Source organism: Calonectris borealis, chromosome 21, assembly GCF_964195595.1.
Source record: "Calonectris borealis chromosome 21, bCalBor7.hap1.2, whole genome shotgun sequence".
NCBI lineage: Eukaryota > Metazoa > Chordata > Aves > Procellariiformes > Procellariidae > Calonectris > Calonectris borealis.
In genome coordinates this window covers 100,449-170,047 of record NC_134332.1, presented here as the reverse complement: position 1 = coordinate 170,047, position 69,599 = coordinate 100,449, and the positions used below count along the sequence as shown (strand labels likewise).

General features: G+C 50.8%; 3 protein-coding genes and 1 pseudogene across 4 annotated transcripts in view; 1 reads left to right on the top strand and 3 right to left on the bottom strand.

The window, feature by feature from the left end:
- DPP7 (dipeptidyl peptidase 7) overlaps positions 1-3,565 on the bottom strand; it is a 24,848-nt gene extending 21,283 nt beyond the window's left edge. For both annotated transcript variants that reach the window (XR_012676735.1, XM_075170150.1), the window contains exons 1-2: positions 3,411-3,565; positions 3,016-3,129 (exon numbers count right to left, since the gene is read on the bottom strand). Coding sequence is in view for 1 of the 2 variants with exons in the window: in XM_075170150.1 (XP_075026251.1) it covers positions 3,016-3,129; positions 3,411-3,492 (196 nt within the window). In the remaining variant the exon portion in view is untranslated. The remainder of the gene's footprint in view (positions 1-3,015; positions 3,130-3,410) is intronic.
- A 19,242-nt stretch (positions 3,566-22,807) lies between these two features.
- LOC142091528 (dual specificity testis-specific protein kinase 1-like) lies at positions 22,808-48,923 on the top strand. Its single transcript, XM_075170957.1, has 9 exons — positions 22,808-22,898; positions 37,393-37,589; positions 42,161-42,282; positions 42,429-42,477; positions 43,229-43,378; positions 45,287-45,460; positions 46,052-46,135; positions 47,176-47,262; positions 48,696-48,923. Exons 2-9 carry the CDS (start codon positions 37,404-37,406, stop codon positions 48,795-48,797), a joined length of 954 nt encoding a protein of 317 aa, XP_075027058.1. The 5' UTR covers positions 22,808-22,898; positions 37,393-37,403; the 3' UTR covers positions 48,798-48,923.
- A 6,648-nt stretch (positions 48,924-55,571) lies between these two features.
- On the bottom strand, positions 55,572-63,973 carry LOC142091527 (ficolin-1-like). Its single transcript, XM_075170956.1, is given in 10 exon segments — positions 55,572-55,819; positions 56,717-56,851; positions 57,401-57,547; positions 57,956-58,087; positions 59,592-59,627; positions 60,986-61,021; positions 62,180-62,233; positions 62,971-63,088; positions 63,090-63,103; positions 63,895-63,973. Coding segments are annotated over 10 exon segments (999 nt in total).
- A 5,231-nt stretch (positions 63,974-69,204) lies between these two features.
- The window catches only part of LOC142091560 (ficolin-2-like), a 24,228-nt pseudogene continuing 23,833 nt past the window's right edge, over positions 69,205-69,599 (bottom strand).

The following is a 69,599-nucleotide window of genomic DNA, read 5'->3' as shown; positions in this document are numbered from 1 at the left end:
GACCATTTTCATGGCCTCCTTTGGACCTGCTTTGAGAGGTCCATGTCTGTCTTGCATAGGGGACCCCAGAGCTGGATGCAGTACTCCAGGTGGAGTCTCACAAGAATGGAGTAGAGGGGGAGAATCACCTCCCTCGACCTGCTGGCCACGCTTCTTTTGATGCAGCCCAGGATATGCTGCTGATGATATGCTGATACATGTTATATATGTAACACACATGTGTGTATATATATCATATGACATATGATATATATATATGATGATATACAAAGATGATGTGCTTCATTCTCTCATCTGTTTATAACTGAAGGCAAATTGGCGGGACAAAGTGACCCATGATGTCAATACTTGCTTGTCTAACAAATAGTTGCTTTAATGCCTGCTGACTTTAACACACATTTGATTTTAGCTTAGTCTTCAATTGCACAGGAATTAAGAGGCATAATAAATAGCTTTCTTCAACAACAGACCTCAGACCATCCGTTAAGTGTTGATTTCAACACATTGCCACATCACCCAAAGGGACCCTCTAACAGCAGTTGTCCTGTGGATGCCACTGCAGCACGTCACACGAGGCTGTTTCCACTAACAGAGAGGCCTGAATTTAATTCTTGGCATTCTCAACACAGACTTGCCAAAGCAGGATTTGGCTTGGAGATGGGTTTGAAACCTTTCATTAGTGAAACTGCTGCTCTTTTTTAACAGAGAGGCTGATTCTCTTTCTGCGTTGCATTTGCTTTGGGTATCAGGTAGGAAACTGAAGTACTATCTTTACTCTGGCTTTTCTTCTGATACGCTTCATGGCTCCTGGAGTAAACAACCATTCACAAGAGCCAAAACCAAACCAGACCAGACAGGTTGCTTAAAAAGGTATCTATTTTTGGATTGAAATCCTGGGGAACTGCCAGCTAACCTCAAGACAGTCAGATGCCTGGTTGTGAAATAATAGTCTCCAAGTTCTTGCTGATAATCTGAAACGTCTCACATTGCACAAGAAGCAGAGTACTATTGTACAAGAAGTAGAGGGGAAAGGAACTACTCACAGGAATTTTGAGTAAGACACTATTTGTAAAACAGCAGAACGGCAATGTTAATATTTTGTTTCTCACAAATATTATTCAGCTCTGCCTGAAACATAACACTTTAAAAAGAAAACAAATAAAAGTTACTCAATGCTTTAAACCAGGTGATCCCAAAGTTCTGTTCAAAAAGGGCCCCTTAATTAGTGAAATTTCAGCCTTGGGTGTGCTATCAAAATTCACTGCTGGTGTTCCTGTATCTTTGGGCTGAACTGATCCATGAATTCACGCTTGGTGAAACATATATATATGACTGGGTGCAGGTGCTGAACAAGCTGCAGAGTCACAGGTGACGTGAGGAAGGTGAGATGCTGCATATGAAGGCCCAGATGCAGGCAGTCTGTGAGGCAGCAGCAGGCAGGTGCCAGGCTGGGCAGTGCTGCCTGAGGGCAGCGCTCTGGGCTGGTGCTATTCACAGCTCCACCTTTGTTCTCTCCTTGCAAATCTCTCCCTGATTCCTCCAGGCAGGCAGGATTGAAAAACACGTGATGCTGCTTATTGGAATTGCTGTCTTTTTAGTCACACACAGTTTAGAAAAGCCACTTCTCTCTTACTGTCTGTTGCACAGAAGATAACTCATTATTTGGCTAGAAAGGAAGACGCTGCCGGCTCCTTGCTGGAAGCCCTCATTGTTCAGCATGGCTTAAGCTGTCTAAAGTTGCAGCGTTTTAAATAATGCAAAACACTGACCCAAGAAGAGTTATCTTCACTCGTAAGAACGATGGGTACGGAGTGCAACGTTTGGGTCACTATTTCATTTTCCTGCTGCATTCAGAGCACCGAGTTGCACTTGTAAGAGATGCTGTGCAGAAGTATGCCAGGCACAATTATAAACTGGGAGAGGAGTTTATAATTGGAGAGGAGAGCAGCCCTGCAGAAAGGGATCTGGGGGTGCTGGTCGGCAGCAGTATCAATGGGAGTCAGCAGTGTGCCCTGGCAGCCAAGAAGGCAAAATGCATCCTGGGGGGCATCAAACAGAGTATAACCAGTCGGTCAAAAGAGGTGATTATCCCACTGTATTCAGCATTGGGGTGCGGCCTCACCTTGGGTAGTGTGTGCAGTTCTGGGGCCCACAATTTAACAAGAATGGGAATGTGTCCAGAGGAGGGCTGGTGACAGAGCTGGAAGGCATGTCCTATGAGGAGCGGCTGAGGACTTTAGGCTTGTCTAGTTTGGAGAAAAGAAAGCTGAGGGGTGACCTCATTGCTCTCTGCAGCTTCCTGAGGAGGGGACGTGGAGGGGGAGGTGCTGATCTCTTCTCCCTGGTATCCAGTGATAGGACACATGGGAATTGTCCAAAGCTGCATCAGGAGAGGTTTAGAATGGACATTAGGAAGCCTTTCTTTACCGAGACCATGGTCAAACACTGGAACAGGTTTCCTAGAGAGGTGGTCAATGCCCCAAGCCTGTCAGTGTTTAAGAGGCATTTGGATAATGCCCTTAATAACATGCTTTAACTTGGTCAGCCCTGAACTGGGCAGGCAGTTGGACCCGATGATTGTTGTAGGTCCCTTCCAACTGAAATAGTCTAGTCTATTCTATTCTATGGCCAACTGAAGACATACATGCACAGAGCCAGCCCTGGTGCAAGCCTAATGCAGCTGCTGCTTGTAGTCTGCTCTTGCTCTGGAGAGGCCAATCCCCACACATGCACCCCACACCTCATGGCCCGAATGATAAATTGAAGGGAAGGAGGGAAGGATATGGACAACGCAGGGGGAATGACTGGCTCACAGAGGGCTGGCACTCAGCTCAAACTGAGTCCTGCCTGCTCAGCACAGCTCTCTGAGCACCAAATGGAGAGGCTCTCTGCCTCAGTGCAGGAGCTGTTAAAGCTTACGCAGACAGAAACTCAGCCCTGAGCCATAGCAAGGCCCTGTCATGGCCATACTGGGGCTGGGAGCAGCTCGGCCACAGCACACCCCCTGGGACCTACCTGAGACCAGGTACCGCTGTGGGAAGGTCTCTTTGCCACAGGCCTCAAAGCTGAAGTGGTCCCGCACTTGTTGGAAGAGCCGCTCCTCCAGGCCGGGCCCCGCTGTCGGGGCAGCTGGAGGGGGGGACGGTCAGCACAGGGGAAATCGGCAACCGGCGCCGCCACCCGGCCCGGCCCAGCCCAGCCCTGGTAACTGGGGCCCAGGGGAGCCCGGGGTACCCATCCAGTGCTCCCCAGGCCGGCTGGGAGCTCCCGCCCAGGGAGGCTGGTTCGACGTCCCGTCCGGGACCCAGGGAGGCGGGTTGGGGGGTCCCACCAGGGGATGGGCCGGGGCGGTTCGAGGCGCCGGCCCGGGGAGCAGGGAGGCAGACAGGGCTCCGGCCCGCGGCACCCACCGGGAGCGGCGCCGGCCGGCGGCAGCAGCAGCGGCGGCGGGAAGAGCAGCAGGAGCGACAGCAGCGTTTCCATGGCAACCATCCAGCTCGCGCCTCCGCTCCGCGCACACCGAACAGTCCTCCCGCGCGGGAATCCCAGGCACCTGGTCACATGATTCCAGGGCTTTCGGCATCACGTGGCGACCTCCCGCCCCCTCACGTGACCACGCGAGCGCGCTGCCTACCGAGGCGCCGCCATGTTGCCTAAGGGGGCATTCCCTCGGGGCTGCTTTCCCCGCGCAGCCTGCGGGTGCTGCTGTGCGGGCTGAGGCAGGCGGGGCCGAGCCGAGCTGAGCCGGGCCGGGCGTCGCCTCCTGGGCCCCGTGGAGGGTGCGGGTCGTCGGGGCAGGAGCCTCAGCGTGGGCCCAGGGATGCTGAGGCAGAGCAGGGTAGTGAGGGGCCTGTGGTGATGCCGGGCGATGGGGTGGCTGGCGGGAGTCTGTGCGCCCCCTCTGAGGGGCCAGGCGGTGCCTCGCAGCTGCTTGTCATGCTGCCCGTGATCGCAGGCAGTGGGTGTGCTGTCTGTGCTGACTAGCCTTCATGGCTTTGATGTTGGTGCCAGGAACCCAGCTTATAGCATGGAGGTGAGGAGGGTGGAAGCCAGCGAGACTCCGTGCTGGTGCTAGGCCACCGCATCGTCCCCGCAGGTCTAGGGGGAGCTGCTGGGTAGGGGACGGGGTATCTCCACCCTGGCCTCGCTGCTGCCTTCTGCTCTTTGAACGTCTGCAGCATTTGCCTCCTGGTGCTGAATTGGTGCTGGCCTTTGCAAGGACAAGTGATGGCACCTCAGGTCCCCTCCATGATGTGTTTGCGTGAGAAGGAAGAGCTGGGGAGGAGTGAAAGCCCAGCCCAGCTAATGCACAGGGGCTATGGCAGCTCAGCTCAGTGGAAGTGAGGGAAGTGGGAATTTATCACAGGAGGAAATCGGGGTGTGGATCCACAGTGGGGTTTGTTGACTTGTGTCCACGTCTCCGGTGAGGAGTGGTGGGTGAGGGAGCAGCAGAGGAGAGGAGGTCTGGAGGATGGCCCTCACTCTCAGCAGGAGGATTTAAGTGTGTGACAATAGCAGAGCGTGTCCTTGTGGTGGTGATGTGGTGATGGTGATGTGGTGGTGCTGTGGTTGGGCATAGTGGGGAGAGAGGGAGCTTACACTGCTGTGAGGGCAAGTCAGGAGCAGCGTGAAGTTTAATGGGTCATTGCTCTAGTTTTTGGTTCCAGAGGGAGGCCCCAGGAGATACCCGAAAGGGCATACAGCCCTGAAGGAAAAGCGGAATGGAGAAAGTCACGTTGCAAACTGGGCAGGGCTGGACATGCTAGTATGGCTGTAAGTAAACTCAGCAGTACCTATGATCTAGCTTGATCTTGTTGTATAAACAAGTGCTGTATAAACATTTGAAAAAAAGGCCTCGTTTTACCCCAGTCAGTACATTGTCAGCTTGTTGAAGATGTTGCAGACACTTTACAAAATGTCTGTGCATGTCATAGAAGTTTATATGTTGTAAAGGAAGGGTTTTAGTTTACTGAAGACCAAAGGAGCTGTTAGAGGAAGAAGATTTAAAGGATGTGGTCATGGGTGGGAAGCTGCAGAAGCAGCATTTTTACATCTATTATTACCATCTGCAACCACATAGTGGCAACCACAGCATGGGAGATCGGTTCAGGCGGCCACAAGATAACAGAACCAGGTAGAAATCAGATCTAGCCTGTCTTGGCGTGATGAAAGAACAGCACCAGGCTCCAGCGATGAGTGAGTGGCTCTGGCCAGGGCTTCTCCAGGGCTGATTTTGTACTCAGGTTCCCACCTGAGGAGGTACAGAGATCCTCCCTGCATCTTGTCTGAATCTTGCCTAAGATTTATCCCTGATAGACTGGTCACTTGATTGAAAAAATGTTTTTTAGTGCATTAGGACTTAAACAGTATTATGCTTTCTTTATGATTTTAATAGAATGAAAACATTTTACTGAGAGGCGTTCTGAGCAGTATTTCAATTACGTTATTTTTTTAATTAATTTCCTGCACTCCGAGGTTTGTGCTTTCAGTAAAGTGTTATTATAATTAAGACTTTGAAATCCCTGATTTTTTGGAGGCTGTTGTTTTTAAAACTGTTGCGGCTTGGTGCTCCTGAGCAGGTTTATTTCTGCAAAGGATGGGGCTTAAGCAACTTTCTTCCCACCTCCCCAGAGAGGAGAAAGCTGTGGCATAGGAGGCTCTTCATAAGCCACTGGATAGTCTTCAGACCTGTTAGTTTAAAATGGGAACTGGTACAAAGAAAACTAAATACATTAGCAGGAAATTGTTTGCTTTTGCAGTGGAGAGGAAAGGTTGGAACTGGTCCTTGGAGTGGGTCCTGTGTGGGCTCAGGGTGAAGGCTGTGCTGCACGTAGCAGGATTAAGATCTTATTTTTAGACTACTGCTTATCTAAATTCTGTCCCAAAGAGCTTTGCAGAGTTAGGCTACAAGTAGTGGCTGTGAGGTGTGTAATCCAGGGCTTTAAGGGAAGAAGAAAGGATTTGTACTCATTGCCAAGCTTTATGAAGACATTAGGGAAATCCATGAGGTGACATGAGCAAAGACGTTCGTCCTGGGGTGAGGAAAAGGTTTTTCACCAAAGCCTTTTGTGTAAACCAATCCTAATAAAATAATGCCTTTAAAAAGGCTCTTAGTATCTTCAGAAATGGAAGTACTTGCTGGTGGATGGGACAAAGAGCCAAAGGCTTTCCAAGATCTGAAAAGAGAAAGAAATCATCTGGTTTTATCCCTCCTCTGTCAATAATATTAAACTCATCCAAAGATACTAAACGGAGAAGGCAATTCCCTCTCTGGTGGTATTTTCAGACTGTCAGCCCTGGGCAGCTCCAGCTGGACAAGCTCTTTTGAATCTCCCTTAGTCAGACCCTTGGCCACAGTGGGATAAAAGAGCAGGGGGTGCTTGGAGTGACTTCTGGATCTAAACAGTGCAGTCCTGTATTTCTAGATGGCTGCATTTGTATTTTGGCTATTCATTTAAAATTATGTAAATCCTTCTGTCTGCCCCAGGTTAACTGTCCCAAGTTCCTGTTCTGTGAAGGTGGAGAGATCGGACACTTGTCCTGTCTGAACTGAGCATCTTGTCTTGCTCTAATAACCTGTGGCACTGCACTGCCTTTCCGGGGATCGGTTTATGTTGTCTGTGTCAGCTAATGAACGGCCAGTATAAAGGTCCCTTGGTCGTAGCTGGCTGGATGGAAATGGGACATTCAAATGTATTGAAAATAGGAAGAGGGGTTAAGCATATAGTCAGTTATAAACAGCCTTGCACATAGTAATTGTGTAACTTCAGTTTCCCTGTTTGGAGGAAGTAGGATCTATATATCTTCGTTTACAAAAATTCCCAGAGCACCTTTGAGATCAAGCCTATTACATGTTCAAAGACGTCCCCAGCAGGCCTGTGTTGCTGCTCAGCTCGGGGGCTCTGTGGGGCAGCAATGGAGGTGTTGGGGCAGCAGTGGGGTTTGGCTTCGTGAGTGGAAACTCAGCTCCCTGGTGGGCCATGGCTGAAACTGAGGGTTGTCAGTGTTCCCCTGTGTAACTCCTGAGCGGTGGCCAAATGAGGATGCAGCCTCCCTGACTCCTGCCTGCTGCGGTGGTTCCTGGCAGAGCTGCCTGACTCCCCTTCCCTGTGCTCCTCTGGCTGTTTGCTGCGACAGCATGGAACAGCATCAAGACTTGGAGCAGTCTTGCAGAGAGTGAGGATATGGTGTATTTGGACACTGCATCCTCTCCCTTGCTTTCAGCTGATAGCCTGGGAGCATGCCCTGGGATAAATGCAGCTTTATTTTGGAAGAGGTCCCTACACTTCAGCATGTGGAGCAAGTGGAGAAAAATACAGGAGAAGGTAGTCAAGGATTCAAAAAGGGGAGCATTGGTCATTGGCCTGTGTACTGCAGAGGCCAAAAAGGCAGCGGAGGTGGGAATCTGGCCCTGTAACTGCAGCGAGGCCAAGGTTACCTGGCCACTCAGTCTTGTGTATGGCCAGGTCAGAGCTAGAAGGGGGCATCCCCTCCCCGATCAGGTGCTAGTCATGGTCCCTCCCAGGCATGGTTTGTGCTATGGGGTAAAGAGCAGGACCAGGGAGCTGAGCCAGCTGAAAAATAGTTTCCCTTTCCTCCTGTTGAATTAATTTTCTGAGGGATTGGTCTTCAGGTCTGGCTCACAAGACAGTCGTGCAGGGGCTGGTGCCAGCACAGGATGGAGGGAGGGACAGCTGAAGTAGGGGGAAGGTGCAGCCATGCCTTCGAGCGGCAGCTGGATTTCTTCTGGATTGCAGAAACGGCGTAGCCCAGGAAAATGCTGTGGGGCAGGTCTCTTAGCTCGCAGAGGATGTGATGTGGAAGGCTACGGTGTCTGGCTGGGAGAAGGCGTCTCTGCAGAAGTTGTGCTTACCCTAATCTTTTTTGGCCTGGAGGTCATCAGAGGAAAGGTTTGACCTTGTCTTTTGCTGCTCTTATCCCTGTAAAGCACTGGGTGGATGTTCCTGGGGCCGTGCTAGCTGCTTCTTTGAGCCAGGGCTCAGCACGGCGGCGCTGAAGGTACAAAGAAACCATGTCCCAGGAGCACAGCGAGCTGGGAGCAGCACGATGCAGCACTGAGCCTCGGATGCAGGAGGCATCATGAGGTTTGTGCCAGCTGAGTGACCAAGTGCTAACGTCAATCCATGCGCAGGCTTGCCAAAGCAGAACATGCGTGCACTGTGCAAAGTGGTGTTACAGCACCAGCCTCCTGATAAGATTCTTCGGGAGGTCAGGTTTAGTGGCACTGTGACCTTCACGAGGCAGTTAGCTGAGTGATGTGGCTGCACTGCTGCAGCAGCATGAGCTGCCGCGGGAGAGCGGGGGGCTGGGCCTCGCAGAGCCTGGCTGGGCATGAGGCTGGCTCCATTGGCCACCTCTACCGTCTGGACCAGCACCACGCAGGGGTGTCAGGCCATGTCTCTGGACACCGCAGCCTCAGGAGATGCTGTGATCAGTGCTCTGGGGTGCACCAAATCTGCCAGTGGCACTTGGTGGCAGGCTGCTGCTGGGACCTGCAGTTCCACACTGCAGGCAGGAGTGGGCACGAACTAGAGGGACCACCGGGCTGCTGTGCAGTCTAGGGAAGGTGTCAGCGAGAGTGCTGGAGAGGGACTCTGCCCTCCAGAAATTGCACTTTCACCATTGGCGTTGCTTAACTTGAGCAACTTCTGGCTGGTGTTCGTTGCTCCGAATTTACTCTGCAAGCAATGCCTCCAAATCCAGTTGGGAGTGGGGCATGGTTGGGCCTTATGTGGTAGATTCAGTGCCGCTTGGCTGTTGGGTTTTGCAGGAGGGCACAGTCCATCCCTGAGTAAGGTTCAGGGATGCCAAAAGCTAAAAGTGATTTCGTAAGAAAATGGGAACTTGCTTGTGGGCAGGAGTGGGTGGGCTGGTGGTGACTGAGGGGCTGTCCCTGCTGTGAGCGGCATCGTGCAGAGCAGTCAGCAAGCATCACATTTTGCAGGCAGGAGAGATGAGGCTGAGGGTCTCTCTGCAAATGCTGCTTCTGCCAGAGTCCAGGCCCCTCCCGTTTCTGCACAGGGTGCAGCAGATCCCACGACTTGGAAGCGTATCAAGGGACAAAACGTCTGCCCCTGCTCAGGCTAGCAGGCAGGGATGTTACCGGTCCTCAAGGATGTTCAAGGACAGGGTCCTGGAGGCAGCTGCTAACGGGTGCACATGGCCAGCGCAGCTGTGCAGCAAGCTGGTGGGAGGGGTAGGCATCAGTATAGGACAGGGCTCAGCAGCAACCTCAGGCTTGTTTAAAGGACCAAAGTAAGCCACAGTGCCTGCGGGGTGACACATCAACCAGATTTTTCCTCCTCTGGGGTATGAGAAGGGTTCATGCACACAATTTCTGAAGCTATAAACTTCCCCTTTCTGTCAGGACCCAGTTCTGTGGTGCTCTATTCAGTGTCGATAATCTCCTGGTGGTCCCATGTTGGCAAGAGGAGCTGCAGCAGCTATTTTGGTAGATGTGGGCAGTCCCTGAGCTGACTAGGGGCTCTCTTCAAGAGTTTCTGCCAGCTGGGTATGCTGCTATGCTGGTTTTGGTGTCTAAGAAAGTGCAAGCTCCTACCAGAGCCTCTCCCGCTGCTGGACCTTGAGGCAGTTGCTCTGGGATGTGGATTCTCAAATGTCTGCTAAAGGCTGCAGCACCTCCTGCGCTGGGAGCACAAACTCCCAGGGTCTCACTTTCCCACGTGCTGCCTGTTTTCACAAAACCAAGCACCTCTGAGGTCTTGACCCTTCTGTCAAATGTGGCTGAAATGTCAAGTGACCCCCAAAATTGTCCAAGGCAGGACAAACAGGTGGAGGCAGTGTGATTGCACAAGTGTTTTCTAGAAGAAACCTCCCAAGGAGCACAAAGGGAACAAATATCTTGCACTGCCTTGAACGACCTACAGAGTGACATCAGGCTATGCTTTGGAGGACATGGTGTTTCCATGAGCTTGGGTCTGAAAAAGGCAGGTGCTTAGACCCATCTCAACTCTCTCTCTGTTCCTCTCTTTGTTGCCCTGGTCTGCAGGCCCAGCTGGGGGTCCCAGGGGTCCCTTACCCAGGGGCAAAGTGGCTTTCCCAAGGTCAGGGCGTTCACTGAAATGCATCTGGGCCCCCATCTGTCCTCAGCAGAGGGATTTTCCATATACTGGTCCTTTTCTGCTAGGCTTTTTTGCACCTGCTAGAGGCTCCTCTTCAGACTGATGCTTTGGGACCAAATCCTGGTTGTGGCTGTCACACCTGTGGTTCTGTCAGTGATCTTTCAACATCCACCTGCAGACACCTCCAGTGTTTGGGACAGGCAGCCATCACTCCACAAGTTCCCCATGGGGCGGTATGGCTGCTGGCTGGCTTGGAAATGTCCAGAACCACTTGGCGTCCTGGGCTGGGCTTCAGATGAGAGGCTTAACTGGCAGCTCAGCTCCTCCAGCGACACCCTTTGACCTTCGTTTAATTACTTCAGTGACAGCAAGCATGCAGAAAAGAACATCCTTGACAACCTCCCAGGGTCCTTGATAATCCTGAAGTGATTGAAAGCAGGGGTGGAGGAAGGTGTTGCAAGCCTCCATCAGAGCAGAGCTGCTGCCTGATCGTGCTGCAGCAGACAGGCCGGAGCCCCTGCTCCTGCCAGCTGTGCCTGGGGGCCATGGGCATGCTGGCCCCCGGGGAGCTGGGGGCACCAAGGAGGCTGGGAGAGATGGTGGCATCATTTAAGGTCCTGCCAGAGGAGAAAAGCACCTGGACGAGAGAAGGAAATTCTTGCAAGAGGAAACGTAAGTGGCACTTACACCGGGGTCTTCTTGAGGTTTTCTGCAGAGTAATGCAGGTGCTTCTCAGCCATAAACACTGTGAAGTTTGTTGCTGGCACCGTGTCTGCTTGAAAGCGGTGTTCCCAGTGGGTTGCCTGTCTGGTGTTCGTTTGCCTTAATGATATGGGCACTGGGGCCACTGAGCCATCTGGCTGGTGTTGATGGGACTGCTTGTGTGTTGTTCAGCTGGATTGGGCCTGAGCACAGGGACAGCACCTCTCTGCTTTGACACCTGCTGATGATCGTTCGATAGCTTGCAGCTTCCCTGCTAGCTGCGAGAGCAGACAGCTGCTGCTAGGGCTGCTCTGCATGCTGCTTGTTGCAGACACAATGATCTGTTCTCACAGGTGAGGCAGGATGATGTAGCGGGGTGCTCTGGAGTCACGAGCTTGGCCAGGTGCATCACATGGGTACGCAGCCTGTGAAGGGGTGTCTGTGCACTGAGAAAAGCGAAAGGGGAGAAGGGAGCTGGGGTTCTCCTCTTACCTTAGCACTGAATATGTTGCTCTTGATGGACACTGCAGAAGGAGCAGGCAAGAGGGAGGGCAGGGAAGGCAGGATAGCTGGCTGGGCAGCAAGCCGGGCCAGCCATACCTGAAGGGGAGACTGCACTGCAGCGAGGAGAGACATGCCTGGGACTGACCACCAAGGTAACTGGGGATGCATCTGCATACTAATGTGAGCTTTTGGTCATGGGAGCTTCAGGGCGCAAATGGACTTGCCTGGCTGACCTGTTGGATTTGCTGAGATCGCTGACACATCTGCCGTATGAATAGAGTTGATCTAGCCCCTGTTAATCCATTTCCCAGTTTCCCCTAAAGGAAATGGAGCCACGGAGCCACGGGTATGCAGAGCACAGCCTGACCGACAGCCCTGGGGCACCAGTCTGCTGACAAGCTCCTGATGCCACACGTACAGATGTGCTTGTTGCCACTGTATTTGTGTTGTTGGTCGTAAGGAAAATGTGCCTGAAATGGTCACCGATTTGAGGGAGGAGTTTGTAGCCTGACTTGTGAGTACATCTGGGCTGGGCAGCTCTGCAGGTTGCTGCTGCCCTGAATCTCAGTGCAGTGACTGCTCAGCCAGCTGCTCTCAGATCCTGCGCTACAGTGGAAGGGCACTTCTGAAGATGGTTTCTCATTGTACAGCTGCATCTCAGCAACCGTGTTTACAAGATAGCAGTAAATGGGCAGTAAATATTCCTAAAGTCAGGTATCTAGAACCATTAAGAGCCTTAACAGCTAGTTATGTCTAAATGCTGTCTCTCTGTACTAGAAAGCGGCTTTGAAACTGCATCTTGTGTTGTGATCTGCGGAACCTACCTTTCAGATGGTGAACATGAGCCCTGGACATCCCAGAGAGAAGGGATTTCTGTTGCTTCCCTTGTTGGCAGTTGTCATGTAGAAGTACAAGGGGCTTCAAGACATCACGTCTGGGGCCTTGGGGAGATGTGGGCAAAACTTGTGATCTGTAGCTCTCCACATATCAGTGCCCTGTGCCAGCTCTGATGGAGGAGGTCTCTCCAGGGGGAAGAGGGTCTGTTACACCCCTAAAATGAAGTTTCATGCCATATCCAACCAGCCATCTTTGCTCCACCCGATTTCGGTCCTACTGGTCTCACTAACCCTGGCTAGTTAATCCCTCTGCAGAGGGGATTTAAGTACCCTCACCCAGGGGACCCTGTGTGGCTGTTCCAAGCGTCTCCCCTGCAGCCTGCGTCTCTGCCTGGGATAAACGCTGTTCCTGGCTCCATGTGCCTCCAGCTGCGGCAGCATGGGGTGTCCCTGGGGAGCCGGCAGGGCCGGAGAGGAGGGCAGGGGGCTAACTGCCCCTTCTTGCCTGTGCCTCTCCCTGGCCGCGGCTGTTTGTTAGGGGCAGGAGTGCTGTGGAGGGGATGGAGGGCTGAGCACGTGCCTTGGTCATTGCTGTCCTGGGAGCCCTGTCCTGCTCTGGAGCACACCAGAGTCACTAGTGCAGCACAGATGTTTCTGGCTGTGGCTGCCCAGCCTCCCTTGTCACCAGCTGCATTCGTCAAGTCCCAGCTGCCTCCTCCTCCTGCATGACCCAGATATCTGTTTGTCTTGTCCTCATCAAATAACCGAAATGAGTCCTGGGTGCTCTCGTTGTGGAGTTGCTGTAACTTGCGGGGCACCCTCACCCTGTGTTGCAGCAGTGTTTGTATCAATGGAGAACCATTGCGGTGCCCGCCGCACAAGGGAGGGGGATTGCTCAGCTCCTGCCCCGTGCATGCATGGAGAGCTGGAGTGCATGGTGGTGGGTGCTGTGTGGCTGCTCTCTCTGAGCACCCTTATCTTGGGGGTGAAGGGATGGGATAGCAGCTGGGAGAGGAGGCAGAGCTGGAGGAGAGGTGAGAAGACTTGGCCTGCCGTCAGATGGGAATGGAAAGTGCTTTCTTTCCTCAGGCTGGGGTTGCATGAGCTCTTCTGGCTTCGTGCAAGTACTGGGAAGTCCCAGTGCCAGGACCTGTCACCATTGAATAGTCTGAGGTCAAACACTGGTGTCCTTGCAAGACGGATACGTGCACGTGCGGCGTGTCTGGCGTTTGAACTGCCTTTGATCTGAGCAGCCCTCAGCTATCGTCCAGGAGCCAGGGTGCTGCCTGGGGCAGGGCAGGGGGCTGTGTCTCCGCCAGCCACGGTCCCACCGTGGGGTGGGGGAAATTCCTGACCTAGAGGGGGGCACGGGAGGGGCGATAGCTGGGGGTCGCCTTTGCTCTGCTTCACTGAGGAGGTTGTGCGTGGGGAACACCGTGGGGCAGCTGATGCAGAGCTGCACGCTGGACACGAGCGATGCCGTGTGCTGGGCGGGGGCCGGCGGGGGGGGGCAGCTGCCCCGGGAGCCGCGGCCCTTTGTCCCCGGGAGGGGCTGCGGCACCGCGGGGAGCCCTGCGGGGGTGGGGAGGGGGTGTCCTGGGGAGCTGATACCTTCCTTTGGAGGGGGGCCGGTGCACGGCACGGGGGCTGGCGCGTGGCCGCTGGGGCGGGCGGGGCCGTGCCGAGCAGAGCCGTGCCGAGCTGTGCGGGCTCACGCCGGGGGAGCGGCGGTTGTGCCGTGCCGTGCCGAGGGCAGCGCGTCCTGTAGGACCCGGGCCCAGCAGGGCCGAGCCGGAGCAGGTGAGTCGGCGCTCGGGCGGGGCGGGGGGCGCCGAGCCGGGGCCCGCCGAGCCGAGGCCCGGGCTGCCCCGCGCCGTGCCCCGCCGCGTCCCTGCTGGTTCGGCCGGCGACCGCCGCCGGGAAGCTCCGGTGCGGGCGGGCCGCATCCCACGGGGCACCCCGCCCCGCTCCCCGAGCGCCCTCGGACTCTCCTCCGGGAGCGGAGAAGAGGCAGCGCCCGCAGCAGCTGCGCGCCCCGAGGCGCCGCCCGCGATCCCCGCTATCCCCGGGCAGGCTGCGGGGGAGCCCCGCTTGCCGGGTACCTCCGGCGCTGAGACCCTGCCGCTCGTGGACCACTTAAGGGAGCTGCAAGGCGACGCTGTTTTATTAATTAAGCCTTGCTGGCTGCCCTGCTCCCTCCTTCAAGGGATGGAGACCGAGCTGATTCTAGTCCCGAGAGCCTGCTTTGCGCTTTGTCCTAAAGCCTCCCGACGGGAGCGGTTGAGCGAGCAGGGGATGTAGGAGAGCTGTTCCTGAGATGGCGAGGAGGAGCAGCTTCTGGACGGAGCGGTTCGGCGGTTCTCCTGGCCTGGGCTGGTCCTGGGCGGAGCCAGAGGTAGTTTCCCAGCTGCTGCCCCCGGGACCTGCTCGGTGATGCATGGAGACCAATGTCTCTAGCACTGTCCCTAGTCTTAATTCGGAGAAGAGCTCTAGGCTTTTTGGAAGACTGCAAAAAAAAAAAAGTAGATCGCAAGGAGGGGAAAAAATAGTTTGTGCTTGGTGTGGAGTTCCTAGGCAGTTGCTCTGTGTCGCCCTTCCCTATGTCCAAGAAAGTAGTTTGCCTTTGATGCTGCTCTGATGCTGCTTGCACATACTGTGCACATGCTGGCTCAGATTGGTTTGCTGAAGGAGAGATGTGTTTTCAACCCAGTCTCTGCTTTGCAGAAAATGTCCCTCTTCCCCTGCCCTTTCTTGGTGCGCCTGGCTTGGAGATACGGATCTGCCCCAGAGCAGCCCTAGGAGCAGGGCCCTGCTGCAGCAAGCAATGGCTCAGGGCGGCTCAGGCAGGATTCTCCCACATCTGTGGCCCAGCAGCTCCATGGTTTCTTTCTTCCATTTCCCTGCCAAGTTCAGCAATTCCAGTGCAGAAACAGTACCCAGAAGAGAGCACGCTTAAGCTGCAGGATCCTGCCTTCAGCTTCAATCCCAAATGCATCTTGTTTTTCTTTTAAAAAAAAAAACCAACACTCAGACAACAACGAAAACTGAGTTGGAGGCTATGTAAAACCTGCATGCAAAGTGTAGGTAAAGCTGTGGCGTAAACAAATGGTGAAAAGCCAGCACTGAGTAGTGAAAGGATTGCTGTTATCATGTAAGGTCAGTCACAGCATGGCACGAACCTGTAAGGGGCCAAACAGACGCCAGCTGGAGCTGAAGTGTTCAAAGCGGAGCTACTTCCATGTGGATGACTATAAATCACAAGACGAGAGTTACACTGCTCCTGTCCCTGAACAGAAAAAGAATATAAAACCAAGCTGGACCCGAGCAGTGAGGCTGAGGGATGCACCAGGCTGCAAAGCTGGGACATCAGCTCATCACGGGATGGGCCCGTCAGCATGGGAAAGACCGGGCAGCACTGAGGGCCCTGCAAGGTTCTGCAGGGACCTTGCTGGAGGGTCCTTGCCTGGCCCACGGTCCTTCTACAGGCAGGAGTCAGGGCTGAGTTACTTAGGGTACCCAGCATGTATTTGCTTGTTCTTTTCCCGTTGAATCTTACTCCAGCGGGAACGGGTGCTCTCGCAGGAATGTCACTACTCACACCTGGCAGGGAAACTGTGTGGGGTGAGATGCAGCTGTGTTTCCAGCATCTGTGTTGTGCTGCTCCAACAGGCAAGGTCCTCCTCTAACAGTAAATCCCTCAGCAGTCCCTCAACTGATGTTTGCTGTTGATACACTGTTGTTGTTTTCTCCTTAAATTATTAAAGCCCTATGATCGTCAGGTTGGGTGCTTTCTAGTGACGTTTCAGAGGATCCCAAAGCAATGTGTAAGCTCATGGGCTTACATGAAACTGGACGTGCTCTTGTAACCAAAGCACCTTTCTACACCACTTGGCAAAGCTTTCGGGAGTATGTTCAGTATCTTAAGGCTGCACCCAAAGGTACCTGCACCTGGTGAGTGGCACAGGAATTATCTGGAGAGAGAGTGGAGAAGCCCACTTATGGCAGAAGTTGAGATTTTTCTGCCACCTCCCTGCTTCTTGCTGTATGGGGAAAGTTGCTGCTTGTCTTCCTTGTGAGCACAGAAGCTCGTTTTCTTCTGCTGGGGAGTGGAAGCCTGGTGGCTTCCTGCCGTCAGAGTTTAAAACATCAGGACCTTTAAAGAAAAAACTTCAGGGTCATTCCTACTGTTCAAATTAAGTCTTGCATAATCTTCTCCCCTAAGGGCAGATTTTGCAATGAAAACTTTATGTAAAGCAGCAGCCTGGCTTTACATAAAGTAAGGCCACGGGGTTTTGACTTGGAGCACAGTTTCTGAGACAGCTTTCAACTTTGAGCATTGATGGCAAATGCTTTGGCTCTTGCCCCATCTGGTCTTCAACATCAGTGCTTACAGCTAGAGGTGTACATCTCTTGCCACTGAACATGAAGTGTCGTGTTGCTGCTATTTAGCAAGTGGTTGGCCAGTGCTGTGCTCCTCCCGTGTCCTCAGTGATAGCTGAGATTAGATAAAGTGCATGTACTGTGGGTCAGTTCCTTACTGCTGCAAGTTTGTTGAAGCCGCTGGAGTTACAGCGGGGTGGGAATGGGCCTTGATGTCCTGGGAGAAGTAAGCTGCACAAACTGCGTCCTCACCAGCCTCCTACTCCTCAACTGCTCGGTTGCTGCAGGGGTTCCTTTCTGCTGCCCTCCCTCCTCAGTGTGGAAGTGGGCAGCAAGCAAATTGCAATGTACAAACCCACTGTGGGCATGAGCCTGCCAGCTGGGGAGTCTGCTCGCCACACTGCTGCTCTGCCAGAGCCAGGTTAAGGGCTCTGCAGTGACCTTAGGGGATGTGAAGAGCCCGCTGTGGCAGGCAGTGCTGACAGAGGCGCAGCCTGGGCTGGTGTTCCATCTCAGCAGATCTGATTCTTGCTCCCTGTGCAGCAGGCCATGCTACTGAGCTGTTCAACTTCTGGCAAAAGTATGATCTGGGGCTAAAACTTTATGTAGTTTCAAAAGTTTTATTGGGCAGATTCATAGAAGAAAAACATGCATTGAGAGCTATTCAGTACAAATCACTGTATTCCTTCTGTGCTGACCTGCAAGGGGGAGCCGGGAAGGCAAATGAGCAGAGCCGGGTCTGTGAGCCCAGGGGTGAGGGGAGCCCTTCTCACCCCTCGCAGCTCAGACTTGACACCCCACCTTGACACTGGCTCATCACGTGGCTTTGCACAAGTCACTTAACTTGTTTCTCTTATGTTTTAGCTTTAGTTTTTCCATCTGTTAACGATAGCCAAGTCTTCCTGGTTTGCAATAGAGGACTGATATGAGATAACATCTGTAGGGAGCTGGGATTGCCTTAGGGGCTCAGTGTGCTACACTGGTAAGAAAACGCCCATCTTGGGTGCAAATCTGTTTCTCTTTCCTTGACCCTTTGGGAGCTGCTGTGTGATACCTTGTTATCTGGAGAGAGGCTTTGCTGCATTCAGTGTCCCTGACATTAGCTGGCTGTGATGTTGTGTGCAGAGCTCTTGGAAACAGCTTGCTTGCCTTGAGAAACTTCTTATAACATGTGTTGTTGTGCAAATACTGCTTGTTTATATAGCATTACATGGAGAAATGGGGGTAAATGATTGATTGATTTCCTCAGCAGGGGTAACCTGACTTTCTGAGGCGTGCAGGAGAGCTGGGCAGCTTGTCAGCCAGCTGAAGTTCAACTTCCCACAAGTCATATGGTTTTTAGTAAGCCAGTGGTGGATTAGATACAACAGGCGGTGGCAAGAGGAAGGCTCGGAGTGGAGAGCGGGGAGAGCAGGGTGTTACGGGAGAGCAGTCCTGGATGCATGAGGCAAACTGAGCTTGGGGTACTGGACATAGCAGGATTTGAACTCTCCCTCCTTCACTCGCCTGGGAAGGACTCATGTCTTGCAGGACATATCCTAGAGGCTGTCGGAGCAGGGACAGCCTCCCCTGCATCTGCACAGCCCGGTTGCAGGGGGCTGGGGTGAGGGCCAAGTGCAGGGCAGGGACATGGTGCCTAAAAGTGCTGTGGAGATGCTGAACTTCTGAGAAAGCACTCAGCTGCTGTGCTGAGATGGGTCCAGTTACCTTCATCTCAAAGCATGGGCTTTTAAATTATTTCTTACCTACCTATCTCATGCAGCCTCTGGCAGGTATATTACCATGGTTTTAGTCCCTGTGTACAGATAGAATGGAGAGGCCCAGCACCCATGGGGTGCTCCCTCGCTCGCCTTCCACAATCAGCAGCTGTTTCTTTAAGTAGCTTTTTTTCTGAGCATGAATTAATCTGTTGAAGGGAAAAAAAAAAAGTGCATTAAGATATCTGTGTTTGCAATTCAAAAACTTCTGCCACAGCTGAGACCTGGAGCCTCAGTCATGTTTCTTATAACACAGAATCTGGAAGCCAGTGTGTTTTCCTTGGGGGCCTGTTGGTGCAGCCAGGGTAGCAGAGGTGCACAGTTGGCCATGACTCCAGCATTGGCCGTCACACCAGCTTCTGGGAAGATTAGGGTGGCAGAGACTGAGAAATGGGCTGGCTGAAACGAGTCCTCTTCAATACTGGTGAATCTAAGAGGATTCATCACCTCCTGACTTTGTCTATATAGTGTGAGAGGGGATGGTTTGTTTCTGTGCACAAGCTGCATAATGCAATGGAAGCAGGTCTGAAAATAATTTTTTCCAGTGTTGAGAAAACTTCAAAGCACAGCAGTCTCTGCCAAACCTGTTGAAATAATTTTGCTCTAGCTTTTTGCAGGAAGAGAGCTAAGAAGCACAAAAGGGGTTTTCTGCCCCTTATCTATGAAAGGTTGAGAAAATTTGATCCAAATTCTTTGTCTTTCATTAACTTGTTTTAAGCTGCCTGGAAAGATCAATGATTTAGCTGCTGAAGACCATCGCTTCAGCATTGGGGACAAGCCAGCCGGAGTCGATGGGGCTGCTGTGATTAATTTTCTACTGCTGGGAAAAATAATGTCTGAGATGCTCTAACTGGATTTCAGCTTTATCTGCTGGATATTTACTACAGTCTTGCTTTGGCTGGAGAGTGAAAAATGTGCAAGGGGAAACGTACTGGGGGCTTCTTAAGCTTGCAAGGGGCAGAATTTCTCCCAGGATGACCCCTCTGAACCAGCAAGGTCCCACACCAGGTTTACCAGCCTGTCTATGTCCTCTGCTGGATTCAAGTCTGCTGCCAAGATGCCTCTTGCTTGGGGACCCACCAACACTCATCCCCATTGTGCTGCCCTGCCCAGCACGGGGGTGGCTTGGTCCAAGGTGGCACATCTGCAACGGCGCTAGAGGGAATGTGGTGGTGCGAGGGCTCGGGCTCTTCTCCTCCTTGTGCAGACTGGGAAATGAGGCACAGAGATGTTACAGGGAATGCAGTATTAGGCTGTGAATTTTCTGGATAGTGCCCCACAGGCTCCTGTAAATGATGGAGGGAGAGAAACATATCCAGAGGGCAATTTGGGGCATGTAAAGTCCCTGTTCTGAGTGACCGCCTCTGCATTCTGGGCTGGCAGCTGAGCTGAAAGGGCTGGGGAATATGGATATTTTGGCATGCCTCAGCCCAGGGGAAGCTTTGCCCTTCCTCTTGTGGTGGATCAAGAGTTAAAGTTACGCTGGAGCCATCCCCTCAGGGAGGCACATGCATCTTGTGCTGGAGGCAGGGTTAGGAAGTATGAATCAAATTCACTGCTGATTTATGCAGGGTTTAAAATTCAGCCAGCTGAGGGGCTGCCTGCTTGTGTGCCCACTGCTGCGGCTGCTCTGCCGCTTGCTGCCTCCTGCGGACAAGGAGACTGGGAGCAGCTTTTCTCCATCCTCTCAGCAGCTCTTTGGCTTATCTTTTTCCTTGAACTGTGACCTACAAACATGGAGAAGGGAAAAGTGGTCTCTTTAGGAAGGGAATAGGATGAATGATTTCTGCTTAACAGAAGGATGATGCTTTGTTTTTGCCTTAGATCTCACAGAGCTCGGAAAACAAAGCAGAGCCCAAGCATCGCTGAATGAGGAATAGCATCGGGGCAAGGGTGGGAAGCCGTGATGGTGGAGTGAGGGAGGGACACACAGCAAGACTGTTTAATATACCTCTGTTGTGACCAGATCCAGTGGGTTGTTCATTGGTGTGAACCTGAGTTAAAAAAAGCATTGCCACCGCTCTCTGGCTTTCCCTGCATGCTGATGCTTCTTGCGTATGGCTGGTGCGTTGCCACACAGCAGGCTGTGCTCCCTCAGCCGAGGGATCATCCTCTGCCAGAATGGGGGTGGCCCTTAAATTAAAGACTGGGTTTGCTTTGTTTTAATTCTCAAGTTGTTTCCCTCAGGTGTCTCTCAGCTGCTGTTCCTCTCTGCCTAAATGGCTGCTGTCAGCAGAAGGACAAACTAAGGCCCGGAGCCTCGAGGGTGTTTGGGACCCAGGGTTGCCTCTCACCAGGTTTAGTTCTCTGAAAGTGGGGTGCCTGGTCCAAGTGGGTCTCCCTGATGGTTTTTATATTTGCTGGAGAAAGACCAGCACTTCCCAAGGAAGGCTGATCCCACTTCCTGGGGTATCCTTCTGTGGTGTCCTCAGTACTGCTGGCAGGGCATGCGGTGCATCCCACCTTGCCCAGGTCCTTTTGGGTACTGGGGGCGGGTGGGCACCATCCCCATGGCTGAGTGTTGAAGCACAGCCTGCAGCTCAATTCCTCTGCCCTGGAGATGTAGGCATGCCCATGGCTGCGCTTCCACCATCAGGAGCCCCTTGAGAGCATTCCCTGATCCCTGCAGGGCAGAGCAACATTCCCCCTCTGCAATTAGCATAATGATCAGACCTCTAACACCTGACACACATAGCCCTCATTCTTGTGCTTCAAGCCTCCTGGCAGCCCCAATGCACAGGATCCCAAATGGACCATGGCTTATTTCAGGTGCCGTGTTTCAGCTGCTGCAGTTGTTTCTTGTGTGCTAGTTTCAACTGAACTCTCTGCTCTGTCTATGCACCTGCCAAAGAACGGCATGGAGCAGTTCGAAGAGCTCATTCTGGTTCCCATTTGCGCTCCATTTAAACGTTGAGCAGTGCCTTGTGCCGGTGCTTGGTGCCATGGCGTGAAAGGTGGGCCCATGGTGATAGTGGTGCTCTTTGGGCAGCCCTGGACTTAAAATGGGAAACTTTGCTCACCTGAGAGTGGTGAATGGGACATGCAGATAATGAATGAGTGCTTTTCATGCCTGATGAGCCAGGGCTTGATTTGCTCTCCCTTAAACTCATCAAGCCCCTGAGATGTCTAGAAAATGTACCATCTTCCATCCTGCATTGCTGCATCCCAGAAGTGATGGGAAGTGATGATCTGTAAGTGGATGTGGGGCCAAAAGGCTGTTTGGAGTCAGAGGAGGCGCACAGCAGATGCTCTTTCCCTGGCTGGCTGTTACTGGTGCAAAAGCCCCTGGTCCAGCCCCGCAGACACAGATGCCCTGCACTGTGTCCGTGGCTTTCTACCTTCCATCTTGGCTGCAGAACGCTGCAGAATGTGGCTTTCCTGTGGAAAGGGTGGCAACATGTCTTGCAGGGCTGTCCCTTCCTTCCTCCCCAGCTTGACGCAAATATGGCTTTGGGCACATGTCAGCAAAGAGCCATTTGTCAGACGCTGGGGAGGCTGCAGCGCCCTCGCTCAGGGTGCTTTCGCATGGATCAGGAGGAGATGAAGCTCTGGAAAGACCTGGCAGCTGGGCTGTGCTGGCTCTGCACTGATCCAGCCTTTGAGGGGCTCTGCCGGAGGCTGCTCTGCCCTGCCTGAGTGTTGGGCATGCCAGGAAACATGCCCGTCCTCAGCTTCGGAGCTGTGGCCCCCTTTGCTCTGGACTAACGCTGCGGTAGATGAGAGTGTTCACCCAGTGCGAGTCCAGGCTGCAAAGGGAAGGGCAGGTCCACCCTGCCTGCCCCCTCGCCTGTGAGCTGGCACTGGAGGTCCTGGTGCTGGTGGTGAGGCACATCAGGGACTCATCCGGCTGAGAATGAACCCTGCAAAAATGGTTTTCAGCTGAAGTGATGCCTAATTAAAGCAGTCAGACTGTATATCAAAGCAGGCATGTGACGGTCGCTAGCACACCTCCTGCGTGGCAGGGCACGCGAGCAGGATGCTTTTAGCTGAGGCAGTATTGTGGCCTTCATCCCCAGCCCAGATACAGGGTCCCTGTGCTCAGGGCGTCAGTAGACTTTCCACTGTATGGGGTCATGACGAGAGGGAGAAATGGTGGGAAATGGTTTTCTCTGGGGCAGCTGTTCCTCATGAGCCTCTAGCTCTGGTAGCACTTGCCCCGTTTTGCAAGTTATGTGTGGCTTAACAGCCGGTCCCTGTCCTGAAGGGCTAAGAAAAGTCAAGAAGAGGAAGGAGGAGAAAAGGTGATGCCAAGGACGTGCTGGCTGGGGCTGCAGCCCAGGTGTCCTGAGTCAGATCCTTACTCACTGGGCTGTGCCACTTCTGCAGGATTTTTCTGTGCTGTACATGAATAATCTCGTGGAGCAGCACGGTCACAGTGGTGACTCTGGTGTCTGCCCACCTACAGATTTCAAAGACCTTAAAATGTTTAATTCACTTTATCATGGTCAGTGTTTTCCTAGGAACCGTCTCAGAAGAGCAGAGTTTCGTGGTCCCTCCAGGCTATCTCTGTCCCCAACGGCAGCCAGCACCACAGTGTTGGAGGATGCCACAAGGACCCATTAGACTGTTCTTTCCATCATTCACTGGGAGCCTGTAGATACAGCAGTCAACAGGAGGTGGGTCTCCATTAGCTATCTTTTTCACCCAACTCATCCCCTTGTCTCTGAGGGATGGAGATATGGCTGGAGCATGGGTCTCAGGTCCACTGGGTCCTCTCCGAAATGGTGCAGTTCTATGACTTGGAGCCATTTCCTGATGGTTTTCCATGTATAAAAACAAGCTTTTCCCCACCTGGCTCTCAAAGTGCAAAGCCCAATTAATGCCGTCTAAGCATCCCCAAAATTAAGCGCTTTCAGGGGATTTGGTCCTGTTTCTATTCAGTGTTTTTTGTGGGTGTTGAATGCATTAGATATAAGAACTGGCAGGAACCGAGTGATGTCCAGTGGTTTGAAAAGAGATCGACCAGGTTTAGGAGGAAAACTACTCACCAGGTGTGGTGAGAGCTTGTGTGTGAAGCTCAGTGGGGGAGCTTTTGCATTGCTCAGAAACAGTTGGCAAAGACCGTATCTGCTCCAGCAGCTTATTGAACATATAAAGCACTGTTAGTGCCAGGTGTTATTGCTGTGGTGAGCTGCCGATGCGCCCGCAACACAGCATGTGGCCGTCTCCAGCCCAGTGCATTCTTATGGACAGGAGGTAGCAAACGCTTCAGGACACCAAGCAAGACATACAGAAGAGGACCCGAGGGGCAGGAAACCATGTTCTCCCTGAACAGGAGCGATGCTGGTTGTTGCAGATGGGGTTTTCCTTGTTGAGATATCAGAATGTCTTGCGAAACCAGCAAAGTGCTGTTACTGCCTTTTGGCATTTGAGGAGAGATGGACACAGAGGCTCATTCACCATGGGGTGATCTGCCAGCAGTGGGTGGCAGACAGCCCCAGCCTTTATTGTAGTTTAGGACTCTGGCCATCTGCACCAAGAACAATCCTTGAGCTAAAAATAATCTCTTGGCTTCTGGGAACACGCAGAGTGGTTGAGATTTGAGATTTCTCTTTGCGGTTTTGGTTGGAAACCCCAAAGATGAAGGGCACGACTTTCACCTGCTGTGGAGCATGTTTGGGTTTGCAGGGAGCCCAGCCCTTCATGGCTGTTTGACAGTACAGCCCCCACCTCCCTCCCTGGTCCCTCCACAGCCTTCAGCCCTCGTCTCTGGGCTGTAACAAGAAGCAAGTTACAGTAATCACTATCAGATGATGCCTCAAACATTTCAGCAGTAAGGTCACGGTATCTTTTCTCATCCTAATGCGTTTTTCTTGGTGGAGAGGGTGGGCTGGGGATGTTCTAGCCAACTCAAATGCTTGACAGTTCCCACACGCTGAGCTTCCTTTTAAACACCCACGTGCCCTGCTCTGCTTTTTCATTTGTATAGCATCAATTAAATATCAGGGGAAAATGAGGTTTATATATGCTGGTGAAATAAGTGCCATATGACATCAATTAAGGGTCTTGTACCATGAGTCTTCAGAATTAAAATAAAAGTCACAGAACATGCATGAAGAGTGTAGCAAAGGGAGCAGAGATAGATAGTAAATGTGTGGGATTAGGCTTGTGACTGCTGAGTTGTTACGACTAGTTTTTTTTCTACTCTTTTCTGTACCTTTCCATCTCAAAGGAATCCGTGTGCCTTGTCGATCATCATCCATTTTGCAAGGCAAGCCAACTCGAAGCCTTCTCTGCTGACTGCCCTGGGGAGTGTGTTTTCACTTGTTCTAGTCTTGTTTCTCTTCCTTCAAAACACCCACTGATTTCCCATCAGGCAGGTAGTGCTGTGGCACTTTCTGTGCATGGGGAGTGTTACTGGGGAGGACTCTGCACAGAGACCTTCACAGATGGTTGGGAAACTTGCCCAAAACTTAGTGCAGAACAGCCAAGTTCTTCTTGGAAGACTTAGGTGCCTGACTGTCCTTAACCCCGCTAGAGGTCAAACTGCATCTTAGCTGCCTAAATGCCTTTATGCATCCTGGCCTGACGAGTCTTTATCAGTTTTGTGAAAGCCATTTAAAGTGGGACTCGGTTCACTGGGTGTGAGCACACGGGAGCTGGAGATCACGGCTCCTTAGATGAGGAGGGGACTAGCTGTGTCTTCACTCCCCTGTAGACTTGTCTTGTGGGGAGGGGGCAAGTCAGTTGCTGGAGGAGCCAGTCCCTCTCCACTTATCTTCAAAAATGTTTGTTGCTAAAGCTGAAGTTACAGACAATTAATCTCTTCCTTGAAAGCCTTGGGGAAATACTGATTTTTAGGGCCAGAAGATCTTAAGAGCTTGTCTCCCCTTTGTAGATAGCATCAGCCATAGATCTTCACTTGGGAACCTGATCAGGTTTTCCAACGCTTAGGTCCTCCCCCAGCGTAACGTGTGTGGAGTCTTTTAACTATTTCAGATTTCTAAGGGGATTTATGTCACATGGTGGCCAGTTATAACAAAGACCTATACTTACCTGTGCCAAGAACCTCTTGGATCATCTGAGTTCCCATTTGCTGGATCTTGTCCCTACTACTTGGCATATTCCCCTCAGCAAAAGCGTACTTCAGCTATCAGTTCTCTCATGACTTTCCTTTGTGTTTAAATCTCCTGGGGAAGCAGATTTCCCAGATCTTAGATCTTTCCTAAGGTTTCTTTCTTACCTGGCAAGGGATAGGTTTGAAATCACAGCAGCTAAATCAAAGCTGGGATTGGAATCCAGGGTGTGATCCTGGCCCCACAAGCATGATGCGTCCCAGGATGGCAGGATTTCGTGCAAGTCTGTGGCTCACACATGTCCTTGTTGACAGCAGCGTAATTAGCACTTGAATTTGCAAAGTGAAAATGATTTATCCTGCCAGTAACTTGCCCTGAGCTTTTTAAGTTTTGTTATCCAGGCTGTATTTATTTCTGTCATTTTATGAAAAATGCATTCATGCTCAAATGAAATGCAAGTATCCCTTTATCCTTGCTGTGTAATTTACTTTAATTTGCCTTCCTATGGAGAGAGGAATTTGCATTCTTGATTCTGTTTTATTTTATTTTTTTCCCAACAGAAAATTGTTTTTTTGACTGGAGAGATCAAATATAGTGGGGTTAGCTTGAGGGAGACAGCCAAGCTTAGACTAGATGTTCTATGTATGTGAGGATGTCTATGAAAAGCTAATTGTTAACTTGTGTAACGATGGCATCCAGGGAAAGCCAGGTGATCCTCGGTGACGCTGGGAGCTATTGGCTGCAGGGCTGTTCCTGACATCCTCGCACTGGTGAATGTCGCTGTTTTATCTGTGGGAAACCATCCTCTAACTGGGCAGCAGGAGCTGTGGTCTGTCTTTAGCCTCCTCCCCAGGCTGGGAGTACTCGGGAAATACTTTTTCCTTTGTTTTGTGGGTCAAGAACTCAAAAATACTGATGACATATTTTTAGGGATCAGCAACGTAGTACTAGTCAGCAAATCCATTTTGGTTTTGCTTGACCTACTGCATTTTCCTTATGCTACAAGAAAGTTTACTGGTGTCTGTTATAAAAAGCCAGAATGGAAGAAAGTCCGTTTCTGTTGACAGAGATAAATGCTGAGTAACTCTACTGAGGTGTTTTATTCATCTGGCTTAGACAGATGATCTCATCTAATGTCACCATCGTTATCTGGATTTGCTTTGTGTTTTCACTTGGGAGCTGAGGAGCACTCATCCCTCCATCTGCGTGAGCCCAGCACAGGCAGGGCAGTACGGAGAGGGCTGTAGGGAGCATTGCCCGTGCACCCCACACATATGCTGCAGGAGAAAACTACTCAACTCGTGGTTTAAACCATTTGGGGACTGAAGTGATTTACTGATTTATTGATGAGATGTGAACAGCTGGCTGCCAGTGAAGCATCAGGATTGTTATCAGCAACACAACAGGTAAACCCCAGTGCTAGTGATAGTACCTACAGGTTTCTAAACATCCTTCTGTACCTGATCCCCCCAAGGCCAAATCCTGCACCCATGTGCACACACACACACAGACATGGTCAGTGCACACCCCCTTCTCCACCGGGAGAGTGGGCACCCTGCTGTCCTGGCAAAGATATTTTGTTTACAGAGTGACCCCACGCACAGAAGGCGTGCAGGTGCCTCTCTGGTGTCTGCAGACGAGGAAGATGGTGCCCCAGGTCTGCTTTTCAAAATGACTGCTAATTTCATGTTTTTAATCTGGCAATGAGTGGGTTCCCTGCAATGACAGCTCACCGCATCCAAACATTTTCCAGCTGCCCGTGAGCTGCTTCCTTGGTGCTTCTTGCCGCCCTGGGGAGCAGGGAGGTGCATGTTGGCTGCTGTGTACAGAGGAAGCTCCTTGCTTGCTGCTGGTGCAGCTGAAAGCTTGGGGACGTGGACAGTTTCCCCAGAGGGTGGTGGAAGCCAGTGGCATCACGGTCCCCCCTCCATCTCCCCTCTCCCTGCAGGCATGGCAGCCTCGAAGGGGACAAGCCTCCTGTGTCTGAGCCTGGTCTCCCTGCTGAGGGTTGAATTCAAGCTGGGAGCACCAGGGATATGAGCAGCTGCCCCAGTGCTCTGCCTGCTCAGAGAAAAGCACAGCTTTGGGTGCTCGAAACCTTGCTGGTGACGCGAGGATGCGCCCTGCCCTGCTGCCTGGGGCTGCAGGCTGTCCCCTGAGACCGCCCTTCCCGCTCCCCGTCCTTTTCCCATCCTCTCACACTCCCTCCCCGGATCCTGGGAAGGCTTCAGATAAATCTCAGCATTTTGAAAGGCCATTTTCTCTGCCAGCCTACGTGTCAGCACTAATCTGGGGCCAAACAGCCACATTTATAAGAAGAAAATAAAGGCTCGACTCCCACTCAGCGGCATAATGCGAGGGGCCGTTCCCGGCGTGCTGGGGATGCTGCAGGGATTCTTTAATGGACAAAGAGGCAATTGATGAACTAGGTCACGGAGGGAGGAGATGGTACGTGGGAAAACCACTGAACAGAGAGGCCTCTGAAAAGAAAACCATGCCCTGTGGAAGAGGCAGCCCCAGGCAGCCTGCCTTGCCCGAGGGGACCTGTTGGGCCTGTGCCTGGGTCACCCTGCAGGCAGGAGGGGCTCCAAGGTGGCTGGGGATCAGGGCACCTGGAGGTGCTGCTCTGCCAAGGAGAGGCTCCTCTTTTTCTGTCTTTCGTTTCTGAAGGGTGCTAAAGTGGAGGGAGAGGCTTTCAGACCCTGCTGGGTAAGTGTATCTCCGGTGGCTAGAGCAGCAGTTGGGAGTGCTTGCCACAGCTCTGCCAGTGAGTGACTGGCACTCCGGGGTGAGGTTGTGGCTTGCCGCGTTACTGTTCCACCATCCACACAACAGGAGAGGTCAAACCTGTGTCCCAGGATTGGGGGCAGGAGAGGGTAAACCCTGGGAGTATATCCTCAAAGATGGGTCCGATGCTCAGGGCGACCCTTTGCCATTGCTTCTCCGTGTTTCGCTAGCAGCTTGGGGTCAGCAGGATCCGTCAAATCCTGTCAGCATACCCTTATGTCCTGGCCAGTTGTGCAGGATGTGGAGGAGTTCCTCTGTGTCCCGCTGACTCAGCGTGAAGCACCACTTGCTTGGCCTGGAGCTGCAGCACCTCCTGTGTCTGCCCTCCTGCTCCTTGGCCCTGCGTGCTAGGCGTGGCCTTGGGCAATAAAAGCTCTTTGCTGCACCCTGCCACCAGCTTGTGCCGGTGCCTTGCCCTGCTGCACCTGTGCCCCAAGCCCTGCCAAAGCTGGGCCATTTTGCACAGCAGAGAGAGATCCTTGCAAAATCTGGATGAATTGTCCCTGCGGGAAGGTAATGCCTTCAGTGACACAGCCAGAGCGGGGTGGCTTTAGCAGCGCTGAGTATGATTGATGTGAGTCCCGTCCCCTGCTTCTGCACAAGCCTCTTCTTCCCTCGTGCCAGCGCGCAGCGCCTGGGTGGAGGCTGGATGGGAGGGGACCAGGCACGGCTGTGTTTCAGATGGTGCTGGCTGTCAGGAGCAGTGACTGTCCCATGGCAAAAACCTCCAGGCAGGTCCCTGCAGCTGCGTCCCATCATGGGATGTTCCTTGGTTGCCTGTCCTTGGGTCAGAGCATGGGTAAAGCTGTGGCCCGGTAACTGCTTTCGTGTGCCCTGCCTGATCTAAGTGCTCTCCACTAATCAAGGCCACGGGTCTCATGTTCATGAGCACGGGGCTTTGGTCCTGCGGGTGTTTGCCATGCAATCGGGTAGGAGCCCGTGTGTCATGTTGATTTTGCTGGGACTGGATTCCTGCAGTCTGTGTGGGACTGTCCTGTGGTGGCAACTTTGGGGTCTGGCTGCTTTCAGAAGTTTGTGCTGTTGTTCCCCTGCATTGCAGCTCCCTGAGTCTCAGCCTGGAGCTTGCCTGATGTTTGTGTCAGGGATCCCTGCCCTGCTCAGTACTGTCTACCTGCCTGCGCCATGACCCAGCCCTTGGCTCTTTGTGAATACCTGCCCTGCTTAGCCCTGCCACCACATCTCTCCCCGTTTGGCAGCTCTCTCCTTGGATCTTGGCTGGACTGTGGGTGGATGAGGTGGCTGGTGCAAATATTTTATGCACGTCTTAGTGTAGATTTTGCCTCATCCTGTAGAAGCAAAGTAGCCATGAAATAATCCGTGGGATCAAGGGATGCTGATACAGCTCCTTGTTTGGTGCAAGACCCAGGACAGAAACTTAGGGAGGGCAGAGCTTACCTTTGCTTCAGCTGGAAGCGTTGAAGAATTACCCTTTGTCGGCCATTGTCTCACGTGGTTACAGTCTGGCAAAGCAGCTTGCCAGACCCCCAGGAATCTGAGCACGTGCTGTGAGTACAAGGTGCTCAGACAGCGTTGTAGCGTACCAACTATGCAGAAGTAGGTCCCTTTTTCGCCTCACTCAGGGTGTCAGAAGCCCATTTTCCACTGGATTTGCTTACCCTGCATTTTTGGAAGTAACTAGAGGCAAGTGATGTGGGAGAAGGGGAAGGATGGCACATTACTTTGGGGGAGTGTGAGCCTGGTGCTATAAAAGGCAGAAAGGGGAATGGAGGGAGGGGACTGGAGAAGGAAGTGTGAGAATCAGAGCAGTGGAAAAGGAAGACAATTTAGCAGAGGCACTTGGGGCTTGGAGTCAAATTCGGGATACACAGACAGGAGGAGTGTTGCTGGGGCATTTCCTTGTGCTGTGATTCTTTAGAGCTTACAGTGAACTGTAGGCACCTGCCAAGCGAGGACCCTTTTAAGATTGAGTGTTTCCTGCTAGCACTCAAGTCATGACCCTCTGTCTGCAATAGTAGTTAAGCCCTGTCTAGAGCTCTGGGGTAACGGATGTGGCATTATATTGTGGTTTAACGTGGCAGGCAGCCAACCACCACACAGCTGCTCACTCACTCCCCCTGCCCAGTGGGATGGGGGAGAGAATCAAAAAAAAATTAAAATTTGTGGATTGAGGTAAAGATAGTTTAATAAAACAGAAAAGGAAGGGAAAATAATAATAATGATGATGATGATAGAATATACAAAATAAGTGATGCACAGTGCCATTACTCACCATCCGCCAACCAAAGCCCAGCCAGTCCCCAAGGCGTGATCCCCCTCCCCCAGACAACCCCTCCCCCCCAGCTTATATACTGAGCATGACGTCATATGGTATGGAAGACCCCATTGGCCAGTTGGGTTAGCTGGCTATTCCACCTCCCAGCTTCTTGTGCACCTGGCAGAGCATGGGAAGCTGAAAAGTCCTTGACTAGCCTAAACATTACTTAGCAATAACTAAAACATCAGTGTGTTATCAACATTATTCTTGTAGTAAATCGTAACCACAGCACTGTACCAGCTACTAGGAAGAAAATCAACTCTATCCCAGCCGAAACCAGGACAGTATCCACCCCTTATTCCATACCATCCAGGTCTCACATTTTCCAATACATTCCAATTAATCACTACCACTTTTCTGTCTTTTGATAGACACACACAGATATAATTCCCTTAGTCTGTGGGCCATCCCTCTAAAATGTCTATTGAGTTAATTTAGTCCATTACTTTGGGCTCGATCTGTGGTAACAGTCTTTCGGGTGTGTGGTGTTGGATTGTTACATGCTGAAGCCAGTACTGGTTCCATTATCACTGCACTTTGCTTGGTTTCATCAAAGTTCATTCTTCATTAATCTGGGTGATTCTTACTGCAATGCTGTTAATATGACATACAGTAACCATAGAAGTGGTGACATACAGTATTATATAGCAATTAACACCATACAATTCAGTTCATCGGCAGTTTTCACCCAAAATCAAATCCTTTTGAGGTACACACCGGACTTCCTCATCCTTTCTCATCACCCACCAAGTGCACCCAGGTCCCTGAGCAAAAGCAATCCCACGACTGGGTTTTCCTTTGCCTGAGGCAGGAGTAACGCAGACTGTCTTTCCCAGCATATTTTTTGTGTGAATCACAGGGACTTTATCCCCGTCTACAGTATGTAAAAGTTTTGATTGGGCAGGGCCAGCTCAATTGACAGATCCCCTAGTGTTGACTAACCAGGTGGCCTTTGTGTGTCCCAATGCTTGAATGTCCCACCGCCCATTGCCCTCAGTGTTGTCTTTAACAGCCCGTTGTATCGTTCAGTTTTTCCGGAGGCTGGTGCATGGTAGGGGATGTGATAGACCCACTCAATGCCGTGCTCTTTGGCCCAGGTGTCTATGAGGGTGTTTGGGAAATGAGTCCCACTGTCTGACTCAATTCTTTCTGGGGTGCCATGTCACCATAGGACTTGCTTTTCAAGGCCCAGGATGGTGTTCCGGGCGGTGGCATGGGGCACAGGGTATGTTCCCAGCCATCCTGTGGTTACTTCCACGATGGTGAGCACATAGCGCTTGCTGTGGCGGGTTTGTGGGAGCGTGATATAATCAATCTGCCAGGCTTCCCCATATTTATATTTCAACCATCGTCCTCCATACCAAAGAGGCTTTACTTGCTTGGCTTGCTTGATTGCAGTGCATGTTTCACATTCATGGATAACCTGTGCAATAGCGTCCATGGTCAAGTCCACCCCTCGATCACGAGCCCGTCTATATGTTGCATCTCTTCCTTGGTGGCCTGAAGTGTCATGGGCCCACCGAGCTATAAACAGTTCACTCTTATGTTGCCAGTCCAGATCCACCTGAGCTACTTCGATCTTGGCAGCCTGGTCCACCTGCTGATTGTTTTGATGTTCTTCCGTGGCCTGGCTCTTGGGTACGTGAGCATCTACGTGACGTACTTTTACAACCAGGTTCTCTACCCAGGCAGCAATATCTTGCCACAATGCAGCAGCCCAGATGGGTTTACCTCTGCGCTGCCAGTTGTTCTGCTTCCACTGCTGCAACCACCCCCACAGGGCATTTGCCACCATCCATGAGTCAGTATAGAGATAAAGTACTGGCCACTTTTCTTGGTAAGTAATATGTAAAGCCATCTGGATGGCCTTCAATTCTGCAAATTGGTTCGATTCACCTTCTCCTTCAGCAGTTTCTATAACTGGTCGTGTAGGACTCCATACCGCAGCCTTCCATCTCCAGTGCTTTCCCACAAGGTGACAGGACCCATCAGTGAACAGGCCATATTGCTTCTCATTTTCTGGTAGTTTGTTATATGGTGGGGCCTCTTCAGCACGCGTCACCTCCTCCTCTGGGGATATTCCAAAATCTTTGCCTTCTGGCCAGTTCGTGATCACCTCCAAGATTCCTGGGCAACTGGGGTTTCCTATTCGGGCCCGTTGTGTGATCAGCGCGACCCACTTACTCCACGTAGCATCGGTTGCATGATGTGTGGAGGGGACGCTCCCTTTGAACATCCAGCCCAGCACCGGCAGTCGGGGTGCCAGGAGGAGCTGTGCTTCAGTACCGACCACTTCTGAAGCAGCTTGAACCCCTTCATATGCTGCCAATATCTCCTTCTCAGTTGGAGTGTAGCGGGCCTCGGATCCTCTGTATCCCCGACTCCAGAACCCTAAGGGTCGACCTCGAGTCTCCCCTGGGGCTTCCTGCCAGAGGCTCCAGGTAGGGCCTTCTCCCTGGCTGCGGTGTAGAGCACATTCTTCATATCTTGTCCTGCCCGGACTGGCCCAAGGGCTACTGCCTGAACTATCTCCTGTTTAATTTGTTCAAAGGCTTGTCGTTGCTCAGGGCCCCATTTGAAGTCGTTCTTCTTCCTGGTCACTTGATAGAGGGAGCTTACGATCTGACTGTAATTTGGAATATGCATTCTCCAAAAGCCCACAACGCCTAAGAAAGCTTGTGTTTCCTTTTTGTTAGTTGGTGGGGACATGGCTGTTATTTTGTTGATCACATCCATTGGGATCTGACGACGTCCGTCTTGCCATTTTATTCCTGAAAACTGGATCTCCTGTGCAGGTCCCTTGACCTTTACTTTGTTTTATGGCAAAGCCGGCCTTCAGAAGGATTTGAATCATTCTCTTCGCTTTCTCAAAAACTTCCTCTGCTGTGTTGCCCCACACGATGATGTCATCAATGTACTGCAGGTGTTCCGGAGCCTCACCCTGTTCCAGTGCAGTGTGGATCAGTCCATGGCAAATGGTAGGGCTGTGTTTCCACCCCGGGGGCAGTCGGTTCCAGGTGTACTGGACGCCCCTCCAAGTGAAAGCAAACTGTGACCTGCACTCTGCTGCCAAAGGGATTGAGAAGAAGGCATTAGCGATGTCAATTGTGGCATACCACTTGGCTGCCTTTGACTCCAGTATATATTGAAGTTCTAGCATGTCCGGCACGGCAGCACTCAGTGGCGGCGTGACTTCGTTCAGGCCACGATAGTCTACTGTTAGTCTCCACTCTCCATTGGACTTTTGCACTGGCCGTATGGGACTGTTAAAGGGTGAGCGAGTCTTGCTGATCACTCTTTGGCTCTCCAGTCGGCGAATCAGCTCATGGATGGGGATCAGGGAATCTCGGTTGGTGCAATATTGTCATCGGTGCACTGTTGTGGTAGCAATTGGTACCTGTTGTTCTTTGACCTTCAACAACCCCACAACAGAAGGGTCCTCCGAGAGACCGGGCAAGGTGGACAGCTGTTTAATTTCCTCCATCTCCAGGGCAGCTATACCAAAAACCCACCGGTACCCTTTTGGGTCCTTGAAATACCCTCTCCTGAGGTAGTCTATGCCAAGGATGCACGGAGCCTTTAGGGTTGAGGTAGATTTTCCATCCCAATTCCTCATGTTCTTTCCAAGGTCACGCAGGTAAAACCACAGGGTGCCCCATAGTGTATATCCTCTATATCCTCTCTCTTGAGCAGAAGGACGCTGACTCCTAGTAGCTGAGATACTAGTCCGTAAAGGTGGAGAGCAGGACATGTCCTCTTCGAGTTGCTGGACCTTCCAGGACAGTTTTTCCTCAGCTGAGACAAGGGAGAAAGAGACAATTTCTTCGTATTCCCAGAGTTTGCTTCATCCACCGTCGGTGCTTCTTCCTCTTTCCAGGACAGTATTGCCAATGAATTGGCATACGACGCTGGTGCACTCCATACAAACTTCCGCCACATGGGTCAGGTGCAATGGACTTCATCTGGATCTTTGGATAATTATTCGTTGTTCAGGTCACTATAAACCATCTCCAGCATGGCTAATTCTCTCAGGTACTGGATACCTCTCTCCATAGCAGTCCATTTGCCTAGGTGATATATAACATCTTCCTTGAAGGGATACCTTTCCTTCACGCCTGACAGTAGTTGTCTCCAGAGGCTGAGGGCTTGTGCCCCTTTTCCAATCACTTTGTCAATGCCCCCTTCCCTAGAAAGGGATCCCAGCTGCTTGGCTTCCTTACCCTCTAATTCCAGGCTGCCGCCCCCATTATCCCAGCATCAGAGCAGCCAGGTAACTGCTTGCCTGGATGACGGCTGAAATCTTTCGCATATCTCGCAACTCACTCAGGGATAGGGATCGGGTGGTTTCTGTCTCGTTTACGAGTTTTTCCTCTTCCTCCTCCGCTCCTCATGATGGCCCTGCTTTTCCATCATCCCTTTCTAAATGAGCTGACTTTCGCTTCCGAGATTTCTTCTTATGTATAGGGGCAACTGATACTGGCACGGGTTGGTCCTCTGGTTCAGCTGTAGTGCCTGTCGCTGGGGTTTGAGTAGCCACAGTGTCTGTCATGGGGGTTGGAGTAGCCACAGTGCCTGTTGGTTTGTTTTCCTTCTCTTCTCCCTGAGGGTGCTGTATAATACCGAGCAGTAGATACTAACCAGGGTCCAGCACAGTGCGATAAGTTGTGCCTCTTTGGAATAACCACGGCATTTTTTTTTCAAGCATTCTATCACTTCATCAGGATCCTGTAGTTGTTCGGGAGTAAAGTTCCAGACCATCGGGGGTGAGAAGTTCTCTAAGTACCTGCCCGTATTCTCCCACATGCTGTGACATCCATGACCATCCAGCCTCAGGGCAGATCTCTGGGTGATTTTTCTAAATAGTTGTTTAACCCTAAACAAAATCTGAAACACATTCAGGAGACATAGCAATAGGAGCATGCTGGCTTGAACATCCCAAGGATATTCAAAATTCTCAAGAGCTATTGTAATCAGCCTGGAGGAGAAGGGGAAGGTGAAGGAAGGTGTCTCCCCCGTAAATTGGCTTTCCGAGGAGAAGAGGTAAAAAGTGTAATTATTAATAGTTTCCGAGAGATAGCTCCCAAAGCACAGGGATGACGGCAGTGCTGAGTACAATCTCATGACCAATAAGTTTATCATACCATAAGCCAGTGTTACACAGTATAGCAAAACGATAACCTTAATCCATCTCCCAGAGGTGATAAACAGCACATAAATACTGATAAACAGTATATACAGCAAGTAAAGTGTTACATAAAACAACTCTGAGAACAAATCCAACAATTCAAGTGCAAATAAACCAACATTGTGACCAGCGACTACTAAACTGATCTAATGAATGCTTATAACAAATTTGTTTTAACACGCTCAGGTCAGATCTGTTGATATCTCAACCCTGCGAGCCCGACGTTGGGTGCCAAAAAGGACTGCAGTGGTTCAACCTGGCAGGCAGCCAAACACCACACAGCTGCTCACTCACTCCCCCTGCCCAGTGAGATGGGGGAGAGAATCGGAAAAAAAAGTAAAAGTCATGGATTGAGATAAAGACCTGGCCTGTATCAGAAATAGTGTGGCCAGCAGGAGCAGGGAGGTGATCGTGCCCCTGTACTCGGCACTGGTGAGGCCGCACCTCGAATACTGTGTTCAGTTTTGGGCCCCTCACTACAAGAAGGACATTGAGGTGCTGGAGCGTGTCCAGAGAAGGGCAACGAAGCTGGTGAAGGGCCTGGAGCACAAGTCTGATGGGGAGCGGCTGAGGGAACTGGGGGTGTTTAGCCTGGAGAAGAGGAGGCTGAAGTCATCGCGCTCTACGACTACCTGAAAGGAGGTTGTAGCGAGGTGGGTGTTGGTCTCTTCTGCCAAGTAACTAGCGACAGGACAAGAGGAAATGGCCTCAAGTTGCACCAAGGGAGGTTTAGATTGAACATTAGGAGAAATTTCTTTACTGAAAGAGTGGTCAGGCCTTGGAACAGGCTGCCCAGGGAAGTGGTGGAGTCACCATCCCTGGAGGTATTTAAAAGACGTGTAGATGTGGCGCTTAGGGACATGGTGTAGTGGGTGTGGTGTGTTGGGTTGACGGTTGGACACGATGATCTTAGAGGTCTTTTCCAACCTCTATGATTCTATGATTCTATGATTCTATGATTCTATGAAAGACAGTTTAATAGAACAGAAAAGGAAGGGAAAATAATAATAATAATAATGATGATAGAATATACAAAATAAGTGATGCACAATGCCATTGCTCACCATCTGTCAACCAATGCCCAGCCAGTCCCCAAGCAGTGATCCCCCTCCCCCAGCCAACCCCTCCAGCTTACATACTGAGCATGACATCATATGGTATGGAATACCCCATTGGCCAGTTGGGTTAGCTGGCTATTCCACCTCCCAGCTTCTTGTGCACCTGGCAGGGCATGAGAAGCTGAAAAGTCCTTGACTAGCCTAAACATTACTTAGCAATAACTAAAACATCAGTGTGTTATCAACATTATTCTTGTAGTAAATCATAACCACAGCACTGTACCAGCTACTAGGAAGAAAATCAACTCTATCCCAGCCGAAACCAGGACACATTAGTATGTGGCACGTGACCTATGCTAAAAGCCCAATTTAGACACAGTGGCTTTTAAACCAACACAAGCTTGCTGAGCAAGTCCCCTGGACTTTTCCTGGGCTGCACTATCATGTGTTGAAGGTGATGCATCCTATCTATCGTAAACCTTTAGAAAGTATAAGTGAATATATGATAATTTGATATCTTTAAGTCTTAGTCTAAAGAAGTCTGAATACAACTTGCATAAATTAGGCCTAAGCCCAGGGTGACTTATCCAGGAGACAGTGGCCATGGGTGTTTCCCAGTGCAACATGTGCTGCAGGGTGCATCATCTCCGTGCCTCGCCTCCTGTCCCTCTGTTCCTGAGACTTCGTCCAGTCCTGGTCTCTAGTGCAGGTATTTGTTTGATGTCCAAATGCTGCTGTTGGCTCACTGTGAAATACACTGTGTTTTAGCTGCTGCCCCCATGATGTGCGAGGCAGGGCTGATCGCACCGGAGCCCTCCAGCCCTATGCAGTATGGTGAGTCGTCCGACACCTACTACCATGTGGACCGCTGGCAGAGGCTGCGCACGGCTGTCAGGAAGCTGGAGTTCTGGGAAAACTTCAACGCCGAGCTGATAGGCAGCGGTTTCTTCTCCAAGGTCTACAAGGTAAACTGACATGCAGGCAGCCCGCAACCTGTGTGAGAGGAGCTGAGCAGCTGCTGAGGCTGTGTAGATGGTGCCTCACCTGAGGAACCTGTCCGCGAGCTTATTTCCTCATCTTCATTCCCTCCCAGCTTACTCTAGCAGGTTGGATGGGGTGAGGGAGGAAAGGACACCCCCCTCGCGCACCTAGCACATCGCCTTTGATGCACATCTCCCCTTCTATAGCGAAAAAGGAGATGGGATGACTCGATCAATCAATGTTCATCGATACTGTCATCTAGCCATACAACAGGCTAGGGAGCTAAACTAGGTATTGGATGAGATTAGGGGGATATTTATGCTCTGTGCAGGTTTTGTTGTCAAAACTGTAGCAAAACATAAAGAAAAAGAACGTAAAATTAAGCTGCGTGTGTCTCTTAGAATACCTGCCACCCACAGCCCGTGGAGACGCCAGCGCTGTTACCCCTCTCCGGCTGCTGCCCTGCGTTATGGTGATGCTGGGGAAGAGCAGGGGACCTAGGGCAGGGACAGGCTGCTGGCCTGTCCACTTCTGCCTCTGCTGCCTTCATGTCAGGAGACCCATGGCTCCCTGCAAGCCAGTGCATGATGCGGATGGTGTGTCACCAAAGCAAAACTGCTTTTCTCACTGGGACTGTTGTGAGTCACTGCCTGCATCAAGCTCCACTGGTGTGGGAGTTTGTTTAACCCTCTCTGAGCAAGCACAGGATCCAGGGTGCTGCTAGCTTTTCTCCCCCTCCAAGGCTGCTCCTCAGCCTGGGAGTGCCACTGCTTATTTGGGGGAGAGCGGATGGGACTTGGGGCTCTTTCCCTGCAGCCCTCAGTGTTCACTGCTCTATGAACAGCAAAGTGAAAGGAGGCACTTCACGTTAGGAAGTGAGACTCAGCCTTCATCTCTGAGAGCAGATGCCACGTTGCGTTGCAGTGTGGCCAGGTTTGCCCACCTTATTTCTCCTCCCAGCAGCCCTCCAGAATGTGGCTGCTGACACTGGTCTTGGTTGTTGGGACGTGACACAGACCCAGTGGAAACAAATTGGGCCTGACTCTACTATTGCTTTCAGCTTCCTAGCTTGACCAGCCCTGTGATAAACATCATGACTGCACATTTCTCCTGGGCCAGCATAAGATGATTCTGCCAGAGGAATACTCTCTGGTATTCTGGGTGAGATCCCTGGCTGGTGTAAGCACATGTGGCCAGTTGAAACTAGTGAAGCCAGGCTGGCATGGTCTGGGCATGGAACCGCGGAAAACACAGGTCAGATAGATAAATGCACATTGCTTTCTCAGGGCTCTGTCTCCTCCTCTACTGCATCTGGGCTTGTTGCTGTGATAAAGCCTTTGGGTGACCTTCAGGTCCAGGGACACTGCACTAAAGCTGTTCAAGGGGAATCTCTAGCCAAAGGTCTATGGCAGCTCTTTGCAGACTGGAGCAATATACCTCTCCCCACCACAGCCTCCCTCTAGTAATTGCTTTCCCCACCTACGCAGCGTGCTGTTGCCATCGCTTTCTCTTTCCTTCATCTAGCAGATTTTCATAGTAACAGTTGCTGTTTCCTTCGTGCATGACATTTTCCTCCTGCCCTGGCAGTGAGTGAAATTCCAGCAGTAGGCAGGCTGGAGACACAGATCTTGAATGAAAACGAAATAACTTCTTGAAGTAGAAGGAGAAAAAGAAACGTAAAAAAAATGAAGTTTGAATGAAATGCTATGGGTCAAATAGTCAGAAGTCAGTGGAGGAGGACTTGGGACAATGACAGTCCTTTGTGGGGACTTGACATTTGTCTGAGGACTCGAGCGTGACTGTAACCAAGTGCTCTGATGACTGATGGTCCTCTTGGATCAGCCAGTCCCTTGTGGAGTCATAGCCCTGAAGAGCAGCAGTCCTGCTGCGAGGGATCACTGGCGATGGTCCTTTGAAGCTCTTTGCCAACAGATGCTGTCTTCCAAAGTGCTCCTGCAGCGAGGACATAGACTACCCAAAGTGCTGGCACTGCCTGTGCTGGCTGCCTGTTGCTTTTACCATCCTTTGTCCTTTGGTTAAGCCCATTCTCAGGAGTTGTTATATGTGGGTTGGCTGAGGAAGGAGGATTCACTTGGTTCTACTTGGTGACTCAGGCTCAAGAGGTCTGGGCACAGCGTTATGTATTGCATGACCTGGGCACAAAGTACTTTCCCTCTTTTTCTGCCTTAGTTTTCTGATGTGCAATAAGGAGCTATTCAAGTATGAGTTTCTCTCGGGGAAAGTATAAAGCTTCTTTCGTTGGAACTCTCTCATACATGGACGTCTGAGGTGCTCAAAAGCAGGAGAGAAATGCAATGTGATTTCTTTTTTCTGAGACTGGTTTAAGGCATTGCCCAAAGGGAGCCTCTGAGCAAACTCTTTTTCTGTTGGCCCTCAAAAAGCTTCATACACATTAGGAAGCACATTCCCACTCCCTGTCTTTCTGCAACTTTCTAGTGCCAGATTTTCACCTTTATTTCTCCACTTAAGGCTGACACCAGATCTGTACCCTTCATCACTTGTTAGCATGAAATGAGAATACCTTGGAGGCCCCTCTACACTTTCCTGGTTCTCACACCGATCCAGGACAAAACTGTACACTTTGTGTGATTCGGAACAGACCAAGGGCTGCTCCAGGTTGGCCAGAGCAAAGTCTGTGGTCTTGGAAGAGGCCTTCTGAGCCCGTTACCTTTGCCCATCTTCCCCACTACTTTTTTTTCGGTGTGGGTCTACCCTTGGTTTTCAGTCATATCTTCTGCAGACCAGGCTGGACTTTGCATTGCCCTGTGGACAGGAACGCCTCCAGTGGTCACTGACTCCACCAGCCCAGGCACTGTTTGTGAACTCTGCTGGTGTCCAGCTGGGACATGCAACCCACCTGGAAGCTCAGTGTAACTCAGTGTCTCCACCAGAGTTTTTGCAGAGCTCGTAGGTCTCACTGAAACTCAGTATTAGCTCTTTTGAAGGTTTTTCAGATCTTCCAGATTTCAGCTGCTCCCTGTCCTGGGCATAAGGGCATTCACAGTCTTTAGGCAAAGATGATGGATAGCATCTCTTATATTTACATCTGTGCAATTACAGTTAATAATCAGTTACATCTGATTAGTGACCCACCGTCTGTGGTTATGAAGTCCCATCAGATGAGGGTGTCAGAGCCCTGGCTTCCTCACGACCTGCTCAAGTAGAGAGGCAGAGTTATTCCAGCGATAGCATTGACTATCAGGTTGTGTTCCTTCAGGAAGGAAGCAGCAGTTCATTTTGCTCCCAAGACAGTTTGTTTTGTGACCCTGATTATAATGAACCTTTCTTTCCTTCCAGCCCAGCTAGGTCTTACGTATAGCTCTTTGTTTTCCTCACCTGGGCTAGTAACCTTATCCGTAAAGTGACCATCACAGAGAGCAATGAGTGACACTTTGGGACTCAAAGTGCTGCTCTTAAGCCAGCTCATGCTGTGTCTAAACTATTTTTCCCTTAAAACAAACAAACAAAACCCCACAAATCTCAAAATAAGAGAAAATCAAACACGTGGCTGGACTCTCTGCTAGCCCTGGGGGAGCTGTCAGGACATCAGTGTGGGCCACACCTGATACATGACTCTCCTTAAAACACATGTTAATTGAGGGTGGAATTGTTAAAGTACCACAATGCTCTGTGATGTGGTCTGGAAACTGCTGTTTGGATCGTCAGCCCAGATAACATGAGCTGCAGTTGGGGCCCTGGATGGTCCTGTTGGGGCTGAAAGCCAGGGCACCCCTGCATGTCCTGCAGCCTGCATTCAGTACTGCCCAACCCTGGTGTCTCCACAGGGGACAGCAAATTTCCTCCTAAAAATGCCTGCTCAGTCTGTTCAGTGTTGTAAGGTGGGGGAAGAGCATTTTGTTTTCTGTTCTTTAACTTCCAGTATCCCTGCCCCGGGGGAGGCCCTAGGAAGGAAATATCTGGTGGTAATCCATAGCAGAGGTTCAGGTTAGCGTGTGGCTGGGAAGCCTCCTGTCCTCCTGTCCCTCCACCTCTGTCCTGGGATGTGGGGGAGAGACGAGTTGGCTCTGCGCTTTCTTTGTTGTGTCTGTGTGGCAGAGCCTGGGTGGAGGGGGGCTGGCCATGGGCAGGGGTGCAGGAGGAACTGGGGATGAGGAGTGTGGCCAGCAGCCTTGTGCAGTCATGAGACCCAGGCAGGAAGGAGGGATGGAGATGTGGGGCAGGCTGCAGTTGGTAAGGGACATTGAATGCAAGGCATGGGAGGGGAGAAGGCCAGCTCTGCGGTAACCCAGTGTGGGCTGAGAAACTGCTCCAGCCCAAAGAACACAAATTTTGGCAGAGAAATAGTGTTGTGATGTGTTGGGACAGGAGGGACCTAGCTGTCCCCAGCTACCCAGGCAGGCATCACTGGAGTGGAACTTATGTGGAAGGGACAGCACCTTGCACCTTGCACTTGTGCAAAGCTCTGGGCAGCAGGGAAATGAGATTCGGGCCTTTGGTTGGGAAGGGATGCTGTTGTCCAGAGGGGCTGGCAGACCTCTGGAAGCTAAGAGATGTCCTCCAACCTTGGCTCCAGGTGACCCAGGCTGCTGCTTGTAAAGTGATGGTGGTGAAGATCTACAAGAACGACGTGGACCAAGAGGTGATTGTGCGTGAGATCAGTCTGCTGCAGAAGCTGTCCCACCCCAACATCGTCAGGTGGGCATATCCTCCAGCCACGAGCAGTGGACACTGGAAGGGGCTGGAGTTGGCTCGGTGTCTCTTAAGGCAGTTCTGCAATGAGGGATTGAGCTGAACCTTGATGGCTTCTTTTCTTATTTTTTTTGATGTGTTCTTCTGCTTAGGTACCTTGGGATATGTGTAAAGGATGACAAGCTGTACCCCATTCTGGAGGTAAAGACTTCTTGCTTGTAAGTGTGCTATGGGCAGACAAGGACCCTGCGGTTCTTTGGCAGGGAGGATGGCAGATACCCTGTAACACATATCTACGCCTCTCTGATTTCTGCGCCTGTGAATGGCTCTGGACTAGCAAGGTTGCGTCGGAGAGGCTTCTGGTCCTTTCTGCCCCACAGCTGGTCACAGCTGGAGTGGAGCACAGTCACTGAAGGGCCATGAGGTTCAGGCAGGATGGCCAAAAAGTGTTTCAGGTTGGCTTGGTACCACCAAAGGGCCAGAATGGGCCAGCTGGCGGGGAGAAGAGGAGCCAGGGATGGAGGGCAGGAGTAGAAATTAAAGCAGATGGAGAGTGGCAGGACCTCCAGGGTGGCTCTGGAATGGTGGCGTGATCTAATGGAAAAGCCTGGGCTGGTACTAGGGAGGTCTCACCTTGTTCCTATGCTACCAGTGGCAGAAGGCGTTCACTGAGCTGCTGCCAGGCTTTTTGCCTCTAGTTCACTGCCCGTGAATGAGGACCACAGCTGGCTCATGCAGCCGTCCCTGCAGTGGGGCAGAGCCCAGTGACTTGCTGTGCCAGGAGGGGTATTTGCACCGTACCATACACAGGGGCCCCTGCGTGTGGCGGCCTTCCCAACCTCCATCCTGAAGGAGGGGCTCCTGGTTAGCGAGGGAGGGTTCAGCACCCGAGAAGCTCCAGGAAAGGCTCTGCCCGGCCGCACAGCCACCCGCTTTTTGTCTCTGTTCACAGTACGTGAATGGGGGTTGCCTGGAGGAGCTCCTGGCCAGCAAAGACATTGCTTTGACATGGAAGGAAAAAGTGGACTTAGCTTCTGACATCACCAGAGGCATGATCTACTTGCACTCCAAGAACATCTACCACCGAGATCTCAACTCCAAGGTACGCAGCTGGAAAGGGGACATCACCCCTGAACTGCTGAAGGCGACTGTGTTAGGGGACCGTACAGGCACCCCTTAGGGCTGTAACCAGGAGGCCTCAGGCCTCATGCTGGTTCTCTGCTCTGTGCTAATCCCTCTGCAGGCAAGGAAGCTTTCTTGATAAAACCTGTCATTACATTGCATTCATCGCTTGCCAAGCAGGAGACCCAGATAGAGATAAAATTATATTTCTCCTAGTGCTGTTCCTGTCAGAAGAGAAACCAGATGGAAATGTGTGCAGGATTGCACATGGTTTTCTTTGCCTACGGTTCCAGGAGAAGCTCTGCCAGATTTAGAGATTTCTTTTCCTGCGCACAACAAGGAGGAAGCTGTTGCTAACAGGAGCTGGTCACAGGAGCGAGTGCCATGTAAGATGGTCCCTGTCTGTGTGCAGAACACCAGCAGAGCTCAGGAGATGTGCATCTCCTCGCTCAAGTGCAGGGAAGTTGTTCTTCCTTGATGCAGAGAGCCCAGGTCACCAATTTTAGGATGGTCACCTCCATGCGTTTCACACCCTGGCAGCATGCCAGCTGTGAAGACTGGCATCTGGAGGCAGGCTTTGAGTGTAACGCAAAGGCACATCATGTTCCTGGTGTATTGGCCCTCTGGCTGGGAGGCTGCTTTCCTCAGCGTGGGCTCATGCTGCTTGATGGGGGCAGGAACAGCACTGGGGCTTTGCCATTCTCAGGTTTGTCTGTGGGGACAGGCTTTGATGTGGCAGTAGGAACATGGTGGGTCAGTGCCTTGTTGACCTTTCTTGGGCAAACCTCAGGGGGATCTGCAGCGTGTCCATGATATCACAGGGGATGTGAGCTGAGGGCCTGTGAGGATGTGAGTCTGGACCATATCTGTGTCAGCTGGCCAAGGCTGGCTTGGTGGTTCATGGAAATGGAGCCTGCAAGTCCTTGCAGTTGATGGTGGATGGTGGTGTCTCTCTTACAAGTCGTTTTTGTTGGTGCTCTGTGAGCTTTTTAAGAGAAACTTGAAATATTGATGAAGGTTGGCAGTAGGGAAGCCAGTCAAGGGTTACAGTCTTGAGAGGAATGAAACTCACCTTTGTAATCTCAGGCTGTTTACTAACCTGAAATCGCAAACACCAGGCAAGGACAAGGCAAGAGCCTCATTCACTCTGACCCCAGGTTGCTTGGCCAGTGTGCTCTGAAGTCAGGTGAGGTGCAATTTCCTATGTGGTGTGACTGATGAGCTCAGGAGCTTTCCAGGTCTGCTTGTGGAAAGTTAGTGAGTGCTGGAGCTCCCTGCCTGTCTCTTCTGTCTCGCTGCATTGGTTCAACTCTGAAACCTGCAGTGATGATGGCTGAAGATACGGAAAAGAAGTGTGTACGTGCTCACTTGTTGTGAGTTGTTAGTGAGAGCCATCTGGAGAAGATGCCTGTTGTTTCTGCTAGTTCCCTGGGAGCAGATGCTGAGGAGGAAATCCTGGGGAACTGAACAGGCTGAAACTGCTGGGATTTTGAGAAACCTTAAGATAATTTTATAGGAATTCCTCCAGAAAGCCGTGTTAGGGATGTGCAGCTGTGGGTAGTGAGAAGGGCTGTGGCTGTGATCCTGCCCGCCTTCGGCTGAACAGTGAACAAGGTCGACATGCACATGTCGAGGTCTCTTTCAGATAAAAGGATGTGGATCATCATTGAACAGCTTCTTCAAAGGACTTTTCCTGGCTTCAGATGTGATCCGTCCATCCCTGATCTGCCCCGTGCACTCCATGTGTGCTGCCGGGATGCAGGTCTCTGGCAAGGGGAGAGCCTGTAATGGTGAGGTGGGGCTGAGGGCTGGCGAGGTGCCGCTCAGTGAAGTGTCCAGGCCCTTCCTCGCCAGGCGTCTCATGCCATGCTCCATGGGCTCCTTTCAGAACTGCCTCATTCGAGTGACGCCGCGGGGCCGCGAGGCACTGGTGACTGACTTTGGGCTGGCCAGGGAGGTGGTGGAGCTGCCTGTGAAGGATGTGGAGAGGAAGCTGTCTCTGGTGGGCTCTGCTTTCTGGATGGCTCCTGAGATGCTGCGGGGAGAGCCCTATGACCGGAAGGTATGGCACTGCTTCCCAGCTCCTTGTTCATCCTCAGAGCTCCCGAGTGAGCATGGGGGATGTCTCCTCTGCTTACTGGTGATGTGTTCCAACAGCAGAAGAGACCTTCCCTCCTTTCCCGGGAAACGTTGCCCTGCTACGTGGACCTTTGCTCAGTAATGCTCTGCTTAGTAACTTGGAAGTTCCTTATGTGGCCTTGTTAAGTTAAACTTCTAGGGAAATGGATTGCTGCTGTGGGCAAACGCAGCGAAACCTCTCTGTGGAAGATGCTTGATGAGTTACAGCCCGATGAGCCTGTTACAGGATCTGTGGGGGGTGCCAGAGCTGTTGTAGAAGCACCAGACATTGAACAAGAGCATGGGGCAAGGCTTCCCGAAGATGAGGCTGGAGTCCAAGTGGGGCTATGGTGTTTCTGGGTGGGTTCAGAAGCCCAGAAGAAATTTAGGGATTTGCTGCCTTCATCTCCAATGGGCTTTTTTGATGGGCTTTTGCGTAACTAATGGAAGGACCTTGTCGTTGGTACTCCGCTTTCTCATGCTTTGCTTCTGTGCATGCCCTGTCCCACCTCCCGCTCTCCCACCCCTCCTGCAGGTGGATGTGTTTTCCTTTGGCATTGTCCTCTGTGAAATCCTGGGCAGGATCCCAGCTGACCCCGAAGTGCTTCCCAGGACTCAGGTAATGATTCCTGCAGCCAGTTCTAACAGTGTTTTCTCCACGGTACCAGATTATGCCTTGTATCTGGACCAGACTGACCTGGTCACATGTGTATGTGTTCATACTCGGGTTTCTCTCTAGAGGTTTTTCCATGAGAAAATCTGATCTCAAAATTTTCAGTGCACAAAAGTTCAGTGCATCTATAGTTTCAAAACTTTTGTTAGATCAACAATTTGAGATGAAGTACTTCTGTTTAAAGACCTTAATTCCAAATACTTCATTTCGCTTTGACATTTCAGCTTCTCCATTGAAGTGGCAGGTTAAACTTTCATCACAAACATTTATTTTCAAATACATTGCAGTTCATGTGGAAACAGTGGGCTTCCCTAAAAACATGGCCATTTTGTTTCAACATTTGCAACGTTTCCCTTCCACAAAGTGGAAAGGGAAAGTTTATCCTGAACAGGGATGAAAAATCCAGCAGGAAAACAGCAAATTGCTGCTTTCCAAGGAGCAATGCAAAGAACCTGCAGCGACCAGAGATTATTCCATCTTTCTGTGAGACTGAATAGGAACTAACGCTCCATCTGTGTTCACAAAGTAAAGGAGAATTATGTATCAGAGACTCTGAAGTCTGGAGGGATAAAGCTGGAAACAGCTGGCTGGACCCCTTTGACTCTCAGTTGCGGTTGGAAGACCAGATTATCTGCAGTTCCTGCCCTCAGCAGCCAGTGCTCAGCATCTGCTGCTGGTTCCTCTACTGGTTTCTGCCTTTGTGGCTCTTGTTGCCTTAGTCTGAGCTTTTCCAGGAGGACACACACTGCCCTGCAGGGATAGCACAGAGCAAGCTGTAGTCTCCCAGCTCTGCTAATGATTTACCATGCCAGAGCTGATGTTGCCCTGGTACCTTTGCATAGGCATCAGTAAAATAGCTGTGATGGAGACCCTTAAAGCTTTAAACCATGAGCATTTTGTGCTTTAACACCTTGAGAAGGATGAAGAACTTTTAAAGGACTTTATAGCTGAATTCGTTTCTACACATGCTTCCCCCTTCCTCACAGGATTATGGCCTGGATGTTGCTGCCTTCCAAGGGATGATCAGCGAATGCCCCAAGCGGGTGATGGACCTCGCTGCTAGCTGCTGTTGGGTGAGATTCTTGCTCGTTTTTTTTTTCCCTTTGGTTTTATTGGATTTATATTACACTTGTATGACAGAGACCAAAATTGTTGTGAACTCTGGAGAGCTTGAACCTGCTGCTTTCAGTGCTAGCACACAGGGCTCTGCCACTTGAGCTGTGAAGTGATGAGATCTTCCTGGGCCAATTGTATACTTTCATTCACCGTGCAGTTTTGCCCCTAGGAAAAGTGTTTAGTTTGTGTATTATAGCCCGAAACATCCCAAGGTCCTGCCTGTCCTTGCATGTTGACCCCAGAGTGGGACGCAGGTTGGTGATCATGTCCAATCCCTCCTTAAGCCGGGCTGCAAGCAGAGGCACCCAGCTGATGCTCTCTGGAGGGCACTGCCTTGCTGTTACCAGCCCTGGCGTTACAGATATAATCAGAGCATAGTTCTCCAACCTTTTTTGCTTTAGCATAAAAGGTAATGGTGAAAACTGGGCCCCCCCCCCGTGCTGCCCAAAGCCTTGGGAGGCAAAACAGAGAGAAAGTGAGGATTCAAGTTAATCTCTGAAAGAAAGAGAAAAACAAAGGCAGTAACCAGGCAGAGAGTGGAGAAGCTGGATGATCATAATACACCTAATTGCTAGGAGTTGAAGGCAGCAAATGGAAGTAAATCCTTGCACGGGTCCCGAGGACGTGTGAATAATTTGCCCTGAATCAGAGGAGTGATTCATGTCAGCAGCTGGCTTAGATTTATGTGTGTTCACATCTTGTATCTCTGTTGGGCAGCTTCCTAATGCAAGTTGATATAATAACGGGCTTCTGCCAGAAATGACCCTTGGGGCTGTTCTTCTCTGCCCTTGTGCGATGTGCAGGTTTGGGGAGTTTCTGGTGCAGTTCCCCAGGCTGGCTCCGCAGGGTCAGGCACAAAGGGCAGCCCCAGGATGGCATGGTAGGGGTGCGGGATGGGGGTGCTCCAGGCCATGGTCCTCACTTTGGGTACACCCCGATGGCACTGCAAGGGCTGGGGGATCACAGCCCACTGAGGATGAGCTGCATCAGGGATACAAGACAGTTAGCTCCTGACTGTCACGAAAAAGCTCAGGGAATGATACATCTCCCTCCTGATACCTACCTGCAGCCTTTCCATGCACCGTTTGGGTGGGCTTTGGGATGAGCAGTTCCCACACCCTGTCCAGATTGGGGTATGTCAGGCTGGTTTTCAGCATCTCGCTGCCTTTGCTTGAGCTATACCGCACAATGGGACCTGTCCTGCGGCTGCTCGTTTGCAGCAGCCTGGGCCTGGATCACCAAGTGGTGATGCTGGAAGACTCCACCAGCAGGTGTGTGACCCAGACCAGTGCTAGTGATGGATGGATACCATTGCCCAGCCTTGGGGGACCCAGCAGAGCACCCATCTGCGGTCCGGGGTGTCCTCTTCAGCTTTCCCTTCTCGTTCCAGGTGGAAGCATTTAAGAGGCCGTCTTTCTCTGAAATCCTGGATGAGTTGGAGGATGTCGCGGAGAGCCTGGAGCCTTGGAGGGACAATCAGCTTTTGGGCTGAGCTGCCTACCTCCTGTGAGGCTTGGCAGACAATCACCCAAACTGTAAATTAACTGTCTGGGGGGTCAGGAGTGAAGAAGGAAGGTGGGGAAGGGAAGAGCTAAGTGATGCACTGGTGTTTATTTAATCATAGTCTCGGTCTCTAATTTCTTAGATGGAAAACATGGTTAAAAATGGAGAAGGGGCTTACCAAGGATATATTTTTCCTAGCTAACAGATGTAATTAGGACACCGAGCAGCCTTTGTCTGTTTGCTTATTAAAAGCAAATGATCCTGGAGGGACCTGAATTCCCTTGAGGATGCTTTCCAGATCCCCAACAGAAACATCGTCCTCTCCTGCTTCCCTGTGCCCCCTGGACCCAGGGCCTTCCCTTTCTCCATCCCCATGGCCTTGGGGAATTGCCTCTTACAGGGATGGGGTCTGTGCAGTGTGAAGAAGAGGGGCTTTGGGGTGCTTGGTGAGCTTCGGGGTCGCCTTATATTTCAAAGCCTTAAAGCACCTGTCCAGCAGCCTTGCAGGAAGAGGTATCTTCTGTAAGGTCTCTGGCTGGGTCTCCTGCATCACGCTCGGGGCGCACCCAGGCACGGAGGCATCCAGAAAGGTTTTGGAGAGTCAGCTGGGGCCACCCATGGGTGCTGACCTGTGCTGGCCGAGGTGATGGGGAGGGCGTGCCTTATCGAGATACGAACTAATCGACTAATATTTCCTCTCAGAAAAGCTTTGTCAGACACATGTCCCAGCATCACGGCAGTCTGGATTTCTCCCTGCCACTCTCGAGAGGGGCTCAAAGATGGAGGGGTCTGCCTCCCCCCTTCTCATCCCACTGCAAACACAATGATGAGCACAGTGCCAACAGCTTGTGAGGCCGAAATGGGGGAGAGCTGGGTCCAGCATCATCCAGCATCTCACCCATTTCTCTATCTGGCCCAGCACCCTTCGCCTCCTAGGCAATGTGGGACACCCTCATGGGCCCCAGGGCTCAGGCAGCCAGGAAAGGACTTTGTTTTGATACCATGTTTTCTTCTGTGGGCCAGAGGGGCTGCGGATCCAAACCAGAGGTGGAAAGAATAATAGCTAGAAATGGTCTGGCATTTCCAATTAAGAGAAATAGGTCAGCAGTCGAGTCCCTGCCCCCAGATCAGCTAATTGCTGGACCATTGGTCTGAAAGACATGTTCTGCTGGGACCAAAATGTTTGTGGGTGTAAATAGGTGTAAGGTCTGTATAGTGGTGGAGCTGTGGCTCTGTTCTTGTAGACTGTAAGCTCTTGGAGCAAGGATCATTAATCTGTTCACCAAAAAGTATTTGTACAGTGTTTAGCCCAATCGGCCTTCAACCTACAGCTTAAAGGCTGTTCTCCCACATAGTGGTAGACCTACCGGGGGCCTCATCTCAAGCTTTTGGAGCTGGATTTGGTGTCATATATAGCCCAACATCTCTGTGCTGCGGTGCCTGCACAAGGGAGTGTCAGTGGTGTGCTGGGACAGAGAGGTAGTGGAAGAGCATGGTGCATTTTCACCAGGGATCATAAGGAATTGGAAGCTGGCGTGAAATGCACTGAATGGCACCAGGGTCACCAGCTCAGCCACATCTCTTATTTGCCCAAGAAACCTCCTGCTCAGCAGTAAACTGCCCAGCAAATACCTTCATCCCAGCTGGATACTGCCAGCGGGGGGGGAAGCAAAGCCTCGAGAAGTAGAAGACTGAAAATAAGGGAAGCTTTTCAGCCTGGAGGAGGGAGAGTGGCCACTTTTTGACTTGCACCAGTTTGGAGACTTTAGACCAGTGGAATGAAATGAACTGCAACAGCAGTGCAAATAGCACTGATGTATGTGTGTGTCTTTAGTGAGAGCCAGCCACCACCAGCATCACAGCAATGTGTTGGACGAAAATCACAGGGTGTATATTTGGCTACCAGGAGATGGACCGGAGGAGCTAACTGCAACCTCCTAAGGCTTCCCAGGCTCCCCTGGGCTCTTCTTCCATAGAGGAATAGGTTTGAGAATGAGGAATCCAACAGTATGTGCTAACACCCAAAGCATTAAGGATACAAAGCCTTTTCCAAGGGCCCCTATGGATGAAGGATAGTGTCTACCTCGGCTCAGTCCCTGACTAGACGCATTGCTTTCACAAAGCCTTTCCCCAGCCTTCCCTGTGCTACCTGGACTGCCAAGCCAGAGTCTGTTCTTCCTCTGCCCCTCCTGCACAAGAGTAGACTAAAGGAGGATCCCATAACATACCAGTCCCTCAAATGGCCTGTTATGGGGTGAAGGTGTCTTGTTCCAGGGGCACTTCCCTGCAGGGCTGCTGTCCTGCTGGTCACCCTCTTCCCAGGACCAGCAAGGCTTGGTGCTGGTGGTGCCCTACTGCAGACTGGGCTGATACTTCCTCCAGCCGTACATCTGACTCTGGTCCTGCAGAGCAACAACCGTGGGGCTGGGACACACTAGAAAAGGCATGTGGAGTTGTGTATACTTTGGTGATGCTGTGGTATGAAGGAAGATCTTTTGGTTTTATTTATCTGCTCAGGTGTAAAAAGCCTGCTCAAGGATTAAACAGATCCTGTGGGCGGGATATTTTCTGCACAGAGCACAGAGGATAGCATTAGCCAGCATGGTCGGAACTGCAGTGGATCAGAACTGTGTTTCTTCTGGGCTTGCCATATGACTCATCCACTCTCATGGTGAGGCCACATGCTGGATCTCAGGTGACCGAAGGATATCAGGTCCTTGGTAGAACAACCTTTGCTGCCTGCTGCAGGGGCAGGTGGGACTGAGACTGTCTGCAAGCACCATGTGGACTAGAAAAGCCGATGCTGGGAGTCTGCAAAGAACAGAAGTGGTCTGGGAATTTGTCTGGTGCATCTCGTGGACCAAGAGTTTCTCTTCACTGGTCAGAGCTGGAGGGAGAGGCAAGCATGGGAAACCTGCCGAGATGCCCTCCATGTATGAGCCCCTGTGCTGGGAGTGCAGGGCCTGGCTTCTCCACACCAGTCTGACGCAAAGTCCAGGTCAGTGATTGAATTTCATGTCTCGGAGTCTTGGCACTGAACTGAAGCAACTGCGATGGTGGGTGGAGGGTCTGGGCAGCGCAGCAGGTTCGCCGTTGCCGGACCTGACCAGGAGCTGCCTCCTCTGCATCTCTTTCTTCTGTCGGCTGCTTGCTCCACAGGTGCCGACGGCACAGACCTCGCCATGCTGCGCCCCATGGACCATGCGTTCCTGCATCCTCCATTGTGTCTTTGTTTGTTTTTATAATTGCCATTTGGGAATAAAGTCTAGTGGTTCTTTTCCACATCAGCCCTGACTGCTGTGTTTCATCATCCTGGGCCTGCTGAGTGGTGCTCCTGAAATGCTGTGTTTCCAAGCATAGGCACCAAACACAACTAAACAAACAGCTTCATGCTCTATCAGCATAGCTGGCATAATAAACCTTTAGTTAAAATTAATTTATAGAAGAGTATTACCTATGGGAGAGTGGTATTTTGAGTCCATTGCCCGCCCATGCCCTCGGTTTGTGGCAGGGTCAGCTGGTGTCTTAAGTCACCCCTTCACTTTGGATGGGCACAAGGTAACAGCAGCAGCACAAGCACAGTGCAAAGGGTTTGGATTCATCTTTTCCACCCCAGCAGCCCATAAGTCAAAAGGACCAAACCACAGTGAAATGATTTCCCTTCCCCAGATGCAGCTTGTTTTATGCTGACTCATACATGACTTTAGTTACTCTTCACATGCAACCCTCTTACAAGGACACCTCAGAAAATTGGAGGAAGGTGTTCACTATGCCAGGACCACCAGGTCTGCTGCATCCAAACACAAATCATAGAGTAGTGCTGAAGCTCAGTTCTCTGAGCTCCTCATATAATAGTCATTGGTGTTAGGTAGGAAGAAGACCTTTCCTTCCGAAGTCCAAGTTTCTTGAAGTTAATCAACTTTCAGATTTACAGCTGTGAAACCTCTGGGTCAAAGTGCTGTGTTCTTCCCTGGGAAGAGCCTCTATGCAGCCCTCGGAGGCTGGCAGTAATCTCATGGGTGGTTTGGACTGCTGGGTCTTCCCATGTACCAGACAATGCAGGAGGGTATCATTGGAGGCAGCCCTGATCTGGCCAGGAGGCTGGCCTGGGTGGGACCTGAGAGGACTAGTTTGGCCCTGCTTTTGCTTTCAGATGGCTATGCATCAACAAGCCATCAGAGATGCTTCCAGCCTCTCATTCAGGCTCCCTGATATGGCAGAAAGCAGGTCCTCTCCCCACACTCCATAGCCTGGCCCACCCTGCTCCTCTGGTGACTCCACAGCCTGACTTGTCATTAGGTGCAGCAAGGGAAATGTCTGGAGAAGCTCTAGGGATGTTGTCATTTCTAGGCTTCAGCGTTGGCCCTTTCCAGATCCACTAATGAGCAGAAGCGGGTTTTCAAACACAAATGAAAACCTAACCCATGAGCTTTCCAGGGCACAGAGAAAAAGCCCTGAGATGAGCAATGGCCAGGATCAGTCACAGATTTGGGCTATTCTGCTTTTCTGCTGGGGACCCTTGGCAAAAGGATGGAAAGCAAGAGGGAGTGGATGGTGTCCTGATAGTTTTGGGGAGCATATTCCATTAGGACATACCAAGTCTGTTCCCTGCCTCTTCCCCCACTGGTCAGATGTGAGAGCTGATGGAGAAGTGGGAACCCTTCTGTTAAGGAGAGGTGGGAGCTCTGGGCTGGTAGTATGTATATGTATCTAGGGAACTGGTTCCTGACCTTAGTGGTTCAATTCTTCCTGGCTGGAGTCAGTGCAAGCCCTCTCTGTGACTGCTGCAGGCATGGTGCCTGGGGTGGACCATCAAGCCCAAGGACCCTCTCCCCGACATGCCTGTATCAGCACAGGGAGCATTTTCCTGCCCTGCAGTGGTTGGGGCTTGTGCTGGAGGGCATGCAGTGCCAGCCCATGGTGCACTGAGGCAGCTTACGAGACGTAGGAGAATTTCACTCTGCAGCCAGGTCCAAACCACCTCACCTAGCACTGGTGATGGCTTGTCATACCTGAGTATTTCCTCTATGGAGTCAGGTGGCAGTCTGGGAATATTGACTAGATGGGCTTGGGTAAACTGTTTTTGGAGTGCTCTTAATTCCTCTAACATCAGTGTCCTTCACAGATGAAATTTAAATGTTGAAGGTTTCTGTGTAGTAAGAGGAGAAGATAAAGGGGAGCAGAGAAAGGGGATTCAGCACTTTTAGCTAGGTTAAAGCTGAGGATGTCAGCACCAGCTCATACGTCTCTGCAGAGGAGTCTTTGGTTCTGCGGAGCTGTCTGTGGCAGCACCTTGGGCCTCTCTGAGAAGCTCGTGGACAACAGCATCAGCAGCTGATAGGTGAGACACAGCTGGAGGCTGTGGGACCTTGCTCCCGCTCCTGCTGGGGAGTAGGAGAAAAACAAAACAGAGCTCCTAGAGATGGGGAATTGACTATGGGACTTTCAGTGTCTGCTTCTCTACTCGGAGATGCGCTTTCTCATGTACCTGAAAAGGAGAAGTGAGCAGGACCTAGTGAATAGGGAAATGCAAAACCTCAGGTTTATTTCTTAGCACATCATTGACCTGCTGTGGTGTGCTGCATGAGTGGCCTTTTTGCTTTTCTCACCCACAAGGTTTGGATTCAGTGTGGTAGGGCTGGAACTGTCCTTGCTACAGATCTGTGCAATAAGTAGTGATAAACCTGGGACCATTCGGAACATAACACAAATAAATACTCTGCTTCCACTGACTCTGGTCTGTCCCTGTGAAGAGTTAGCACTAGGCTCTTCTCCCCTGTGTCAGCTGTGGGGAGGAGGAAGAAGAGACCCTTTAACCAGTTCTGCTAATGGTCAAATAAAACATCACACAAACTGGGTGAACTGCCTCCATCCACCAACAGATAGCCTATCTTCAAATGCTACTGGAAACAAGTTGAAATGGAAGATACTGGCACCTGCTGGTAATTTACATGATGTCCACTTGTTCAAGATTTGACTTGGGACTACTGTAGTGTCTTGGTACCGAACATGTTGCTGGATAGACTGTTTGTATCTAGCTCTTGGTCCACAGCGGCTAAAGAATGACATCTAAAAACGTGCCCTGGAGGAGTGGCTGAAGCTGGGTCTGGGCCCAGCTGCAGCTGTGTCGTGGTGGGAACTGCCGGGCAGCTCTACTATGGTTCCAGGAGCTGAGGTCCTGGAGCATGTGTTGTGTGAGGCAGTGGAGAGGGAAGGAGGGAGATGGCAGTGCTGACAGCCCTGTGCTGGAAGCTCAGTCCTTTCCATGCTGGTCTACATCGTGGCTCCATCACAGCCTGCAGAGAGAGAGGCGGGGTCGGGAATTCAGTGCCTTTCAGATGGCTCTTGGGTCCAACAGGAAAAGAGGGTGCAAGAACACTGGAGGCTTCATGTACATGGATTAGACTGAAAATTACCAGTAATTACCATTTAGGGTAATAACATCTGAGAGCTTTACTGAGATGCAGTAGCCTCACCATCACTTGGTCTTTAAATCAAGGTAACACACTTTTCAGAAAAGATGCTCAGGCTAAGTCAGCATCTGTGGGGCTGCTGGAGATAGTCCAGGGCAAGAGTCTGGTGCTTACAGGAGCTCAAACCAGCACTGATCTCTTCTGGTCTCTAAAAGTCTGCTCTAGGCTGAAGGCACAACCTGTAATATTCTTCCTGGTCCAATTTTACCCTCAAACAACATTATGTTTTGTGTCTTCTCTTGGCTGTTGAGTGGCACCTGTTGGTGCTAGGCAGACATCCTCTTGCCATGTCAAACTGGCCTGAATTTCATTTCCGTTCGCTTATGGGAGTAATGGTATTCTTTGCCTGTCTTCCAGTTTATGCCATCAGCATAGCTCCCATGAACGCCCAGCCAGTACATCCCATTCAGGTTGGAGTAATGGCAGTCATTGTACCACCACGCTCCCTTGTATTCTGTGGCACAGTTAAAGGAGCTCATGTCGTTGTCCTGGTCTGTTGTTGAAAATGGCATGTCCTTGTGGTATGATAAGGAGTCTCCTGCAGAGAGTACACGTTCACAGTTACTGCAATAGAGAGCACGAAAGGGAACCTAATGTCCCTGTACACCACTGCAGGGCATCAGTGGGCCTTGCTGGATACAAGGCAGATCTTATAAATCCTGCTGTTCTCTTTGTTGCCCAGGTTTCCTCCTTGGTCCTGGAGAAAAGGAGTATCCTGAGCTCTGCCAGGACTGCTAAAACACACAGAGTACTTATCTATGCCTGTAAATAAAATGGGCCAGATTCTGCTCGCAGTTACACTGGTGTCACTTCCCTTGCACCACTCAGATTCTCTGCAGTCATACTGAGGTCTGGACTATCAGACAGGGTTGCAATGTGTACAAAGCCACATAAACCCAGAGCACCTGCTATCTCAGGTGCTGGTTTCACTCATTCCTGCAAGAGGGGTATTGAATTTTGCAGAGGATTTGTTTGCTTTTTAAAGAAAAACAAAACATCAGGCATCAAAAGGATGCAGTGCTCAATACTGCAAGTATTGAACAGCACCCCAGCTCTGCAAATGCCAAACCTTGCAGGCAAATATTTCCTTCCAATGTAACCAAAAGCAGAACTTTGCCCGGCTACTGCAGAGCTGTTGGGAAAGTTATGTTGGATGAGGTGCTGCTCAGGACCGGGCTCCACATTTGCTGCTAAACCATGTGGTTGCGCTTGTAGGTAATGCTCTGGGTCACACTCTGTGGCTGATGGGTGTCCCTGTCCTTCCCTGCATCCAGAGGTCACTCGGCACCTGGGGTACCATGGCCAGTTTTAAAAAATTGACCCAGAATGTAGATAGTACAAGGAGTTTGCATGATACAGCTCTGTTCTATAAATGCTGAACACTTCTGAAATGCTCTAGAGAACAGCCTTTTGCAGTGAGCTGCTGCTAACTTACCAGCGTTTCCACCAAGGAAGTCTCCTAGAACCAGTTTGTATTTCTCAGACTCTCCTAAAACTCTGAATGAAGCATACTTGGCAAAATAGTAGTTGTTTTCAAAGTCTCTCAGGTCAATGCGGAGTTCACAGGGTCCTAGAAGAGAAGGTGGGCAGCGGTGGTGCAGGGCTGATGGTGAGTACGCACCTGGATTTCAGGATGGAGGGTTTAAGGAACCCCGAGCTAAGTTGAGAGGAGCTTCCACTACTTGAGAGATATGATTTATTTGAAATTCCTGCAGAACCTCCTGTACCTTTGATGGCTTTCTTGTGAAGAACCTTTTCTGATCTGCTGTTGGGTGGTCATGGGCACTGAGAGCTACACACCCAGGAGCCCTGCACACAACTGTGACTCCAAGGCTGTGTGTGAACAAGATGACTGCCATCACAACCAGTCCTAGTAGGAAGTGTTGGCCTATCTCCAGAATAGGTCATGCAGCCAGCTCATTCTCTTCCCTGGCTTCTAGTTTTCCTTTTTTTAGAGTGCAATTCCCTGTGTGCAATGGGCTGCAAGAGCCTGCATGCTGCTTAGGACTAACTGTTGGGGCCTCAGATGGATGTGAGAAGTTCAGAGTCCTTTAATGACCGAGTGTGGTACAGGGGTTGGACTCTTAGGGCCCCAGCTCAGGATGGAGGCAGACCTTACCCAGCGAGGTGAGGAAGTGGATGTTGTCATTCCCCAGCCAGAACTCTGTCAGCTGGTTGCCAAAGCCTTGTTTGTATGAGTCCCAATCTCGCAAAAAGTTCACTGACCCATCCCAGCGCCTCTGGAAAACCTGCAGGAAAGGAGACCCTCAGCCCCACCAGGCCAGGTCCCCGAAAGCATCGGCAGCACCCAGGTGGCACAGCCCCCTACAGCAAATGCTCCCCCTGCGTCAGGATACTCCTCCGGGTCTTTGTGGGCTGAACCCCAGAGGAATCCCTCACAGACAGATCTCCTCCATCTGCCCTTGGTAATGAGGAGGAAATGATTTGCTGATTTAAGCAGGGAGTGGGTTTGTGGTGCTCAACCTGCTCCCAGAGACATCTCCCAGGAGAACCCCCTGCATCCACAGGGATTCACCCAGGCTTGCTAACGTGAACCTCAGCTGTCCCCTCAGTGTGTGTTTTCCTCCCTTTTTGTTCCTATTTTGGTGCCATCCTTTGCAGCCGTAATAAAAATCACTGTAGGGACATAGAAAACTCCCTCTCCTCATGCTACTCACAATCCATCCTCCGCCATCGGTGTCCATGTCACAGAAGACGGTGGTGGCGTTGCAGCCTTGGGGGTAGATGGTGTACCAGCCGCTCAGGATCTTCCCTTTACCCAACAGCTCTTGGCAGTTCCTGGCTTCTATGCAAATCAGGGAAAGAGATCAAGTGGAAAGAGTTACAACGTGCTCACTCGCTCACTGCATCCAGGGAGCAGATCAGCCTCATGCCGTAAGCTGGAGGCTTTGAGCCCTTCAGCCTCCCAGCTGGCTCTTTGCACTGCAGGACTCTGATGCACACCTACTGGGAGCCAAACCCCGCTGCAGTTTCTGAGTCCGTATGTCACAGGGGAGATGGGCACCTTCTAAGAGATGGTCTAAGGTGCTCAGACTCCTCTCATCTGCAATGACTATTTTGGGGGTCTAGGTGATGGAGCTGCTCTGAGCGGGATGACAAACTCATGATCCAGGAATTTGTCCAGGCTCGGGAATGTATGGGGGGCACAGAGAGTGTGTGGGTAGTTGGCAGCAAAGGAGTGGTGACACAGAAAAACACCTACCTGTAATACAGAAAACAGTGTTCAGATCGTCCTCTACGGATTGGACAGAGAGCACTTTTGAATATATACATATATATTATGTATAAATTTATTTTTCCTCCCAAAAACCACACCTGATGACAGAAGCTCAGATTCACAGATGCCAAAGGATTGACTGGAATGGTCCCTATCAGACATCCCAGCTTACAGCTGCGTCTGTGGCTTTCATAGGGGAAAGCATTGGGAGATGATCTGAGATGGTGGTGCTGGTGGTGCAGGTGTCTGAGTGTGCTGTATTTGATGAATGGATGCACAGCTGTGCCAGGCTGTCTCGTGGGCATGGGTGTCCTTCCTAAGGGAGGGATGGTCCTGGACTTGGCCTGTTCCTTACTAGTCAAATGTTTTTACATGCCCAGGAAACATAAAAGGGCAGAGGAGTCCTGGGGGCAGCAAGGGGCCAGTTCAGTGGCATCCCAGTCTCTCTCTTTCAGGTGCTACAGCAGCTCTGATCTGCCCAAGCGTCTGCACGTGACTGTGGCCCTACAGCATCCAAATGTAGCCAGAGCAGGTTGTAGCTCTGCTTTGGCTTTAGCTCATGGAGACGGATGGGTCAACTGAAGCTTGTTTTCTTTTTTTCTTTCTTTGTGTTTTTTTTTTTTTAAAATGATTACATTAATCTGAGCACTATCACACACGTGAATTCTGTGTCTACTGAACCTGCCACTGCAAGCGTGGTGGTATAACTGCCTTTGAAGTAGCAGCATGTCTATAGAGGTTTTTCTAGTGGTTGCATCTGGAAACCAGGACACTGAGGCTCTCAAAAATTAAGACAGACCTCCTCCAGGACACACAGGGCAGGTGACTCCAGTAGTGCTCAGAGGACATGACTTTCCTGGCCTGGCTGGATTACAGAGTAGACACACAGAAGCTGCATGTGACTGTGAGAAGCAAATGGGTTAACAGTGATATTTCCTTACTCCATCCTTCAGTGTCACTCTAAATTTGTTTTTATTGCTGTCCTGTCCTGACTTGTGGTACAGGGAGTCCACCACTATCTGCTCTGCAAAGCCTTCAGCCAGTGGCATGAAGGACCTAGGATGAAACTTACCCCATGTTTCTGGAAATCCAGGCTCTCCTTTCATTCCTGTTGGACAAACAACATCATCAATTACTCTTCACCTTCCACATCCTGCCTTCCCCTCCTCCAGCACTTGGCATCATTTGCTTTTCAAGACAAATCCTGCTGCAGTGATAGAGGGCTGTGATGTTAGGGGAAGCGTTTAGCTCATCTGCACACATAACAGAGGCACAGAGAAACCAGGCAGGAGGAGTAACTCAACATATATTCTGCCCCAGCGGCTCCCAGGCCCATCAGAGGAGACCCACCAGCCCATCAAAGGGCCATCTGCACAGAACCAGGAGAGCACAGAGGGACAATGGCAGGTGGGAACCCAAGTCACAGACTCCTGTAATTACAGAGGTAACACCCAGCACCCTCAGTCACTGGGAGCAGCTCTCCAGGTTGCCTAGCAGGTACGTGGGGTGGCTGCCAGGGGGGTGGGACACATTGTAGGTGCACAAGGAGCAGCAACCTTGCCTCTCTTGGGCTGTTGGGCCCGGCATGATATATTTTCCCCTGACATCTGATTTGGGGCTGGGAGGTCCAAATGGCAAGACTGACACAAGATGTATCTCTGTTGGACCTGGCTGCTCTGCCTGCTGCTGCATGGATTTGGGTGCCAACATTTTGTGCCAGTGAGTCCCATTGGGCTGGGACAGGTGGGACAGGAGCAGGTGGGTGTGGAAAGGAAGAGGAAACACACCTGCGGGAAGGCAGGGTGAAAAGCCCTGAGGGGGGAATGGTTGCTGCTGGCAGAGGGCTTTAGTCAGTGGTTTGGGAGCAGCTGTGACAGCTAGAGCAAATGTGCTGAACTAGCCACCAGATCATCAGTGCTTGGCCCCCAGCTATTACAAGCCAAGCTCCAGTGAGGGAAGCCACAGTGCAGACAGTGCTCAGTGACGGGTGCCAGTGGCCTTCACATGCAGGATGATGGCAGCAGGAGAAAAACTTGTTTTCCCTCTACCGTATTGCTAGTGCAGGTAGAGAGACATATTCCTCTGGCACTAGCAGCGACTGAGTTTCATCTGAGCCTCTGCATTTTGCCATAGCATGGGAAGGTCAGAGGTCTGCCCGAATCTGGCTGGTCCCTCAGGCTGGGGTGTGTGAAGCCCTGTGGTTTCTGTAGCTGATAGTGCTGATGGCAGCACCAGGTGCCCAAGTTGGGGGCAGCTCCTGTTGCTGAACAGCTGGTCTGGGAGAGGGGCTGCTCACACCACCCGGACGATGGGGCACTACTGTCACCAAACAGCCCCATCCAGTACCTGGTGGGATACTTTTATTTCTCTATAGTTGCTCCCACCTGGTGTGTTCTTCCAGAACAGCAGAGGGTGGAAGTTTAACTAAAGCAGCTCATGTGATAAATTCAGCACAGCATGATTTACCTTTCGGTCCTGGGAAGCCAGGATCTCCATCTGCTCCTGCAAGAGACAAGAGGAAAATGATCATCACAGATGATTCAATGCGAGTGAATTACTGTGGCTCCCCAAGTGGCTGCTCCAGCTCCTCCATATGTCCCAAATGTACAGGAGAGGCTGTCAAGTGGTGCAAAGCCATGGTGCTCTGCTGAGTGTCCCAACTGGTGCTGCTACCCTGGCCTGGCTGCTCTCTTGATCAGCAGCATCTCTCAGGAACAGCAGGAAGAGCAGGACACAGGGGAGAGAGAACTGCTGCTCTGTCTGCTGGAGTGTATGGGGGATTCATAGCTCCGTCTCAGTGACTTTTTGTGGGGGCTTTCTGTATTCAGTCAGGCACCTGTGAAATTTTGGGCAATAACTTCTTTTTCAGTGGGTTCATCCACCTCCTGCTGGGGTCTTGGGTGCTTTGACCAGGAAATAGCTACATATTCAGCATGCAAAGGGGCTGTTTTCCCAGCTAGTCAGTGCACTGGTGCTCAGTTCCTGGGTGGCACCTTATGCTGGGAACTGGTTTCTTTAGAAGAGACACTTTTCCAATGTCTGCAGCACACGGATTCTGCTGAAGACCTTAAGCACAGCCTGGGTGGAGGGAAAGCTAATTTCCCAGCAGACATCTTCCTCTTTTCAGGGGCTCATCCCATTGCAAAGAAACCCCCATTCCCTCCTTGCTTCACCCTGTGCCAGCTGTTTCCTGATGGTTTGATCACATCCTTCTGGTCAACTGGGTACAACGGTATCGCACGCCGAGTCCAGGCCTGGAGGCTGCTGGAAGCACTCAACATCATGTGTCTGCATCAGGCCTCCTGGCTGAAGCACCCCAAAGCTCCTCAGAGAGGGGGGACATTTGGGCAAGTTTGTCGTGGTGGAGGCAGGAGGAGGGTAGGAGTGGGGAATGGGGAGAGGTCTGATTTTAGGGATCTGGTAAGGGTCAATGGGGAACTTCGAGAAGAAGAGTAGTATCTTCCTCTGTGATGTGATCCCAGTCAAGGACACTGTTTCTAGTACTCATGGCATGCAAGATCCATACCCCCAAATCCTGCTTTGCCTACACTACTTCGGGGCTGTTTCTTGGACTACGACCAGCTCTGTAGACCCAGTCTCCCAATGCATGTCCTGAACTTGGGTAGATTTATGATTAGAGCTGAATATGTTACGCATTACCTTTTGCACCAGGTGGTCCTGCTTTCCCGGGGAGTCCCTGGGCTCCCATTTCTCCTGCAAGGAAAGACTCAGTTTGTATGTGCACATTGCAAACTGACCAGAGGGGAGATAATACAGAAGCCTGGGCAGCTGGGCCTTGACTTTCACAGAAACAAGGAAGCTGGGTTTTGTTAATTAGATTCAATCTTGCAACGTATCTTACTCCTTTTCTTCTGTTGAAGCTACACTACACCGGTACCGCCAGTGTAAGTCCTAATCTGCAGTTCACATATGAATTCCTATGACCTTTGTACATCTTGGACTCAGTCCATGGATTTTGCTGCTGTGGATCTGCTCCCTCTGCTAACATGATTCACCTTCTGTATGAGTTGGCTATGAAAACCCTGAAGGACCCCCATCTTCCTTGCTTCCTGGGATAAGAGGTGCCAGTACAGTTCCCAGACTGTTCCCCGGCAGACATGCAGGAGCATTGCAACCTCCCTCCCACCCAGACTGTTCAATAAAGACTCAGAAAATAAACGGATGTTTTTACTGTAGAAGAAACAAGTGAGTTATGACACTTCACATCCCAGGACCACTTTAGACTTGTGATAGGACTCAGGGAAAAAAAGATGACTTCATGTGTACCAGCACGTCTCTAGATGGGATGTTTTCCACTCCTATTTGACTCTCCAGCTGCTCACAGAAGCCAGTGCCAGGCCAACCACTGCTCCAGCCTCAGCTTGCTTCCCCTACCCAAAGCAACAAAGCTATCTCATATCAGTGTTCATCACTGGTTTTTGGGGCCTCACCTTTTGTTCCTGGGAGACCTGGTTCTCCTTTTGGGCCAGAGGCACCTGGGGTCCCTGGGCATCCTTGGAGAATGGCGAGCCGGTCAGCATCACCCAGACCCATTATTCTCACCTCTGAGGAAATGAAGACAGTCTTCAGGGAGATTATTAGGGCTCCGAAGGTCTTGGAAAGGAAATCGAACCCTCTGGAGTTCAGGAACAGTGCAAGCAAAAGCAATGGGGGTGGGAACTTGGGGTGTTGTATGGATTAACAGATGGCATTGGGGATCTCGTATATTAGAGGAGCTAGACACTGAATCTCTGGCTTCAGGGGAGTTCAGTGGGAGAGAAGGCTGTTATATATGACATTACATGCATGACAAATATGCTGTAGCTTAATAAAACAAAAGCTGAGAGGTGCCCTGGGGGGTATTGACAGCAGAGTAAGTGACATTGACAGATCTGTGGACAGTGAAGGTTCTACCAAATTTCCTGACACCAGCTCAGTTTGAAATCGCCCCTATCGCCTTCTCGAGGAATATAGACAGAAGGCTGTGTTGTGCAGTGTCCCCAAGCTGTGCCCGGCACCCAGAAAGCACTTGATTGATCCTTTGTATTGCTCTGCATCTTTTAGTAACTGGGCCAAGGCACCATGAACAAAAACCCTTAACCAGGATGGAAAACTTCGACTGGGACAGCCTGTTCCTGGAGATCCCACTGGTGAGTGGGGGAGGATGCTACATCTTTGGTTGGAGCCAGCAGTTTTGTAAAGTGGCTGCTGAGACTTCATTCTCCCCCTTACCCTCCTCCCACTTGCAGCTGAATTAAAAAAAGCATAGAAAGAAAAAATCGTATTTTCCCCACCCCCACCCCCAAGTTCCTTGTGTTATGGAGGGAGATGACAGCGTCCCAGCAGGATGACAGTAGGATTTGTGCCTTACTCACCTGGGCAGGTGTCCTGGGCATCACAAATCGTTGCTGTTAGGCTGAGCAGGGCCAGGAGGGTTGGGACTGCCCTCCCCATGGCCGGCACTGCTCTCCGCTCTCTGCGCAGCTCCCCTCATCCACGTCCCAGGCACTGTGGTTAGCATTGACCCATTTAAGCCTTTTATACCTAACAAAAAAACCCAGCGTAAGCTCCACCTCTGTGCTTACCCGATGCCTGTTCTCAGGTCTGGTACTCTGGTTGGGTCTCAAGCTGTTTCCCAGATAAGCCACTTTCCACAAGTCTGATGGGCAAGTTCTTGCCCGGCTGCCTCAGCCTTCCTCGTCTCCGTCCTCTGAGAATTTTGGATGCCTTTCCCCTCCTATATTGTATTTCTAGAGGAAATGAACCAGCAAAAACATAGGTTTAGCTAAGTGCAGACAGCTGCCCTCATCCTGCCTGCTAGTGGCCCTTTACAAAGAGCAGAGCTTACTGTGTAGATGGGGAAACTGAGGCACTGGGAGACAAAAAGCCCAAGGTCTGCTGATGCAGAAAAAAGCTGCACAGCCTGGCTCATGCTCCAACACTCTGCCTGCCAGGCAGCCCAGCGTCACTTTGCAACCCTTCAAACAGAGGTTTCAGTTTATACACGAGCCATGGCTGATAGGCAAGGTTAGGTGGGCAGAGCGTGTTTGATTTTTCTTTTTCCCCACCTGTTTTTTTCTCCAGTCCCTGTTCATTGTAATAGTGAGCAGGATTTCCATTTTGCTTTGCTGTTGCTATGTCCTGTGCTCTGCTTGTTTGTGGCAGCATTACTAGAGGTCCAAAATGCCTCATCGAGTTTCACATCCGTGTTACCTTCAGACACAGAGCCTGTAAAGTTTATGAATTTTAGAAGAGGCAGAATTTAAGTTTTTTTCTCCTTATTGTTGCATCCCAGTTCAGAGGAGTCTTGGAGCCTTTTCCAGCTATCAGGATATCAGAGGCAGAACATAGCTCCCCCTCAAGCACTTGCTTCTATCATGAGGTCTCTCTAATATCCCAAATTCCAATGATATATGACAGCCTACTTTAATGTTAAGCAAATAGGAGAAGGCAGGGGAGAGATCAGTATTTGGTTGTCACTTAAAATTCTGTGTCCCCCAAATAGCCCATACTTACACACTCATATACAGATTCTTATACATATTCACATATGCATGTATATAAAATAATAATTCAGTAGATGTGTGATTATTGTCATTCCTGAGAACCAATTCTGCCAGGGAAATGCACATCTTACTTTCCTGCCCGTATCTGAAAAAAGTGCAGGGAAGTCAGAGAGATTGTGATCAGGCTGGTTGTATTCAAGTTTGGGTTTTGCTTTACATGGGAAATAGTGTCTTATCCATGGCAAGTGCTGTGCGTGCAATTCTTGGGGCGAAACGAGAGCAGCTTCTTTCTTCAGCCTTTCAGAAGGAAAGAGAAAAAGGATGAGCAGGTCCCTCTGAGCTACTAGGGAGGGAGAGGTCTACGCAGGGCAGCTATAGGGTGACTGGGGACTTGTGCACCCTTTTTCTCTCATCTGTACAGCCTGTGCTGCTCATCTGGGATGGACTTGTGTCTGCCCCATGGGGCAGGTGGAGATGAAGAAGAGCCAGCCTCTAGCACTGAGAAGCCTTCTCCTGCCCAGTGTCTTATATCCTGTGCTCTGTGCCTGTAAATGGCTGCAATACCTTGTACCAACTATCTGGAAACAAAAGCTGCTGCCCTCAGCTGTTTCCCTTGGTAAATCACTCCAAAAAGCAATACAAAACCGGCCTTGCAGATTACCCCATATTTACAGTCTCTCAAGGGCTCCAGGCTAGATCTGTCCTGCCAAAAAAAAAAAAAAAAGTAAGAATGGGTTTACCTAGCTTTTCCCAGTTGCACCATTAGCAGGGTGGCCAGCTCTGGGTTGGGCTGAGAAAGCGTGTTGTGGAGGCAGCTGTGATGTATCTGCCCAGCACTGATGCATCCCCTCAGATGTTACCAGCTGTGAGCTCCATCCAGCCTGGGGGACACCTGGAGATGTCACCCCAGTTCCATCCAAGGAGAGCAGCAGTGTCCTTGTGCATGCAGCTACTCTTGGGAGCAGGGGGGAATGCCAATGAACAAGCTTAGTCCAAAGTAGGCCAGTCCCCCTAGGGTAGATTTTGAAATTGGCCCAGTGATCAATATGTCCTTAATTGCTTTTCCTCATCCCAGGACCCAGTGAAGATTGCAGAGGGATGATCATTCACACCATCAGCAATTCTTTTTTCTATGTAGATTCTCCCTTGAGCCCTGGGAAATGTGCCCTGTGAGTCTCGAAAGTCCAGGATCACTTTGGGTGTGAGAAAACAAGAATTTTAAGCACACTGAGTGAATGGGGAGCACCTCTGAACACTGTGACCCATCACTTCACCTCTAGAGACATTAATGCCAAGAGTGAAGTCCCCAGAATTGAACTATCTGCAAATCCCCAAGAAATTAAGCTTAGCAAACCAGAAGGCACAAACAGATGACAGAAGAGCTTCAAAAAGTTCATGTGGGAGCTTCATAACTGTGTGCAACAGGGGATTTAGCACTGATTAATGCAAAATTGTAGGTGAAATCCTGGCTCCTGGTGGGGTCTTGGGGCTTTGCTGCCACCAGGATGCTAGAGCTTTACAGGGAAGATGGGGAAAGCTGCAAAAGCTGTAAGTACCTAAAACAACAAGCAGCAAGCCCCAGTCATTGCATTCCTCTGATTTGTGCTAACATAAAGACATTGCCACACAAATCCTAAAGCTGCAGGAAAGGCAGACAGTTGGCACTGGGGGGTTGGGAAGTAAACTCTGACAGATATGACTTTAAGCAATGTGGAATAAGAGCTTGCTTGAGAGTTGGCACCATTGCGGGTGCTCAAGAGGAGCTTTGTAGGCTTGCCTTGCTGGGAAAGGAGTGATGTCAACCTGCAAGGGTAGGTTATTATCCAAAGCAGCAAGGAAAGATGTTCTTCTGGCTTAGCCTTTTGTGGGCTGTGCGAATAACAATGTTTTCAGGGGTTTTTTTTTGGTGAACACTTTTTCCCACTATTTCCAAGGGAAAATTTCTTCAGCCCATAATCAGTCTTAGTGTCTGTGGTGGGGACATTTGGCCCAAGCTAAGATAGCAGTTTTTTCAAAAGATGTCCCTGGGTTTTCTCTTTCTGCTTCTGGTTTTTGTGAACATATGGCATCTTCAAGTAACTGAGCCCCTCAGTGCTAAGAGCCCTGCTGCACATTTCCCTTGTCCTTACTAAAAAACCAGTTCCAAGGAGTTCCTGAGGCTCCAGAAAGGCACAGGTAACTGGTAGAGTTTCTAAAGCCAGTCATGCTCACCAGGGAGGGGAAATGTGGGGAAGCAAAGGGAAGAGACTTCCCCTCGCTCACCACTTGGGTTTCACATGCTGTGTTGCTTGTGAAATCTTGAACAAGATTTCAGTCTCTGCTTTCCCAGGGCACCTTCAATGGAAGCTCCTGGCTGTGAGGAGCTCAGGCTGATGGTTTCAGTGGTCTTGACTGGTGCCCACAGACCCTTCCTGCTGGGCAGAGCAAAGCCAACCTTTCTCATAGCTGGTGCTGGCTGTAGTATGTCTTAGTACTGGGCAGCCAGGCAGTGCAGTGATTTATGAACACAGAACACCCACTTTGAACCTGCATCTAGGGGCTCTTTCCCTTCATTTCCATACACTGATTTGGGGGCACAGTGGTTTCCTAATTTCAAGAGCTAATTAGGACAGGTCTCTATCAGTTATTGCACACCAGCTGCATGCCCTTGCTGAACATTTGGTTTGGCCTTTGCTTGGTTTACTCTAGGAGCTGGTCTTGGGGAGCCTTTGCTTAACTCTCCTTATGATGACATATTGAGATAGCCTACCCAAAAAGGATTTCATTTTAGTGGTTACTTTCCTACCAGCCTCTCTATCAGCCTCTGCTTCGACAAGGTATTTCCTGCTGCATTCCATTTTTAACTTATTTTATGATCTTTGGTAACACCTCTTCTGATCTGTGAAAGGCTGGCAGCTGTTCATCACTGGGAGCAGGGAAGATAGACAGAGACGTGATTTATAGGATAGGCAGAAGCTGCTCTGCACCTTTCCTGCTCAGATGAATCCTGAAGAGTGGAAAGGCAATGCCCAAGCCCTTTTTCTTTGCTGATATTAATTTTCCCATGTACAGAGCGGTGGAGACATAGGTGGGACTGGTTGCTCTGGTACAACTAGTTGGATGAGGAATGTGCTCAGGAAAGGGGCAAAGGAGGGTCTTACTGCAAGGGCATCTGGTGAGGGTATGCATGCCAAGGAGGTTCTTACTGCAGGGGCATCTGGTGAGGGTATGCACACCAAACGGGCAAGGATGGCAAGAGCTAAACAGCATGACAAATTTTCCAGAAAAATGTCGCACAACTGGAATTTATACCTGCATGAGGTGAATTATTTTGTTCTTGGTGAAGGTTTTGCATATACTTCTCCTATTATCCCCATTCAGGCCTCAAATGTCCCATTTTTTGGTGATAGCTGCATAACAATATTTGTTTCCTTCCTCTCCCATGGGGGATTTTCATGCTCTTCTGACTTGCCTCCAGTGACTTCGCAGAGTTAAGCAGCCACAGAGCTTAAAGTAGGAAACTATTTCCCACAACAGGCACCGCTATCTGCAGTGCTATATGTCAAGCATAACTGTTAGCCCAGTCCAGGTTTTCTGGCTCCCTCTGGACATTGTACAATACAAGCCATAAAAACATGCTGGATGTTTATATATGGACAATAAGGACTGGGTTTTCAGGAGAGCTGAAGGACAGACTTCCCTGGTTTCCTGCAGGGCTGGACTCTATTGTGGTTGGACTCTATTGTAGTTTCTCTATTGTAAATCTTTTCAGGCTGGTTTAATAGTATCATCTAGAGCGACAGTGTTCAGCTGAGCCTGGAGAGGAAAGGTGCAGATTCAGTGTTGATGGTTTGGCTAATGGGCCGCTCAGTCCGGTATTTTGTTTGCTGATTTGATGTCCATTGTGGCCTTTGTAGGACTACTGAATGACTTTGTGACTCAGAAGACTATAAGATTTTAATCAAACATTTACTTTATTTTAGTTTTACCTGTTTGAGCATAAATGAATCTTACAGAAAGTGACTTTCTCTTTTCCTTTAGCCTGAGCTGGGAGTAAAGACCAAGGACTGAGTGCTGCTGGATTGGACCATTGTCCCGCACGGAGCTAAAATCCAGCTGACGTCCATCTCTGATGGCAACAAGCTCTGTCACTGAAAAATTTCCTGAAAGCCACAGACGAACTGCAGCCTTCCTGCCAGGCTACGTTGGCCTGAATTTCATCTCCAACAGCTGGTAGGAGTATTTGCATCCTTTGTCTGTCTACCGGTTGATGCCATCTGCAAAACTGTACTGAGCTCCATGGTGGTAAAAGCCACTGAGGTTGGAATTGTGGCACTGGTGGTACCACCAGGCACCTTTGTAGGTTACAGCGCAGTTATTAGAGTACACATTGTTATCACAGTCTTTGGTTGAAAACAGGATGTTTTTGTGTTTGACCAATGAATCCCTTGTGGAGAAAACCAACAAGTCTTGTTAAAACTCCAGCTTCCATGTGTCACTAGAGCCCCGTCCCCACCACCATGGCCGGTCCATCCTGCACATCCTCTCTGGCCTTCCAGGAACGTGCAATCTTCTGCAGTGGGGCAAAGTCCCTG

What these genes read in the sequence shown, in the direction of transcription:
- LOC142091528 (XM_075170957.1), top strand. Translation starts at nt 37,404, where the DNA reads ATGATGTGCGAGGCAGGGCTGATCGCACCGGAGCCCTCCAGCCCTATG. An exon ending in GAGAGCCCTATGACCGGAAG is followed by an intron (nt 45,461 to 46,051) that starts GTATGGCACTGC and finishes CCCCTCCTGCAG; the next exon opens with GTGGATGTGTTTTCCTTTGG. An exon ending in TCGCTGCTAGCTGCTGTTGG is followed by an intron (nt 47,263 to 48,695) that starts GTGAGATTCTTG and finishes TTCTCGTTCCAG; the next exon opens with GTGGAAGCATTTAAGAGGCC.